Genomic DNA, 72,089 nt, shown 5'->3' with positions numbered 1-72,089 from the left:
TTTAACATTTAAGTAGACCATGAAACTGCAGTTAACCCTTACATGTACTGAGTCTAATACACTCCTTGACTATATTGTTGGTTTTAACAAAGTTTAACAGACAATTTCCTTTAGAAAAATTGAAGAGGGCAAAAAAAATTCTATTGCAAGAATTTGCATTAATACACGTGTAAGGCCTCTGAAATGAAAAGCCGAGAGTGCACTCTTGTGACATTTGGGCTGATAAAATTAACTGCAGCTTCCCATTTGGGCTGACACCAGAAACTGACTGCTTATAACCTCAGAGGAAGGTAAGAGGATCAGAAAACTAGGTTTCCATTTTAAAGAAATCCGGAGGAGACCATAGTCACATAGCCAACCTTATCTCCCCCAACCTTATTTTACTACTTCCTCCAGCCTGCCTTGGTGAAGGGGTCATGCCACCACTACCCACTCCCCCTCAGGCTGCTGGTTCATGACTTGCCCTTTCCACACATCATTAAACAAGGGCACACCAGCTGGGAAGGTTCCAGCTCTTCGTTTCCTCTCACTCCAATACACTAGATATAACCAGATAGTGCAAGAAAATAACAACAGTAGCTTTGCTGTTACTGCAAGTATTTACTAATGAATAAGTCAAGATTCCCTGGGGTGTGGTGCTGTAACCATACATTTATGCTCAACAGTGTTCAGCTGTGAGGTGCTGGGAACCAAGCACGATGTGATGGCTGGAGACAGAGGTACACCAGCATGGCATCTTGGGCTACTCTATCTAACCCAGATTCGTCAAAAAAAATTCTCTACTGGCATTTTAATACCAGATTTTATCACCACACTTGCTGTATTTCAGTGTGCAAGATAAAACATGCTAACATCTGAAAAAGTTGGCTGAATCCTTCTTGTTGGAGCTTTGTTAGACCATATGGCACTGCCTCAGGGATGAGTTTATTACCAGTCTACCTCCAGAAATTCCCTAAAACTTAATTTTTTTTTCACACTACAAGTCACCAAAAAATGATGAGTATTTTTGTGCAAATACTGGATTATTAGTAATAATTTTGCAAATATTTACATATTTTTATTTACCAGACAATCACGATTAGTCTGTCTTCTGCTTAAGAAAAACCTCTTCTCCTGTTAATGTTTCCTTAAGGCATCTGTCTCTAGAAGATTTTTATTTGCTTTCTGATGATAGAGTAGCCTAACAGTTGCCTTTTATGCAAAGCTCCAAGTTTGCACAGCATGCTGAGAATGGCATGAAATGAAAAAGGACCTAACAGATCTGTTCTTAAGCAAGAATCAAATGGCAGGCTAAATCCATGCTTCCTTTTTTTGCTAAAGGTCATGGCTACAGAATCTGAGACTTTGCTAAGTATTTAATATTGATAATCAACTACAGTCGATGTATTCCCTGTCTACTAGATGGAAAAAATGTATACTGTGGAAATAGTATCTGTGTTTCTCTTGGCCTGAGGCCCCAGTTTTCACTCACACTTCTTCTAGTCAACTTTACCAATCATGTCTCCTCCTTGAAAGCCTGGACTATTTATAGAGCTTTTTACTGCTACGATTTCTAGATCTCTTTGTCTCTTCACATGTTGTGAAAATACTGTTTATTTCCTGCCGTGCTCTTGGGAAATGAAACACAGTGGGATGAAAACTTATGCAATACAACTATTAGATTGGCCATAGTCGTTTAAGCACGGAACTGGTAAAATCACTGTAAGAAGTTTGTCAAGTGATAAGGTCATTCTCTAATTACTTTGCATTTTTCATCTTTCAAACTAGAATTATCTACTGATTTAATGGATCCTTAAATAGAAACACTATATTTTATGCAGTGCGATAACAGGGATTCATTTTTTATTTATGACGTGCAATTCTAGCTGTTTTTTTCATTGTGATTCATCACAGTACATCTGTTTTTACATAGTGATATTTAAAAAAAATCAAATAACTCTTAGCCTGTCTCTGACATGTCCGTTCATATTTACACACCTTTCCTTCACAAAACAGAAAACGCAAACATTAACATTAGAAAAACCACCTGACACAATAAAGCATGAGTACCCTTGAAGCTGGCACTCAAGAGCTAGGACCATAACCAGGTGCATTTGAAAGAGTTTTTTTAAATGTTGGACAATGCAAGTGAAAACAAATAGTAAAAAAATGTTCTGCACTCTTGTGACATCAGTTGTCTTGACTTTGTCCTATTCTTCCACGACCCATTTCTGTATCACAATGGCACTCAGCAGGCCCAATTTCTCTAAAGAAAAGGAATTTAAAAGCAAAGATGAAACCTGTGTGCAACTCAGGACAGAAAGAGTGAGACAGTTCTTTCCTCCTTGGCAATCTGAAGGATGCTCAAAGATAATGAATATATTTTACATTTTATGAACTTTTTTTTATTTTTCAGGTCCCCTCCCTTTGAATGTGTTGCTAAGCCTTTTTTTCTCTAATAATTAAGTTCCAGAGATCCAAATGACTCTCACTAAAGCTGTCAAACTGCTTATTGAAGAGGGTTTGTGTTTTTACCAGTCCTTCTGCACACAGATGAATTCAATCCTTGGTTCTTGAGCCTGAATTCACCCTTTCTGTAGTAGAGTTGAACTTTCCTTTGGTTCCCTCGAAGCAAACAAATTTTATCAGTTTATACAGTTAAGAATATAATTCTGCTTTTGGGCATTGCTATTTAATTGCTAATTAATAGATCCAACTGTGAATTCTTTCCCTAAGGTAACTCACTTATGCTGTTCCCTCCTATTTGTTTCAGTAGTAGGGCCTACCAGCTCTTTATAGAATATTGTTAAAGCTCAGTACATATTTTTACCTTCATGACCTGAATTACAGTTCGCTGTAATTATCACTTAAACTTATTCAGACTAATACAGTTGAACTTTTGGAGCTCTCCCTACCTCGTTAACTTTTCAGTTCAGCCACCAGTTGGGTCTTTAGTAGAGGTGTTAGATTGAAAAACAAACACAGTGACAGTCATCTTAATGGGCAATGAACATCATATGACATCTCAGCTATCTACCTGACTATTTAAATACTATTTATAACACGGATTATGGTCCTTTTGTGAATAGTCTCCTTGATTTACAGACTCCTCCTGCCAAATATTAGGAGGGGAGGTTATAAAGATCAGGAGTGGCTGAAAGGGTAATCCATTTGAAGCAAAATATTTTTCCTTTGACTGGGCATATTTTGTTTTTCTTTCTTATGAATGTTTCAAGAGACAGCAGATTATTTATTTTAAAGTGACCCTAATTCAAGGTTATGCCAATGAAACAAATGTCGTTCTCTTTGATTTAGATGTTCCAATCTTTCCCTTACGCAAAGACTATGCTGGTTTCATTTGCTTTATAAATAATCTTTCTCTCAGAGTTACCAGCAAACTGACTCACACATTATTTCTCTAGCAGGTAAGTGGAGGTTTACTAAATATATCTAATGTCAGATATATTTATCCTTGGATAAATTAGTGAAAAATGCAATGTTATTTGTGAAACAAAGTACCATATTTCTGATGTTCTCTAAAATCTTTCATCTTCTTTAAAGCAAAATTTTGGCAGAGGTTTTATACCTCTTGTATGAAGCTTGAGTAAGATTTTTTACTTTACCACCTGAAGAAATTAATTTCTACTGAAATGTTTCTTATCTTTTGTACACTGCTTTTCCTTCTTCATCTGTTTTTTTTCACTGCATCAGCCAGAGGCCACACATCCCTCAGAAACCTTTTAACTGGTCATCAATGAGTCTTCTTCTGGATCTGGACTGGGAATTATCTAAGGAGGGCTACTGCTGTCAGGTATAGTTTTGTTTCATTCAGTCTGCTGAGGGAGACCAAATTCCGTTCTCACTCAAGTGTAAACATTGAATAATTCCATTGATCTACTTGATAGTTATAGATTTCTCAGTAGACTGTGCTTTGATGCATTCTAATTGCCAATACTTGGAGATAGTTAATCCACAGCAGAGGAAGGCAGTGGACAGCAGCAGTCTCTGCCTTGAAGCAGATAACCACAAGGAAAATTGGGGCACAGTAAATGCCTATAATTTACTCATGTTGTTGTAGATGCCTGAATTAATATTAATCCTCCGATTTTCCTCAATACTTTTTTCAGACCAGAAGCAGAAGCCAAATTTCACCACGTGCACACACACACACACACATGCTCATATATGCATGTAATTCTGTGGTACTTGTGCAGAAGCAGAAATACCTGTTCTAACACAGCATCGTTGCCATGGGGGCTCCATATGTTAATGCATGGAAAAGACAAGCTAGAATGACCTAATTTAGGGTCTCTTCATAAACCTCCCACTCCTCTCCAGAGGTGGCTTTGGGTGACAGCACACCTTTTTCAATGAGATTGTATGTCTTCTACCTATAACAGAAACCGTTCTAGCACTGAATGCAGACATGCAACCACCGTAAAGTTTTATGTGGCTGTATCTGCAAGCAGATTTTTATGGGCTTGCAAAATTCAGGTTTGAGTCTTTCCCCTTTTGTTTTTCTATTCATTCTCCCTCTCAGACATATGGGATGAAGATGGCTCTGAAAAAACACATCTCAAAGAGGTATTTTCTTGACCCTGCTCAGCCCACACATTTCCCAGAGAAAATAACCATCTATTCAATTCATTTTTTAATCATTGTCTTTTTACTATTTTTACTTTTTAGCATAAAGAGATATAAATTTACTTGTTCAGTAGCAAGATAAAAAGCACAATGGCACTTTTAAGTAATTCTCAGGAAAGAAGATACTTTATCTTTTATGCATGTTTTTTTCAATAAGACATACCTGGGTTTACAAGATAATGTGCTTAAATGCTGTAAATCCATATTCTTGTTTTCTGTCATTTAAAAATATTAAATATTATTCTAATGGTACAATCTACTTTGACTATTATTTTGTTTGCAACTACTGAAGCAAACACAGCCAGAGAAAAGATGAATGGGTCCTAAAGGAAAATCTAGGATTACTGCTTTCTTAGAGCAGAAACACAGAACTTCTTTTTCAAGAAATGGTTAATGCTTTTGTGTAAAAGAGATTTCCTTGATACTTGTTGATAACATTTCTGTGATGGTATTATTACTGGCAAACAATGATTTACTGGAAAGAGTAAGAACAGAGCGATGGCCTCCAGAAATGTCACTTGAAGGCCTCTTTATTTTTACAGTGAACCAAAGAGCTATTTGTCATGTATTCAAATTCAATATAATTTTTCATTCCTTGTAGAAAGTTACAGCTATATATAGACTTAAAATTAATTTATTCTCAAACAAATAAGAAAGAATAGTGTAATAAAAGCAGACTACAAAGTCTGGGGCACAGTAACTAATATTTCAAAGAAACATGAATCCTCCCATTACAATCTTAATAAAGAAACATATATTTGTAACTTGTCACTAAGTCACTCTAGTGGCTTGAGACTGATCTACTAGGGTGAAGGATGTTAGCAAAGGGTATAAGTGCATCACTTCCAAAGCAATTACTTGCATCAGGCACAGCAAGGTTTGTTTGGATTTTTTTTTTTTTAGATAGAGTATGTTGTTCAAAATTGCAATAGACTAATAATTATATTTCTTAGTGTATCACAATAATTATATTCCTTAATGTACCACAACTTTACAAAGCAACACTAGCTTTATGGAGAGCGAAAGAAAAAAACAACTCTCACGATCACTTAGGAAATCTTCACTGAATTTCATTCTCTTCCCTGATAGCTGTGTATTAAATGACTTGAAAAAGTTCCCCACCTGCAGGGCACAACGTGCTATCTGCGCTGGGGAAAAGACCCCTCTGAAGTGTAACTACTGGATAAGGAAGCAAAATACCAGTCAGGAGTACATTAGTTCATTTTCTACAGGTCCTGGGTTTATCTCTCTATAGATCTCTCACATTCAACAAATTGTCTACATGCTTGATATGAAAAGGATTATTTCACTAATGACTTTGTGAGTATTCTGTGTTTATGCTTCATGACAAAACAAGTGCCTTTATATAAACTCCAACGCTATATGCAGTTTTTTTAGTTCCAGGTACTTGAGATAACAGCACAACTTACAGTCGCAGCAATTGTATGTGAAAAATTATACTGCTACAAGGAGTTAATCAGTTAGAAAACATTTCCTGACTTTTCAGCTTTAAGTTCTTTTTCTTTCTGTCATTTTAAGAGTTCTTGACATTTCATTCATAAACACCATAAATAATTCCTTTTCCCCTCTGCTACTGCAAAGACTTTTTTTTTCAGTATATTGAGAACTCAGACCATCTTTTCTTAATCATTTTTACTTTTCTTGCTTTCAGTACCTTTGCTGAAGTACCCAGGGATATGCATGTTTTTAATGAAGCTACACTCTTACCATACAGAGGAGAGTAATCCTGGCCAGTTACTTTCTACATAGCTTAGATACTTTATTTTATTTTCTATTGTTGGCGTCAAAATCACGACATATTGAATATACCTAACCTTAAATGCAAATAAGGAAATCTTTCCTGATAGTGGCATTTTTCATTAATGAACACATAATCGTGTTATTTCAATGCTGATCTTAAGGGGAAAAGTAAAAGAAGTATTCATATGAAGTAAACCAAACTTTTAAATTTTCTTCAGCTGTAATCTTTGCAAGACCTCCAGTCTGTCCACTGTATGATTTGGTCAGAACATTCTTACAGTTTTCAAACTCAGGAAAAACATACTATATAGAATTCTCAATCAACATATACACTCATATCTTACCTTTAGAATTTCAGTAATTCTAAATTAGGCTTCTAATTCTAAATTAGAAGCCTAATTTCACTCTAGAAATGCTGTTCATAGGGAAGCCACAGTTCTAATCATATGAGTAATATTTTGCTAGCAATTAGCCCAATTGATATATGTATAGCTTTACAGACAACAATATTTTTTTTTGTAATTAACTTGTGTATGCATACTCTTCCCTTTTTTGTGTCTGCTCTTTTCTTCAGAAAGTACCATCTCTATCAGTGTAAAGCTATTTCTAAGAAAGTAGTAGACATTGAAATCATACAGGATGTATATTCATTATTCTGATGCAGTAAATCTCCAAGATACATGGCAGAGAACATGCTTGTACAAAAAGTATTTATTTACGTCTGATGACAGTACATGAACTTGAGTTTAGGCAACAAAATATTTAATATAATGTCCACACGTGAGGTATCAGAATAGCTGTAATAAGTCATTAACACCTGGCTAACCCTAGAACACTAGAGGGAGATCAAAGCAAAAGAATAAATTATCTAATCCATTATGGATACTAATTGCAGTTGTTCATAAAATTTCAAAATATGATATGATAAAACAACACCAGGTATCATAGTATCTTAATTTTTCCTAACAGTTCTCACACACCCTTATTTAATATTGTTTTACCTAGACTGTAATTTTAAAGAATAAAAATCTTTTTTAAATACTTAGAAGGAAAAATATTAGATCAAAACTACAATTACTGTATTCTGTATCAAATTAGTTTTTCACATGAACAATATTTATTTTGATGAAAAGATACAGGTTCTGGCATCTGAAAAATGAAACATAAGCAAAGAGTCCAACTACCTTACTGTTCTCTGACTACGTGGTACTTTTTTCTAGCATGTACCTACAACAGTAAGCAGGGGAAACTCAAGTTTCTGAAAGACCTTCCTTGGAAAGAGATTTTTCTGTTACACCTAAATGCCAGTGACTGAAATTGTTCACATTCAGAAGAGGATGGAAATTAATGCTGTTGCTCTTTTGCCATTCACAGATGCTGTTTCATTCAGTGTCTGCTGAACAAAGTTTGTGAAATATAGATTCTTTTTTTTGGTTTTGCATGAGAGAAAATTATCAAATGGACACTTTTTTTGCCCTCTCGGTTCCTGATGAGAAACACCAATACTTTCAGCAGGATTCCCAAAGGAAATTTTGGGAAAGTTTCCTAAGAGGAAGGATCTGGTTAATTGGACTTCATAGAGGAGGAACCCTGGCATCCGAGTTTCACTAGCAAGGAACTACTCATGCTGGTGTTTGTACATAGATTGTTATGCTGCTAGGGATGTCTGAGCTGGATAGAAATAGCATGGTCTTGGCACTGGTAGAAACATAGTTTTTGGCATAATGCTCACAAAGTTAGAGTTAGTTTACCCTGAACAAACTGGTAGGTGTGGTAGCTTGCAGGCGCGCCAGTTCAGTGTGCTGCAGCCCCTGCACAAGTCAGCCCCATCAGCATACCCCATTTTCAGGGTACACCCTGGCATAAGGAGAAAAGGTGATACATACACATAATAATTGCCATAGCTGTTTAGGGAAGAAAAGGTTTGGAAGGCTCCAGGGAGATAACAGGAGATAACCTGAAAGAAGTGCAGGTAGAAAGGGAGAGCAGGAAATTTGCCTTTCAGCACACTGAGTTGCTCAGGTGGCTCAGAGCTTGCTGTGAAACCGTAACCTCTCATGAAGTTACCAGTCAGCTCTCCTCCAGAAAGAAAAAAAAAAAAAGAATGTTCATAAATTGCTTCAGAAAGGAAGAATGTTTATACACTATTGAAAAACTGTGCTTCCACTAAATTTTAGCAACTTTCTTGGATGCTTCCTGCATTATTTGGGTCTGTTTAATAAATGATGAGAGATTTAAAATCAAGTTTATCTGAGGAAACTCTTCCCTTCAAGAGTTTAACGACTGAAGCTGAGGATGTTTCATTTATAATCCGCTACTGTTCCTCAAGCAGAAATGTTTCTGTTCAGGCTTTTTTATACAGGCCATGTTGAGGTACCTTAAGCACAGTCAACCTAGAATTCAGTGAGACAGTTTAAGTACTCTGAGATAGCCAGTGACTCTCACTTTAATTATGGCCAGAAGAGCTACAGGAGGTAGAGAAGCTAACAGGACCCTTAGCAGTCTATATATCGTAGAATAATTCTTCTTACACAGTTACTTTTAACAACTGTAAAGCACTATACAGTGTGCAGGACAAGGCAGAATCGGGCTCTGTGTGGTTTTTTCACTTATTTTCTTGTTCAGAGCTAAGCCCAGCTGGTAAGCAAAAAGAAATGCCCATTAGCAAGTGTAAGGATCCTCCTGTCCTCACAGCTCACCTGCCTATAAAAGGTCCAGTCGCCTTTATCCCCTTGAAAGCCATTGCCTGCCTACTGAAGAAAAAAGAAAAAAAGGGGAAAAAAAAAGTTGTTATTTTGCTTTTTTAACAGCTTCTTAAAAATTAAACCTCCACATCCATATTTTTGAGAGACTTGTTTCCTTCTTAAATGCCTGGTACACCTGGAAAAGCTGAAAACAAGACAAAAGGTAATAGTCCATAGTTTTTTTTTTCAAATGTATCTTGATAAAAAATTGTAACATTTTGGCTAGGTTTGACTGAAAAAAGTACATAGTTGCCATCCATGAAACTTTGGCTGGCATTTTCAAAGAAGGTCATCCTAAGCAGCATCAGGCAGCATAGCCAGTTCCACTAGGACCAAGTTTTAGAAGGGGAACCAGGTACCCCAATGATAGAGGTAATTTTATTTAAAGCAGTGAGAGTTTATACACTGGATAGCTTTGGAGATTAAATGCTAGAGATAATGACATCAGAGGAAAGGGCTAATATATTGGAGAGTTTAGGATTGAGAAAAAGTTGTGGTATTTCAAGTGACAAATAAACACCTCTGCACATACTGAATGGATTGTGAAACATGCTGTATATACTGTGTTTGATACACAAACCACTTATTCTGTTTCATTCCTAATGAATTACATTTTTCAAAACATTTATACGCATAGAACAGAGAATTATTACCTTTAATGGCTCTGGAAAGAAATCATTGCATCTACATAATTGTCTAGTTATCTCAGCTGTTTTGTGCAGTCCAAAATCTGAAGAGACTACTCTGTACCCTTTCTGGGTTTATTTACTGCCAGCTATCTAAAGAACAAGTACACCTTGGGGTCTCTCTGATAAAGGGATATATAGTTTGCTATTAAAAAAATAATAGATGCAAAAAAAAATACCTGGGATTTTATACAGTATTTAGGGTATATAATTTCTTTATCTTATCATTATAGCTTGCAACTGAAATTACTTTTATTACTAGTACAGCTGACTAGGTCAGTTTATTTAACATTTTGGGATTGAGGGGAAGTGTATTGTTTATTTATTAACGAATAAGTTTTCATCCAATTAAAAAAAAAATCAAGTGCAGACCTATTATTCCCAGACCTTTCAGATGCTAATTCATTGCATTTCTACCATAGAAAAAATTGTATTTTAGTTATCAGTAGGCACTGGGCAGACAGGAGACAGTTGTGCTTTCTGTCCAAGATTGATCCTGAGGAGTACTGGGAGCTCCCAGCATCCACAGATGCATTCTCAGCCTTGTACCAGGAGAAGTACCACTGCTGACTCTTAGCTGTGTAATATAAACCAGTGCAAACGTGCTTTCCAAGTGACAAGAGTGTTTTAAAGAGTCACACTGTAATCACGGTGATGAATACAATTGATAGCTAGTTTGACTTTGATTTGTTTCCTAAGTTTGTACAATATTGTCAGTACAATTTCTGGTCCTGGCTTCCATTTTCCCAGTTTGCTGCTTTGTCTTGCTTTAGATAACTACAAACTGAATAGAAATTTTTGGTAATATTACAAATATATGCATTTTTAGTAACTTCACTGTTGCCATCAGCTCATTGCTCATTATACCTGCTCAGGAGACTGCCTCTTTCCAGATAAAACGTATTTCTGAGTATCCAATGTTACTGACCTGATGATTTCTGCCCCAGGACATGATGTTAACATGAAAAACGATAGGTAGAGGTTTCTGCATTTTTTTGCTATACAGCTGCATTTGCAAATGTGTTTCAGATGTAAAGGTCTTCTGTTATCATTTGTTGCTTTTTGAGTGTTTTATGTTTCTTGCTAGTCAGAAAAACTTATTCCTAGACCTTAAATGAGACCTTAAATGAAATTAGGTTGATGGAAACCTAATAAAACAGTGTGCAATATGCTGAAATGAGACTCTCTGAAGCAAGAATGTCTTTTTCTGGCTTTCTATTGTTTGGAAACAACATTAAGTGATGTAATTATTCAGTTTACTGTGAATGCACTATAGTCCTTATAAGTTTTCTCTTCTGCCCAAATGTTGTACTTACTAAAATGTCACTGTAAAATTATAAGCAGCAGATGTGATATATCATGCCATTCATAATATTATATGTTTTCAGTGAAGGAAGCTTCATGTTTTTCAGGTAGATTATTTCAGCGATATGCCTCTGTCAAGAGAGAAGCATTATGAAAAAACAGTTCTGAGAAAGCAGTGACATAAACATATTTTTGCCAACTGATTCCCTGTTTAAATCCAATTGAAATGAGGTTTTGTCTGAAGTGTCTGTGTTGTCTTTCTGTAGAGAGTGAAAATTGTTAAACAGATTGCTAGATTAGAAATCATAAAACTTAACTGTGACAGCAGCTCTAGGTGAGAATAGGAAAAACATATCATTACAAAGACATTGTCAAGCCTCTTATTCTTATTAGTAACTCCTTCCTTCACATACTGACAGGTGCTGACCTAATTTTCTTTGGAATGTTCATGCATGCTGCAGTGCAATACAGTTCACTTACTCCACTACACAGCCTGTGTTTTCACATATGTGTGGGTAGTCTCCTGAATACTTTCCTTAAGTGAGCTTGTTTCAATCAAATTCATGAAGGCAGGTGGTCCAAATCTCAGCACTCTATACCACAAGTAGCACCTTACTAGAAATCTCAGCAGATGACATTAGCAAACACAACTTAGAAACCTGTTTTCCACAGAAAAGATGCAAAATACATCCATCTCCATTAGGGCTAATCGCATCCAGATAGCAGTTCAGCTGCCCTGATAACAGATATTGACACTTGCAGATAGTATTGTTTACATGCAAAATAATTAAAATTTTGACTTCTCCCTGTGGAATAGTAACAGTGTATTATGGTATTCAACAACCCTGACGATGAACAAATGTCCAAAGGAATTTTAAGACTTATTGGTATGAAAGTGTCAAACAAACCTGTTTTAAACTTGAAAACAGAGAGAGAATCATTGAGTAATTTAGGTTGGAAAAAACCTTTAAGATCACCAAGTTCAGCTGTTAGCCCAGCACTGCCAAGTCCTCCACTAAACCATGCCCCCAAGTGCCACATCTACACATCATTTCAATACCTCATGGGATGGTGACTCAGCCACTACTTTGGGCAGCTTGTTCCAATGCCTGACAATCCTGTCAGTGAAAATATATCAGTTCTTTAAAGAAGAGGGGGTTTTCCAAATAGCAACTGCATGTGTGTTTTTCAAGACGGGCTATAAAAATGACAGGATAAAATGTGTCTTATAATTTATGGGTCATATCTGAGCTAAATTAATATTGTATCTATTTAAACATTAATGAAAAAAGTAAAAAGCCTATTTTTTTTGAAAGATTCCTGTATGCTTTGAGGTAGTTTAGATCAGGATCATTATGGAGAAAGGAAAATATCATCTTGATGCTGAAATAAACATTCAGTCTAATAGATGGTTGTAAAATACAGAAAAGAAAAGATTGTACTTTGGATCTTAGAAATACTTTCATGAAATTTCATGAAATTACAGTTTCAATATAAATTAAAAGGAAGCCTCTCACTACTATCTAACATGCTTCTAAAAACATCAATATTTACAAATGTTCACATCTAAATTAAGGGTATTTCATTGCACCATCAACAGTGTGGTGGTAAACATGTTGCTGTTCTGGACAACAGTTTATCTTGGCATTGGTCTTATTTGTGTCTATTAAACTGCAAATCATGCGAGAAATGCCAGACTTTCTCAAAGAAAACAGCTGGGCCAGGCCACTAAAGATTGCCAAACTCTTGAAGTCTGTCAGATTAGTTCAGTAAATGTGGTATGCCCATTGGTAAAGAAAACTATACCTATTTTTTAAAATTACTTTGAAGCTAAGAGATAATTTACACTTTGATTTTCTCTAAGGTTCAGTGAAGCCTTGAACAGGTCTTATTTTATCTAATCCAATTGTACCTCTCTTTAGTGATGATATATGTGTTTTCCATCACAGTAGGTGATATTTCAAATGTCTATTTTTGCCTTATCTGTGTGGTTAATTTCTTCTTGATATTTATGTTTCTACATGTTTTATTGTAGGAGAAATTCCAAATCTTTCAGTTAAGTCTTAAAATTGCTTCACATGAAGGAGGAAACCTTGATCAAAAGAAGAATGGTCTGACTCACAGGTCAGCTTCAGAATAAAGCCAAACCTAAAAAACAGTGATCCAGAACCTTTCCACGACCAGAAGAGATGAGCACTGAGAGGCCTTTCAACTTAATCAAACACCCAGGGCAGACAAGCATTCCTTCCCTTGAAAATATAAGTGATTTTTCCTTAAATGTCACTGACTGCATCCAGGTTGTGGTGCCAGAGGAAGTTTTTTTTACTGTTGCTGCTGCTGGGATACTGGAAAATCTGCTTATCCTTATTGCTGTTGTTAGAAATAAGAACTTGCATTTGCCCATGTACTTTTTCATTTGCAGTTTAGCCATTTCAGACATGTTAGGTAGCTTGTACAAAACTCTGGAGAACATCTTTATCATCTTGTGCAAAATGGGATACCTGACACGTCATGGGGACTTTGAGAAAAAACTGGATGATGCCATGGATTCCATGTTCATTCTGTCTTTACTGGGATCTATTTTCAGCTTGTTGGCTATTGCAGCAGATCGATACATCACTATCTTCTATGCTTTGCGGTACCATAATATCATGACACTGAGAAGGGCCTTGGTTATCCTGGCAGTCATTTGGACGTTCTGTGCTGGCAGTAGCATTGCCATTGCCCTCTTCTCCTATGAAGCTGCAACAGTCATTCCCTTCACTATCCTGTTCCCTCTAATGATGTTTTTTATACTGTGCCTCTATGTCCATATGTTCCTCCTGGCTCGATCTCATGCTAAAATGATTGCCTCACTGCCCACCAGCACAGTCCACCAGAGAACTAACATGAAAGGAGCAATTACGTTGACTATTTTTCTTGGAGTTTTCCTTTGCTGTTGGGCCCCCTTTGTTCTTCACATTCTCTTAGCAAGGTTTTGCCCACATAACCCTTACTGTGCTTGCTACATGTCCATTTTCCATGTGAATGGAACACTCATAATGTGCAATGCAATCATTGACCCTATGATTTTTGCATTTCGAAGCCCAGAATTGAGGAGTACATTTAAGAAGATGTTCTACTGTTCCAGGTCAAACTGGAACTGGAATTGGTAAACACTTAGTGAAAAATTAAGATTATAGAAGCACCTGTGGAGTGCTGTGCAACATCTGTTTGCAAAGTCAAAAATACCAACAAGTACGCCAACAGTAATACTTTGTATATTGCAGTGTATTACCAGTGATTTTTCAGAAGACGACCAAAGAATACATAAAAACCAACTATGCTTACAAATCTTTTTCAAGTAGACCTCCAGAGATATTACTAAGCTAATTCTGTTGACAATGTTCATGAAAGTTAAAAAAAAAAAAATACAGTCTTAACTATCTTTTGTCATTTCAGGAGAACTCAAATCTTCTGCATCCAGTGTTACATTACCACAGAGATGAGCCAACTCACTCTATATCAGTAATTTCAATTCAAGGTGTATACTACTTTAAAATTCTGTTGTTTAAATTGCAGTGAAATGAATATTTGTTTCTAAACTGTGCATTTGTATAAAAGTCTATGATTAAGCAGAAAATATGGATTTTGCTGAAAGAGTGAACTCATGACTCTTCTTTATCATCTAGTCTCCTTAAAATCATGCAATTAGTGACCTCTAAGTTTCAAAACAATTTTCGGAGTTAAGTCCAAGAGAAAAGGATATTTTGGACTGAATTCTCCAAATGTAAATGATAATGCAACTATATGATAAAATGTTAATGTCATGACATCTAAACATAGAGAAATAATCATTAAAGAAAGCACTATACATTTAGCCCTGCAATACACTATACATTTAGCATCCAAGACAGATTTATACCAAAATCCAAAATTCAGCAGTAAATTCTATTTAAAGTCCTTTGCTAAGGACTCATTCTCTTGTGGAGACTCTGGCAGTTAGGTGTTAGAAGGGTATCCACAGGAAAGCTGGGGGTGAACAAGGTCATGGCTACAGCAGACCTCAGATGGTGCCACCTGCTACTGCTTTCTTCTGCCACACCAGAATGTGGCAGCACAGGGTAGTCATCAGACAAGTGTGGTTTAGTCTGGAGGAAACAGGTCACCTTGGACCCAGCTGCCTTCAGCCCTCATCTGACTACCCTCAGCTACACAAAAGTCTCAGGAGCTGGCTGGTTCCAATCACCTTTTGCAACATTCCCAGGCCCAGGGCAAAGACAAGGAGTAGTGGTCACTCACAGACCCTGGAGCCAGAGCCCATCTCCCATCACTACACTGCCATCACTTTTCTTTGCAACAAGGACCTGGGCTTCTATCTGGCCAAACAAAATCCATCCTACAAGCTGTCATGGTTTGAGATAGTCCCAAAATCCAATCCCCTAGCTCCATTCCTCCCTCCCACATCTCAACCTAATGTGAGATGGGTTTTTCCAGACAAAACACACCAGACTCAAAGTGGGGGAAAGGGAATATATTACAATGACTGTACAAATAAATACCATATCACATTATACACATGATCACAAACTATCTCTACCATAACATATGTATTTACAGTGGATCAGATCTCTTCTCCCCTCCAAATAAAAGTCCAGGAGGGAAAGAAGGACAGATCCCTTCCAGTCTCTGAACAGCAGCATCTTCTGAGGCAGCAGTCTGTCTTCTTCACATGCATGCAGCAGCTGATGGCTGGCTTTCTGCCAGCATCCACGAGGGAGGTATCCAAGCCTCTCTCGGCCCCATCGCCTCACAACCGAGGGGTCTTCCGTGGGCTTCGTAACCCCAGACAAGGTCGTATCACCACGTCATATCACGAAGACACAGGGGGGTCTTCGTGACGGTCTGGTATCTCCAGGAGACTCAGCTCCTTGCAGGGCCTCTGTGCCCTGTCTCTCAGGCTGCCACCGTGGCAGCAGTGCAAGGGGGGGAGAGCCAAGGTCAACTCCCCCCGCATTCCTCTGGCCGTCCCGGTCCAGCTCCAGGACGCTCTGAGCTTCTCAGCTCCTCTCTCTCTCCGGTGCTGCATGTCTAAAACTCTTCTCCTAAATAGGAGTCCATGTCCCTCTTCTCCAAGAGGGGTCTCAAGGGAGTTTTAGGGGATCTGGTACAGTCTTACCCCCAGAACTCTGTCTCTCAGACTGCTGGCTCTCTTTCTCCTCGGCTCTCTTTCCAGGAGTCTTCTCTCTGCGGTGCTGCATGTTGTTTCTGCTGCTCCTTCAGTTCAGGTGTTATCTCTCCTGGCTCTCTGCCACCGTTTCTCTGGTCAGTGCCGGCTGCTGCTCTGTGCCCATGGAGAAAACATCTCCCGGCATAACTACAGACACCTAGCCCAGCTTTATGCTGTTCCAGGTCCCTGCAGCCCCCCAGCCAGGGGCTGGGAGGGCCCAGAGGGCCCAAGGGGCTCAGAGCCCCTTCCTCGTGGCTCTACAACATGGCCACCTCTCCTGCAACAATCCAAACTACAACCCATCTCTTCCGGTGAGCTTGTGATATGTTTACATTTCTGCAGGAGCGCCCATTGGACAGAACTCCAAAACTTCCAGGGGTTTCCACCCCTTGGGGTCTACCACTTAATTTAGCCTCTGGGGGAAAACAAGATTCAAACCATGACACAAGCACACCTTTGATCGCACTCCTCTTGTCCCTACTTCAGTGGCACAGCAAACTGTCCTCTAGTAACTCAACATCTGCCCAGTCCTTCCCTGACTGTCCCACTGTCTTTCCCAGCACCATCACCAAGCCTCCAGCCACCATTTATCTGCAAAACACAGAGCAGTTGTGGTTATGCAAGTTAGGGCCCAGCGAGATTTTTTTCCATCTCCATAAGGCGTCAACACCTGGACAGAAAATTTTTTACAGGTTTTATTCCACATTGTTTTCTTTGACTTAAAAGTATTTCTACAGTTACTCATGCTGGATCTCCTACTGCCATGAGATCCAAGCACTGTCCGGAACTGGTTCCCACTAGAAATTAACTGCCTGTTCTTTGTAACCTACCTGGTCTAATCTCTGGAAACAGTCAGATCAACACCTGGGAGCATTTGTTCCTGTCATGATGCCTGAGCAACACCTAAATCTTTGTGATTATGTCTGTAAATTGATGATAGACACTTGATGGCTGTTACTGTCAGAGTCTGCCTCTAACGCCCAGACAACCAGCAAGACTGGGAAAAAGCTGCAAGGTAGCCAGGTTGCAAACGATGAGAACTGCCTGTTGTTCTCCATTTTTGTCTTAGAAACAACAGAATTTGCCATTTTTACTGGGTAAAATTGTAAGAAAGACAGATCTTCTCTGCCTTTGCAATGTAACTGAAATCTGTGATGAAACCAGGGATTGTGGTAGAAGAGCCAATATAAAATTCAAAAGACATATAAACCTTTTTTTCAGGTTGCACTGGTTATGATTAAATGAAGCATTCTCTTGAAAATATTTCCTTTCTGGAGACAAAGAGTCAGGAAGAGCACAAAATATTCTTGTATAAAAAAGTTTCTAGAAAGATTTTATTTTTTCAGTCTGCCTACATTTGTTGCATGCCAGCAGATGGGTAAATCTCCATACATTATCTCCTAGCTGACTAAATTTGACTTGCATTTTAGTTGTTCTGCAGTGTCCAAGCAAGTCTCTCTGTCTCACATACTAATATCTTCATATATTTCCCTATGTTACTCTTTGAACAGGTTCTTTAAGCTATGATTTGTGAACCTTTAATCATATTGTGCTGAAGTTATTATTGAAATTCTCCTCTGATATATTAATGTATAACAGTGAACACTTTCCTCAGATTTTGGGACTTCCCTTCATCTGCCCAGCTTTAAATTACAAATGTTTGGGAGCCAGAACTGTACCTTAGCTTTGAAAGAAAAAAGTTCATTTGGATCCTACCAGAAGCTAACAAGCCTGAAAGGAACATCTAGTCCTTTGAAAATCACAATCAACACTACAATCAATGTTTCATTTGGAGGCATCCACAGAACTTCATAGCCTCTGGCAACAAAACATTTCCTAGTCACTTTTACTGCAAAAACAAATAAGAAAAGCTCCTCCTCTGTTTTTGTTGTTTTGAACTGAACTTCATGTTCAGTAATAAAGTGAACAAATCTGATAAAGACACCCAGGGGAATTAATTCCACTGGAACAGTCAGGATGACAGTGAGAGACAAACTTGCAGAGCAGTTTTATTTTGGTCACAAATTAGCAAGACAAATACAGGGGTTTTGTGAGAAAATATAGTTGAAAGTTTATTCATGTGAGAAAAATCTTGTTTCAGTGAATTATTGTCCTGGGAAAGACTTTCAGAAAAATAGGTGCCTTAGACTCCTATTTGCTGAACAAAATTTCAGTTTCTCAAACAAAATTAAACTCTTAAAATTCTATTTATTCAAATAGAATTGTAGCTAAGTAGGGTATGTTTTTTAATTCTTTCCAAGGTAATTGCAGCAGATAGCACCCATTGCATCTGTATCACTCAATAGCACTTTAATATGCCTTCGTTTGAAGTGGCATCTTTTCAAAATATACAATGCTGTCAAGAGCTTCAGATTCAAAGAGGATGACTCAAAGTACAATTCTGGAGAATAGAATGTGACCACTTAAGAAAACTTTTCATGTCCATTTGAAAGCAGTTTTCTCATGTCCATAAATCCCCTCACCTCTATAAGACAAAGATCAGGCTGTTGAGCTGTCATACATAGTCTAATGAGTGACCATTAACTATCAAGTAATTCTGGATAACCCATCTGGAGTACAAATGGCTACTGAGTAACTAAAATTATTTATTGTTTTCCATAATTGACTATGAGATGGGTTTGTTACACCACATTTGATTGCTCCATCAGCACCTTTATGCTATCATTTGCTACCACCTCAACAGTTACACCTAAACTTTGTATGAACTATCTGGATAAAGGTAGAGTTAGTCAAAAACCACTTGAGAACAAGAGGAGTTACTCCATCGTCAACTTCACACCCTCTGACAACCTGACCAAGGATGGCAGAGATGGAGCACGTGACCTGGGTGGATACTTGTATGGAGATTGCAGATGTAGTAAGCTGCATAGAAAGGTTTCCAGAACAAAAAGACAGATTGCCCTGATGGATCCCAGAGGAGCCCCATGGCCACTGGCCCCCACAATGCCCTGACTCTGCCTCTTACAATGTCAGGCAGTTAAGAGACACTTTCACAGAGTCTGAAGCCACCCAGGAGCCTCTGCATCATCATGGTATGGGAGCATTCAGCTCTACAAGGAGTCTTGGTGTCAGCATAACACCATGAGGTTAAGTACAACCTCTAAAGCCAGCAAGAAATGTCTTCAGCTCCTTTAAAATCCTATCACGTATGTTTTTCTGGGTAATTGTGCATGACAATTTAAATTGTGTCTCAGTGTTTGGTGGCACTGAAAGTACAGGTTAGATGTCTTCCAATTCAAAACTAGCTTACCAGTCCAGGGATTCCTGCAGCTACTCACTTTCAAAATTAATTATTATTATCCACCATGATAAATATGCATTTGAACTTTGGCTTGAATTTTAAAGAGCAATCTACAGAGTTGCTTCACTGATGCACCATTTCAGTCTTACAGTCTACAGCCCTACATTTTCATTTACCTGAGAAATGAGACCACTGCCTAGCAATTTGGGTAATCATATCTGGTGTTACAGCTAAACCTGTCTTTAACTGCCAGTCTGCGCAACGAGGAAAAAAGGAAGAGGGGAAAAAAGTGCTTCAGCCCAGCATGGAGCAGTCCATGTCAGAGGGCCAGCCGAGAGGAACTGACGGTGGCTTCGAGGCTCTTATCTGCGCTTCCCCTCAGATCACAGTAAAACCTTTGAAAGAGACTGGATGAGCAGGCAGATGAAAGAAGCACAACCTTGAAAGTAAGAGCTGGATGGTTAATAAGGGGTTGAGACTGGCAGCATATCCCATTAGAGGAGCTGGCACTAGGGGCAGTTAGAAGCCTGGGAACAGACCCAGGGAAAATGGTTGATGAAGAATAATAATTTTTTAAAATAATGGTGTTAAATGAACTAAATCATTTGCTCAGCCTGTTTCTAAACTGAAGGTTCTTTCTGGGTGGCTCAGGAGTGCCAGGGGCACGAGAAAGGTCATCGCACAGAGGGTCCCTGGGTTGCCAAGCTGGAAACATTGCCAGCAAAGCCAGGGTCAGGTCAGGAGAGACAGGGGCAGGGAAACAAGTGATTTCTGGGATTGGGTGGCACAGCATGGAAGTAAGTAGAACAGAGAAACAAACAGGTGGAGAGGCCATATTCATCTTGCATTGCTGGAAAGAAATGTGTAGAGCTGAGAGAGAAGAAATGAAGTAACATTCAGGGTCAGACAAACAAAAGAAATATTGTGAAAGGAGCAAAGGTGTCCAGAACACTGCTTTTGCTCTTGATTTGCAATAACAACCAATAATTGGTGGATTTCTTCAACTTGCATTTTCCGCTCTATATTGATGTATCCAGGCACTGGCAGTGGAGACTGCAGGGTGCCCTCTATGAGAAGAAGTCAGGACCCCTCCATGGGACCGAGCTGGTTCCACCAGCTTCAAGAGACCCACCACAGGGCACAGCTGAGCTCTGCAGTCAAGACAGTGGCACTTCTGTGCACATGGGCTTATGAAAAGGTAAAGACAGTGCACAGCAGCCATGAGACACGAGTAGGGGAAAATGCAAGAGAAACATCCCTACAGACACCAAGGTGAGAGACAAAAGAAGGTGAAAAGGTGCTGCAGATTCTGAAGCAGCACTCCCTGACAGCCTGTGGAGATGACCATGGTGAAGCAGGTATTTCTCTGCAGCCCTTGGAGACAACCATGCCACAGCAACTATTCGCACGGCAGCCCATGGAAGACTCCATGCTAGAGCAGGTGGATATTTCCTGAAGGAACCTCTGGAAAACTCATGCTGAATAGGTTTATCCCAAAGGGCTGCAGCCCATGGAGAGGACCCATCCTGGAGTAAAAAAAAAATCATGAAGTGTAAGGAGCAGCAGAGAGTAACTGCTATGGACTGACCACAACTCTGGTTCTCTATTGTGCTCGGGGCAGAGGACAACGTAGACTAAGAAATTAAGAAATGAAGTTGAGTCTGGGAAGAAGGGGAGGGTGGGGGAAAGGTCTTTGTTTTGTCTTTGTTTCTCACCATCCTACTCTGTTTTAATTGGCAATAAAATAATTTTCCCCAGGTTGAGCCTGTTTTGTTTATGACAATAACTGGTGAGCAATCTTTCTGTCTTTATCTTGACCAACAAGCATTTTTCGTTTTATTTTCTCGCCCTGTCCTGTTTAGGAGGGGAATTGAGAGAGCAGGCTGGGTAGGCACCTGACAGCCAGCTAAAGTCAAGACACCACGATCAACCCTATGAATAAGAACTAACATTTCTAGTCTAGAGATCAGGTGCAGAAGAACTGCAATGATGGGAAAACCATAGGTGAAGGTAGTGGCTTGCACTAGACTAGTTTAATGAACTTGCACTGGCTTTCTTAGACATCCCAACCTAAAGCAACCTTAAGTGCTCTTACACTGACAGGAAAATGCTGACTTTAACCAAGAAATAAACCACAGATAATGATGATGAACTGGGTTCTATGCATAAGCCTTGGACATCCTTTTGCCTCGAAGCACTGGGATACACCAAAAAAATCTCCTCTCATTCCAGGTGACAGGAGTAAACTTTGCAGGTATACATGGCTTTGTATTCTGAGTACAATCTGCCGGCTTTCTGCCATCAGATGGTGAAAACTGGGTGAAAACTCTGTTAGAAGGCAAACTGCATTAAGCAGAGAGGTGATAATAAAATGGTCTCAGAGCTTAGCACTGTTGCCTTGACAGTGCCAAAAAGAACTCAACAATAATATTTTATGTTGAAAATGCAGAGCAGTAATTTTTTTAACAGAATATTCCCTGACAGCTACTCAGGAGTGTTTGCAAAATGCTCCAGATATTTGCTGTTTATTTAACCATTGTTCAAGCTTGAACCCTGTAATCTTTTTTGGAACCAGTGCCAGTCTCGGCATGTCAAAGGCAAGATTTTCTGACTATACTTAAACAAGATGTAAAGAGCAGGCACAAGTGACATAGCCCATTAACTAGTTATTTCTGTTCGACATATGCCAGAATTACAGTCAGTACCACATGACAAAAAGAGCACTTGATTCAGAAATTCCAGTGAAGAGGTGACTAAGAGAGAAAAATTATCTTGAGCACCATCAGCCATCACTGCTGCCAAGGAGGAAGGGTATCAGTGGTGGCAGAAGTTGAAAGGAGTGCCTGGTGCCCAGAAGGAACGGCAAAGCTGTGGCTATCTAAATCAATGCCATATCCAAAGGATCATATGTGTCTTCACAGACATATAGATTCTTTCAACTCAATCCCATAGGCTTTCAGTCTCAGTCCTGCATCCATTTGATTTAAAGTATTATTACTTTGGATACGTGTAAATAAACTGATACCATACTTCATGGAAGGAATTCAAAACAGGTCCTGAAGAATCTATAATGTAAACAAGGGTAATGTTTGTGATTTATGGCTTAATTATTAATTTATTTTCCATTTCCTTTTGAAATTGTTCAGTTTCTTCCTTAAATTATCATCATAAAATTGCCTGCCATGATCCTGGTCCCTGTTAATGTATCATGTCTGGAGGTCAGTCATAATAGAGTCAGATTAAGCGTGGTGCTTCTGGTATTTCAAAAATAACCAGGTACTTTAAAATTTAAAACATATTGCACAGTCATTTGAATTTCAGATGTTGAGGTTTCAAAAATATTTCATGCATTATATCTGCAAAATGCTTTATATCCACTCCATAAGTAAGCACCCTTCCTCAGCTGACTGTCCTCCCAGCAACTGAGGTATGATCACAGAATTTTTCTTAAATGACTAAAATTACCTAATGTAATATCTGTACTAATGTTCACTAGTCTATTCAAATGTTTGCCTTCTTATATTTGAAACAGAAAATGTGAATAAAAAGCAGAATGAAAAAGGAGGGCTAAATAAAATTCAGTGGAATTTGGTGCCCAAAACAGGAACACCTACAGCTGTTTCTGTTTTCTTTGCAAGTAAATGAACATGAGCTCAGATGACCCTCTGTATTACACTAAGCTTGTAATGGAGAACTTCTTCCCTAAAGGAGAGACATAACTTTATTAAATCATTGCCTGCAGTTAGCTTTGGAGAAGACCAAGCTTTCCTTTTAAGGGTTTGGAAAATGTTCTCCTGGAAGAATGAGAAAGGAAATGAGGGAGAAACAAAAGGTATTCTGAATTAAGTCAGTCTATTCTCCCAGTCTTCTGGCTATATTGAGGACAAAGCATCCTCCCTAAGGAATATGCTGTACCAACTGGCAATGTTTTGAAACAAATACCTAAAATAAGAGTCATAAATAGAATTTGGCAGTTGAAGAATGCATCTGTTCAGTTAATGATACTTTCATATCAGTATTTTTGGGTCACAGATGAAGCAATAAGAAAATGAAAGTGGTTTTACATCAGACTAATTTTGCTCACACTAATTTCAAGCTGAGGCACACTTTTTTATCCATTGGTGAATCTCTTCAACAAATATCTTTGCTCAGGTCTGCTAAATAAGTCCTAGAAAGGCATACTTGGACTGGTTTGTGCACTTGACCAGTTACCAACTTCTCCACAATAGATTGCAACGCAAATTGCCTAGCCTGTGTGTTTTATGTACCCAGGACAAAGCTTCATTAATTAAGGCAGCAGTGAGGAGAAGAGGCTTTTCTCACAAAAGAGAAATCCGATGTTTACTAGTACCTGCAGCACAGTGGGTTAGTCCCTCCAGGATCTGAAAGTGGATATGGTTAGGAGAAGCCACACTCTCCAAAGTGCACAGACATCTGCAGCAAAGCGTGACAGCTGCTGGCAGGTAGGCAGCCAGTTACAGCATAGGTGACACAGAGCAAAGGAGTTGTCAGCAGACAAACCCTCAGAGAAAGAAAAGTCAAAGAAACTAACTGCTTCATTTTAGTAGTTGCTGTCTAGCAACAGTAGAAATAGTGTTGTATTTATCAAAAGAAAAATGTCAACCACCACTGCAGCCATGATACTGTTGGTTGCAAGAAGTTCCTTGGCACAATAATCAATAATAAATGAAAAAGGACTAAAGGTAGAATATTAGGAACTAAAATTAAAACAGTATGTAATTGGTAAAAGAGGAGTTTAATTCTAACATTTCTGCTTCAAGTCTAGCAATCTGTGAATAACCTGAAGTGCACTCTGATTTTTGAAATATTTGGCTTTTGAAGGATATTCTAATATCTGTTGTAGCCTGTATTTACTAGGATTGCTTTTATCCATCAACACTAGAGACATTTTGGTGCCCTTTAAAAATCACTTTTTCAAAAAATCAGAGTGCACTTTCAAGACCTATTCTTCTACACCTTTTTTCATTACCTATTCACCACTTTTCTCAATCAGTTGCAAGTTGAAACCTTAGTATTGCTCTCCTAGACTAGTTACCTCAGGGTATTTTCTTGAATGACAATACTCAAATTTATTACAATAATATTAGCTAGAGGGAAGGTCCTCTGATTAAGTAATAAACACATTGAAAAGTCAGGAGGACATATTTTGAGGAGGAAATATTTTTATAGCAAGGGTAGGAGATCCCTCATGTTTTCCTCCATAAAAGCCTAGGTTGGCCTGATTAATAGTAATATTTGAGCCTCATTACAGGAAAATCGGCAAAACCTGTCATCCCACCCTCACCACTGTAGGTGAAAGACCCCAAGAAATAGGAACTCTCTGCTGCCAGTACACAAACACACAAAACAGTAAGTCTCTGCAGCTGAAAAAAACCCGTTCTTTAAAGGAATTAGTGCATTAAATTAAAGGACAAAATCATTATTAGCTGTAAATACAGGCCAGAATACAGCCAGCTTCTATTTCTGAGGAGGAGGTAAGGAAAGAGGAGATAAGTAACAGGTTGATGGAATTCCGGGGAGGGAAGAAAACTACTGTGAGTCAAAATGGTTCATCCTTGCAAGAAAGACATTAAAGGTAGAAAAATCATCCCTGCAATAAACAGAGCAGTGAATTAACTAGTTTTAGTGCTTAATGGTGTAGACTGACATCTTCATGGTTTTTTTATGGGATTTTGGCACCTATTTGAAACACAGGGCCTTTCTAATAAGATTGTTCTAACCCTTGTTTTTTGACTCTTCTTTTTACCAAAGAGATACAACAAGAGCAGTAGATTTACTGTGTAGAACTTAACAGCCAGAACACTAGTTTCCTTAAGGAATAGTAGCATCCCTTCAGGGGAAAACTGCTGTAGCAAAGCATAATGGTGAGGGTAAATAACAGATACTTGAAATACACTTTCAAATATATACTTCCAGGGGAGCAAATTAGCCACAACATGTAGAAGGCAGTACCCACACTTCAGCCAGCGTTGCTTCCTCTCCACTCCCTGGCCGCATCTTGCTGTCTACATTTCAAATGTATGTGCATATGTTCAAGATTCAAATTCGTGTCCTGATTTGCCTTAAAATAAATTTGTGTATTATCTTTGGCATGTTTTATAGGCCATTTGACAAATTACCTGTAACAGGTCCAAAAAGACTAAAACGATCCCAGATCGGGGGAGAAACTAGAATGGTTTATTGAACAGGCTAAACATTTAATTAAGGGTCTTGGGGCTTAACATGCTAATAAGGAGGCTGGTTTATGCCAGGGGAATCCACAATCCTTTAACAATTCCAGTAGCAGGGATGACATAAGGGGGAAAAGGGATTTACATTTCTCGGATACAGTGTTTATATTTGGGGGAAAAGAATGGATATTTCCAGTAAGCAGTATTACATTGAGGGAGAATGGTTGGCTTTTCCCGAAATAAGGATTACATAGGGAGGGGAGAAAACAATGGGGCTTTTGCATGAACTGATAGCATCACAGCAGAATCTCTCCATATCCTGCTGGGAGAGACAGGACAGTCCACACGAATGAATGCCAATGATCTTGTCTAGTCTTTTAGATGGTGGGTTTTTCCCCCATCCCCTGTGGCCCAAGGCTTCCTGTTTAATCCTAGCAGTTCCTTTTCTGCTGGTATTCGAATTTCCAATTTCGGACCGCAACAGTTACCAAAACCACTATTACCACAATCGTACCCACCCCCAAGGCTGAGCAGGCAGCAGCAAACAACAGGGAGGAGAAATGTAAGTAGACCCTTTCTTTAAGATATGAGGAAATGATAAACTGACAACCCATCAGGACAAGAGAAACAACTGACAAGGACTGCATGTCTTTCATGCTGATTCACAACTAGATTAAGTCTGTCCTTAGTTTTGCAGCCCATGACCTTTGGATCTGTATACAGATGCCTGTTGTTCAGTACCCTTTTGTTCTAGGAAAAATGTCTTTCCCAACTATAGTTCTCTGCTGGTTGCACAAGTTTCCTATAAAAGAATTGAGCTATTGCACCAATATGGCTTTAGGTCCCTTAGAAAGGTCACAAGTGTCTGTGCTGCTGCAGGGAGGAATTGGAAGAGCCAGAGGAACATACACCCATGCAGATTCTGGTCTAAACAGAGGCTCTCGAGGGAGCATGTTACAGAGGGCACTCCTCTTGCCTCATCTAAAGGGAGTGAGCTCCACCTAGCCTGAAAACAACTGAAAAGAAACAGTGGATGAGTCTGACATTTCACTAATCATCTCAGAACTTTGTCTCCACAAAACTGACTGAGATTTTAAACCACATATTCTTGGCTGGCAGCAGTTTGTGCATATTTGTGACATGGGATGAAGTTCCACAGAGTTGTTTGCACATGTGGACAAAATAGGAAGATTAACAATAGCCACCTAAAAAATTTGATCCAGAGGTTCAGATGTGTTTGATGAGACGTTACCATTTAAATCACCAATATGTATCACTTGTAAGATTAATAAAGAAAAGGATAGATAAATAGATAGATAGATAGATAGATAGATAGATAGATAGATAGATAGATAGATAATGTTCCATCATTATTATGCTATTTTGCTACTTCAGAAGCAAAGTTAGCCACTCAGAAAAGCAGTACGCAAGCCTCAGAGACAGAGAAGTAAGAAAAAATACATTTTGGGGAAGGACAGACAAACAGCCCAAGTAATGGGGTCAATATGACCAAAGCACTAAGGACAATGACTATTTCCCACTAACAAATGGCCATGAAGGGATAGTGGCTTATAGGGGAGATAAGAACTTCATATCCTTGTCTTTAGTACACAATGGAACAGAAACAAAACACAGAAATAGTGTTGTCATCTACAGCACTGATGAGGTTCAAATCCATAATGATGAAGGGAAACCTCTAAAAAATATAAAGAATTACTGATTCAAATACTGGAAGAGAAAAAAAATGTTGAATTATAGAATCAGAATCTTCTTACAAGTAACTATAGCCACAGTTTTTATTTACAGAGATTTTGTGAATGTAATAAATTATTATATTAATGAAAACAGCTTTCATGTTAGTGCCAAAGGCAGAATTGCAGTTCAGGGAAAGGTCCAAAATTTCTCAAAACAGAAGGGTAAAGCTATATCTTCACCTCATTTTGGCACATTATTTTATTTGTCAGAATGTAAGGGTCTTGCTGCTTCTATTAGTCTCTTTTACAGACAGGAGTTTCACAATCACTTACCGTGGCCATTGGTTTTAAAAGCATTAGTATTTTGCAGTTCAAGGTAAGCACAATATAATTTTATACACTCAGCCATGACAGCACTTGATTTAAAGCCAATGAAATGACTACTGAAAGAAATCCCTAGCCTATTTTGCAGAGAAGTCATTATTTTGCCTGACCTCCGAAAGCTGCACAGATGAAAAATTTGTCTCTCTTACAGAGGAAAAATCAAACAATTACAATAATGGAATCTACATTAAAGAGGGTAATGTATTCCCTTCTAAAAGACGCATCTGAATCTGACATACTAACAGATGTGTCACGTTGGTAAGAGATGAAGTATTTTTCTTTATCTTTCATTGAAAGATTTATTACATCTACTTAAATCAAAAGCTATCAGAAAACAATAAGTTCTCCATTTCCTTTTTGCCATGTTGATTAAAGTAAAAAGCTCTTTCTCTACCTAGTCACGTCAGATTGAATCTAAGTGCTTACACCATCATTATCGCCATGGCAGATATATTCATAATGTTCTTCATTGCTTTCCCAGCCACTGTAACTCCTTTTCTGACAAATAGTATAATAAAAATTTAAATTGTTCAAAAAGAACTTCATAGATTAATTTTCTTGTGTATTAATTTACTTTTCCCCATATAATTAAAATAGTGTTCTGCAAGGAAACTACTTTTCTTGCAAAAACCTTCTATTGATTTTATTTGTAAAAGATTGCAGTAAAACTGAAATATTTCAAACAGAAACAGTTCAAAATCAGTACTTTTTTTCAGGAAGTAAAAAGTTATAAATATTATTTAAGATGATAAATGGAACAGGGAAAGGACATTTTGATAATGTGAAGGTAGATATCATGGGGACAAAGGTTGGTAACCACAGTCCTCTCCATCTCTAGTAGTTGAGTAACTAAAGATTTTGAAAGAGTAGAAAAAACAAACCTAATAGTACAGCCAAAAAAAAAAAAAAAAAGTGACTAAATTTGCAGAAGCCAGAGTGAATAGTTACTAATTAGTCTCTTACCCAGCCAGAGATAAATATGTGTATTTCAGGGAGATATATTTCAGCTTCTTTTATTATTATTATTATTATTATTATTATTATTATTATTATTATATTTGTGTTGTTTAGGCACAACAGCATAAAGATAACGTATTGTGCTTTTAAATCTGTTTGCATTCACATTTCTTCCCACTACTAATGATCTAAAGAGACAAATTCTTTTGGCACAAGTGGGATTTCAGTGTACAGGCTATGCTCCCACTCGGCAATCACTCCAGCTTTGATGCTTGAAGTCAGTCTTGAGTTATTGGGAAGCAACATTTAAAGACCTGGCAATTCCAAACCAAGGAGACACTACTTCCCAACCAGTACCTATTCCCCTGTCTCTTACCTGCGTGTTACTACTGGGATTTTATCCCAGCTGGTGCTGCAAAGGTAAAAGCAAGCTTCCTTTCCTTCCCAAACAATTGTGCAACAGGAGATAGGAAATGTTTCCTGCTGAGATGGGTCCTTTCCCTGCGGACAGACTTGTCTTTGTACTGTATCTCCCTAATACAGCAAGAGTGCTTCCATATGAGTCCATCCTTTCTTGCATTCACATAAAGCAAAGCTCAGAGTACAGTGTCTTAATCCATTGTGATCTTTACTTGCTGGTTTGAATCTTCTAGACAAGTGACTTACAGGTGATAATCTTGTAGTGTCCTCCAGACCATAAGGAACTGACATCACCAGCTTGTGTCTATGCAGTAGCTGCCCACATTCGCTCATAAGCGGCATGACACTGACCATAAATGCATGTCCAGTCATTCTGCTTTACTATGCCCCAATTGGCAGCTGGTTTTAGGCAGTACGCCAGCAAAGAATTCCTTGCTTATAACACCTGGTCCACATGCGGAAAAAGTTACACCACTCTATCCATCCACAGCAGTAGGGAATAAAAGAGCACAGAAGGAAGGAAGGACAAATACTAGTACTTAGGAAAGATGGTTTCATTTTCAAGAAAAGATCTAAAAGTGTGGTATTCACAAGTGGAGAACAAGCACAGTGATCCAAATTCAGATTGGCTAGAGAGTCAGAGCCGCACTGCCAGTAGCCTGACAGGAGCTGTGCATAAACACATGAAACTACTTGGCTCACTGAGTCAAACAAGACCAGAAGAACCTAGGGAAAAAACTCCAGTTTGCTCCATGTAGAAGAAACCATGAGCCATGAAAGAAACCTGAAGTTAACAAAGGGAAGTTGGTAGCAACAACCATTGCCCTGCAGTCAGCAGTGATCCAAACAGGAATGATTCAGGGAACTGCATCCTGAAAGAGCATCAAGATCTAACATGCTGTAGCAGTAAAGTAGCCAGAGGAGACTTAAACTACTTTTTGTGATGAGCTAATACCCTTTACATTATCTAGTCCCCCTCAACAAAAAAACCCACTTCGGCAAAAATAACCATTGTAAAGAGATGTGATAAAGAACTTGGCAAAGACAGCATTGGTTGCAGAAGAGAAGTGGAAAAATAAGTCAGTCTGTCTGCATGTGCTGGGATGCTAGCAGCTGCTCTGTGAGATGGAGATTTCTTAATAAAGAGATAACTTAGGTTTTCAAATATGAAGAGTTCTGAAGTGTTAAATATATAATCTTCGTTGACCATGTCATAACAGGACAGTGAAAAGGAGAGAAGCTGAAAAGGGGTCTAGTTCATTTATGATGGCCCCTCTATCCTTCCATGAATGCTGTCATCCTGGTCAGCTCATTATTTTCTCTGCTTCTCCCTGAACTTCTTGAATTATCTTTGACAACTTCACCTTTCATCACAGAGCTTTCTGTCACTTGGATTGCTCAAGCAGATCAAAACTGCTTGAGGGAAATTTCCTCCTTTCAGCTTTTGCAAGAATGCAAAGTCAGAATGAACTCCAGTGTCATGCTTTCAAACTAATATGGGTTACTTGTGAGCTGTGAAGTGCCTCTGTCACTGTTTTAGTCATGTTGCAGTGAAATTGTATTCAGCTTTTTATCTACTTATTTCTGGAACTGTATAATCTCCTTACCTCCAACTGCACAACAAAGGCTTTGTGGAGAACAGAAACTCTTCTTTTGACTCAGAATGCCACAAAGAGCCAGAGAATTCGGCAGAGTTTTGCGGAGATATGCTCTCAACACCCTGCAATATGTAGACCTGCAGCAGCATAATTTGCCTTAGGAAATTGTTCTTCCACAGTTTTGCTTGCAATAAAGACCTCTGCTGGTTACATAAGTCAGTCCTGTTCTGTTCTAAGTAGTCAGTTGTGTGGATGAACCCCAGGTGGCAGCTCAGCCCCACACAACCACTCGCTCCCTCCCCCAACAGTGACAGAGGAGAGAGAATGGAAAGGTAAAAGTATGAAAACTTGCAGGTTGAGATACAGAGAGTTTAATAGATTAAGCAAAATTTGGACACAGAAGCAAAGCAAAACAAGGAATTCAATCACCCCTTCCCACGACAGGCAAGTGTTCAGCCATCGTATCCCTGGGAAAGCAGAACTTCATCACATCTAACAGTGACTTGGGAAGAAAAACACCATCACTCTGAATGTTTCCTTTGTCCTTCTTTCCTTGAGTATTTTATCACTGAGCATGATGCCATATGGTATGGAAAATCCCTTTGGTCAATGGGGTCAACTGTCTCAAAAAATACCTAAGCCATCTTGAAGGAAGAGAAAATGTGGGAAAATGTGCCATTAATTTTCCATTCAGAATTTGGCTTCATCATTGCTTTTGAAGATGGAACTTCAAATTCTAAGTCATCTATGGATTTTTCACATATATTTTTAATATATACTGTACTGCTGGAGAGTACAACTGTACTAGTTACCAAATACAGCATTATGTTACATAATTTATGTTCATAATTTATGTTACATGAATTAAGTACATTATTGTAAAAGAGACCCATAAAGGGGTAGAAATAAGATTGACACATCCTTCTGGAGGAGGGGAGGTTAAAACCTCCAGATTTTTGGAGGTTTCTATTTTTGTGCTTACTGTTTCTTTATACAAAAATATATTGTTACAAATAGATGTTTTCTTGAGAATGCAATAGACAGGAGAGAGCAAAAATGCTTTTTTCTTCATATGTTCAGTTCTGATCTACAGAGACAGCATTTAACTGAAGTGAATTTGCATAAAACCTCACTAAGTGAAAGTGGAGAAACAGGATGTGTACTCCTGTTTTGACTCCCGGTACTGTATCTCACTTTCAGCTGGGACATTAGGAACAGTCAAGGACCTATACTTCCTCATTTGTCAAATGGAAGAAGCTGTAGTTTCTGAGGCAAGACACCCAAAAGCTCATACAGAAGAGAAATAAATCGTATCATCTTTCTGCCGTGACCCTTAAGAGAATTGATGTCAATACAGTTCAGTTAATCTAGCAGGATCAACATTGGAACAAAGTGTGTTTTTGCAAATTTGGGTTAAGTTACATTGGCAGAAGTCCACTACAGCAGATATTCGTACAGCTGTCTAAAGTATTACCATATTCCACTGCAGCCACATTCCTTTCCAAAATTGCCATTTGTAGGAAAATTAGCTATACTACATCCTCTTGAGAGTTATTTAACAGGTATTAGCTACTCACTGAAGTAGAATTATTCAAAAGAAACAGATGGGTTTCATGTTTTGACTCTGTTTCTGGTCTTTAAAGAAAGATTGATCTTCATTGCAAAATCTACCTCTCCAGAAAAATCTCCTAGTTCCCTCCTCTGTAACAAAATAGCAGTGAAATATCAAGTGATGCCATCTTTCAATTAATGTAAAAGGAGATAGCAAAATGATAGGCCTAAATACATACAAATATTTTAAATCCAGTCCTTTAGATCCAAAAAGCTTTGGCATAATTTAAAAATTAAATCTTAACTGGCTTGTCGTTGATTTTTTTCTAAGAAATATAAAACACAAGACCATACTCCTTCAGTGGTAACATCTTTTAAAATGCATTTTCAGCCAAACAGAGCTTGATCATTTGTTCTCCTACAGAAGAGATGAATTAGACAAACACAGAGAACGCCCCCATATCTTCAGAAGGTTCACATGTGTAACTTTCAGGGTATAAGAGAGTTATCAGATGGAAATATTTTATTCCTGATACTTACAGAAGAAAATAACTAAACATGGAAGATGTGAGTCTGACATTTTGCATCAATTTAATTGGTTATTGAAAATCCATTCAGTTATGGAATCCAGAGTTCAAATCTGTAAGAAAAAGAGATCCACAGTGTTTTTTTCCTTTTGGCAACTACTGTTCAGATGTTCCTGTGACTGTTATGAGGTAAACAGAGATTTTTAGTTATGAAAGTGTTTATCAAAACCTGAGTTACAGCAATAGAATTTCAACTCATGAAGGAGCAAGTTGCTATACGAGACCAAATCAATTGCCAAGCTACAGATGAAACAATTTTGGATCTTGTATAGCTTGTGAAAGAATAGATAGTTCATTCAGAGAAAATAATAGGAACTTTTAGCCCTCTCAAAATTTTAACTTTTATTTAAAAGAAACAAAACAAAAAAACTAAACAAACAAAATAACATCCTCCTTCAAACCAAAGAAAGAAAATTGTTACTTTTCTTTTTTTTTTCTTTTCTAAATTTTTTCTTTTCCAATAAAATTTCATGAAAAGACAACCCAATGATCAGCAGGAAGAAATAGGAAGAAATATCTCTTTCCATTTTAAAAACTAGAGAAGCTTCCTGAAAGAACATTTCAAGCAAAAAGTGTGATGGAAAATATACTAAATTATCACCTTTTACCCTTTCTCGATAAAAGCTTTTGCTGTTCCAGCACTGTCCTATACTGCTAAAGGCAAATCATTCTGTGAAGTGCATTAGATTCAATTACTTTTGTATGGAAATGCTTGTGAAGGTAAGGGGTCCATGCCACTTCAGAATCCCAGGTAGAGTCTGAGTTTTAAATCTGAAACCATGACACAGTCACATTTCATAAAAGTGGGCTACTAAGCACAATAAATATCAGAACCTTAAAAATCTCATAAAACCATGTTTGTCCTGTAGATATTCATTCAGCTGTGGTTTGAATGGAAGAGATGCCACCTGGAGTGCTGCATCCAGCTCTGGGACTCCCATCATAAGAAGGATATTTTATGTCTAATGTCATTCTACAGCTGAGATTGTCTTTGGGAAATTCTTACCCTGTATTTATCGCATTTCCACTCCCCTTTAGTTTGAGGGGGAAAAAGGCTGAGGCATAATGGGTATTTTTTATTCATTCTCTTTTGAATTCATTAGGATAAATAAAATCTAGATCAGAATAATTCAACATTACAGTAAGAATTTTAAAGAAACAGTCATACAGAGGAAAATATCTCCAGACTGCCTTTTATTTTGTCACCTTATTATAGGTTATTCGTAGCTTGTATAATGATGTATGTAAAATGGAGATCAGCCTAATACCATTCATATAACTTGCAATTAATCTTTTTCTTTACAGTTCTCCCTGGTTTTCATCTTGCCTAGAGGAAAAAAAAAAAGAACCATCAGATGACATCTGAAACGTGTTTTCCTTCCAAATGTCCTGCCTGCTGCATAAAGATTCATGATGCATATTTATACATTTGCCAGTTAACATCTCAATCACAGTCTTTGTATCACACCACCCCACACTGCTCCTCCCTGTGCCAATACCACAAATCAAGGAGTTGGTAACTCCTAGTGGCTCTGTAACCAATGCCCTGCAGACAGAAAATCTGACAAACAGTCTGCATCAGATGAACTTAAATAAATTTTAAGAGGACCCACTAAAAAAGAAAATCTAAGTAAACAGGAAGCACTAGAAGCACTAGAAAGTAAAGGCACCTGTTTGGAATTAATTCTTAAACCACTAGACTGTGGTTATATATATATATACTAAAATGATATCCAGACATCTTGCAACAAACATGGGTAGAGCCCTTCCCAAATCTTCGTTCTCGAAGCCTAGCCATGATCCAGACATCATAGATGTTAGTATGAAACAGGAATTTCTGCTCAAACAAAGTTAAATTTTGAACACACTCTTTAAAACTTCAGAACAGCTCTAGAACCCATAATTAAATACTTACTTCTAAATTTGTCCCAAAGAAATTCTTCCAGCAAAATCAGTAATTATGCTTTCATTTATCTTTTACAATTTTATTTACACAAGTTTTCATCCTAATGGTTGAATTGATGTCTAAGATGATGTCTTATCCTTTCACTTGTGGAAATTTAAACATGAACATTGGCAGACATGAATTTAAGGTGATATTTATTATTCCCTTGCATTTTACCTCCTCCAAATTTTCTAATTCCTTGATACATTAAATATTTTGGAAGCAAGAAAAATACACAAGTAGCCAAAGCTATGGATGATTAGAGATGCAGTAACCATAATCAATGCAAAACTAAATAAGGTTAATCATTGTTGATTCAAATAAGGCTAAAATTTCCAGGAAATTAAATGATGAATTAAGTGGGTCATTTCACTGCTAGACCTGGAAAAACTAATTTTAACATAAATTATTCCACTATCTTAATTATTCTTTCTCTTTGTATGGGATTTTTTATCAATTAATTATTCCATCAATGTTTCTCAGTTCAAGCAGAATTTTGTATAAAGCTATTTCACAGCTCAGGCTGTTCACTTGTACTCTGATTTCTGACTCAATCTTTGCGTTAGATTTCATACATTTCTGATGCTCTGGTCTTAACCTGAACTGATGAAAGCTTCTAGCATGTACCTTCACATTTATAAATGTAGGAAGATTTCTTTTGGACCGTATTAATTTACACCTTAAGAAGAACAGAGTTATCACTGTTCAGTAGATTTCTTGGGAAAGGGTCCTGAATATTTGCTATCTTATCATTAAACTTATTTCAACATTTTAAGACCAAAATGGATTAAGACAATCCAACAGCCTCACTTTCATAATAAAGACCATAAAAATATCGTCCTCTGATTTCTGCACTGAGATGATTGGTGTATTAATTCCTCACTATTTTTTTTCATGGCCTCTAGATTTATTATATTAATACAATAGTGGCACTACACATGAAAAGTCACATTTCCATGTTTGCGGAAAAAATTACTCCATTGGTAGTGCATACATAGTCCATTTACTTCTGTTTTCTTGCTTCATTCTAGCTCCAAAATAAAATATGCACACCATATGAAGTAGTGGCAGAGATTAATGACACTTTGCAAAAACAAATTACACGATGAGTCATCTAATTTCTTTAGGTATTTGAATTTGTCAAGTACAGAACATGAAGACATTGATCCAGCTAAGCAATTTACCCAGGGTTCATCTACCTCTTGCACTGGGCCTTGATGAAGACACGTTTAAAGAAACTCTAAGCAAGCTGGTGCCAAGATTGTGGGAAGTATAACAGGCACCGACACTGCTGTCAGCAGCTGGCTGCTACACTTACCCAGTGACAACACCATATTTTAGATGGCTAGGTTACCTGGGACCCTCAAGTCAGTCCTTGTGCCACATTTTCTTGTGTTCTGCAGGGATATCGGGTCTAGTAGTGGGATCTCTAGCACAGTTCCCTTATGCTAGAATCATCAAGTAGGCAGTCCAGCAGATTTCAGAAAGACAGTTTGCAGTTGTGAAGAGCAGTCTGTTGTTATGTATTTGCTTGAATTGGAGACTAAACCAAGAATGCTGCCATAAAGCTAATGAATAGCAGGTGCCAGTTAACTAGAGATCTTTTGAAAGGAAAACCTGCAAACTGAAAAAGATACCATATGACTGCAGATAGGCTAAGGGGATTTTAAACTCGATGGCTGCATATAAGGTGAGTAATCAAAGACATCAGACTTATTCTTTTTCATCCATCACTGGTTTTCTGTTTCCTGCAGGATGAATCCATTTTAAAATTAGTCTGTTTCTTCAGTGCAGAGCAAAGTGTTCCTGTAGGAGGCACTAGCAGTGCTTATCACTAACTTCTACTAAAGTACATGGTTACTCAAGGAAGAAGTTCTCAGTTGACCTGCAACACTACTAGACTGCAGCAGTAGACTGGTGAAGGACTAAAACTGAAAAGAAAACCATTGCAACTGCTTTTTCTGGAATACAAGCTATACAACAGTGGTAGAGGCTCACTGACAGCTAACCAGCAATAGGCCTAATAACCCCAACAAACTGGGAGTCAAATGTGCCTTAGTAGACAAGAGATTTTTAAGTGATTTCTACTCTATACAAGAAAAATAATTACTGTGGAATAAAAATCACTTCCATTGGGATTTGTGGTTTTACCAAGGTATTTGCATTACAAATAATGTTTTTAGACCACCATCATCCTTTCTAAATCCTTGAAATACAGTCTAAGCACGCTGTCCTAGAACTATTCAGCCCCACACTACAGGGCAAAACTGAAAGAAGGTGAATGTAAACATTCAAAATACAGTATCTGGCAGGAATTCCAGTGGTAAAATTATTAAGTTTAAGAATCAATAGTTTGTAAAGTTGAACTACGCTGGTCACTTCAAGCTAGAGGTCCTGTCTCTGCCTTACGAAGTCTCCCTGTTTGAAATGTATTTTAAATGAAAGCAGATATTACATTGAAAGTACAGTTAAATTAAAACATCCATAGAAAAATACAGAAACCCCTCAAGTACAACTTCTAAGGTGTGCATCCCTTGTGGCCTGGCTTATTAGAAAAGGAATGCCAGTCTAATGAAACCTTCCCTTACCTAAGAGCTAAGACAATTGCTAACATCCAAGTCAGTAACAACAAATATGACACCCTTAAGCCTTGAAATCCTATAAACTGTGACTGTTTCAGTTAATTAATAAAGAAAATGGTTTGTATTTGCTTTGTTTTCAAAGGACAGTCTCAATCAGTAAAAGCATTTCAGAGGAGTAAGGATGCATTAGTAAGAGAGATTACTAGCGTGCAAAGTGCTCTCAGTTTTAAAAAGCCTCCAGACACTTTCTTGTCCTGCAAGTCAGTGTCCCACTCCCTATCCTTAATATATATTTTAGCAATGTATAGCAGGTCGATAATGCTAAGACAACAGAGGTGGAGGCAGAAATCTGGAATGGTTTTTTGGACATACAGGTTGATATTTTAAGGGTCTGGGGTCTACATATTCATGGGGGGGGGCTGTAAAACAGGAGGTTTTACAAGGATGAGGTAAGGGAAAAACCCAAGTTACACCTTTTGGGTTTAGCACTTACATCATGGGGAAAAAACACTTATTTTAGGATTACATTTTTGGGGATTTACCTGGGGGAGAGATATCCAATGTTTACAGACTACATAGGATACCCAGTGAGGGGGAAAACAACAATGGATTTTATGCAGAGGCTTGATAACATCACAGCACAATGTCTCTGTATCTTGGTAGGACATTACAAACAGGTGACATCCTGTCTGGTCCTCAAATGCAGGTTTTTTCCCCAGCCTTTGTAGCCCAAGGTTTCTGTTTAAACCCAGCAGTTTCTTTTTCTGGTATCCGAATTTTCAGACTCCAACAGCAATGTATTTATTTATTTAGTCAAGCTTCAGAGATCATAGCTGTTGCTTCAGAGTTTTTCACATTGCAAAAAATTCCAGACCTGCTACAAAGATGCCACTCAGAGGCAACAAGCCATAGCTGAAAAACGAGAAGAAAAATAAAAAGCCAAGTGCTACTTAACCGCAAAGGTACGAAACCAGTATTTTAGAGCTCTACTTTCAAGAATACCTTGTCTTTATCTCCCTACCTTTACCCTCAGGACAATGGTATGCTTCTGCAAGCTTTCTTGCAGCAACAGTTTGAAATTTCATTCACTAGTGTTTGCTAAATACTTTGAGGCTCTCAGAAGGGAGATGCTGCTGAATTCTAAATATCTGTTTAATTAGCTCTGATCAGAAGTTATTTTACCCAGTCAAGCTGAAAGATCAAAAATATAATTGAAAAATAAACTGCAGAACAAAACAAAACAAAAATCAATTTGGAGATTGTTTAATGCCTTCCTGTTTCTCTGTGGAGAAGGCTTAGTGTATCTCTTCTTAAGTGCACGACTGCCAGGGCCCCATGGACACCCCCTTCCAGGGCTGGAGTGTGTATGAGGGGGAGCTGCTGCAGGCAGTAGTGACTTAGGACAAGGTCCGGGAGCCACCTCTGCAAGGCCTCTTCTTTATTACCTCTGTTAATTCGCCACGGATTTCCTTCATTATTGTTAGCCACATCCATGTCATTAGATGCTTTTATTTTTTCACAGCACTAACAATTCTGGCACTTCACTGGCCATTATTTATTCAGCAAAGTTTTAAAGGATGTGTAATTCCAGGTGCCCAGCCTCCCTGTATCTTCACTCTGGTTCTTTCCTGAGAATTAAACCTTTCATTATTCAGCCCAGTAATTTCTGACCCTCTTTATAAATTCAGTACAGTCTGCTGACTGACATTTTCAACAAAAGGTCATCTGAAATACACACAGTGTTCCTTGTATTGCCTGCCTTCCCCTCTAAAGGTCCACCAGAGCTAATGTTGAATTTGTCATCTATTTACTCATTACATTGTGCAACAGGCCTTTGATCCCCCACTTGTCTGTATGCCAGGGCTGTCTCCCATGTGGTAGATCTAGGGTGGCTTTCCTCTTTTCCATTCCCTCCTAATTAAGCTGGACATATTTTCAATATCCCCCACTCTAAATAAGAGTCCAGTCTATTGCTTAAAATGCCACAGCTAGGTTCATTTATTAATTGCACATGACAAGCATCAGGCATGTGGCCAACAAAACAAAGTAGCTGCATGAGGAGCTGTGAGCCCAAATTCACCGGTCCCTTGTTGTACCTAAAGTCCTTGCACCTTTCAATTTTCTGGAAGCTGAGAACCTCTTCTTTGGGCAACAGAGACACCGAGGGCCATAGACTGTAGATGCAATCTTACACATTAGTTCTGTCAAAATTAGCCAAAAAGATGCTTCTCCATTTGTTTCACCAAAGGAAATGGTGAAACACTTTCTAGAGTATAACTAACCCAGCAGGCTACATACCAAATACAAGTGAATTTTTAACTCACAAAGTTTTCCTCCAGATTCAGAGTTGGTCGTGCCAGTGTCCCTTTTCATAGTGAAAATCTGAATATTTAGAGTTTCACTGCGAGATGAAAAACGTGGATTTCATTCAAGGACTTACTTCCTACCTCTTCATTTTTTATGCACTTTATGCAGGGACATGAACTGTCATTGGAACTGCACTTGAAATTTAAGTGATTCATCTCTTTTCTCTGCCATTTGAAAGGAGGGCTTTTTAAGCACCTGCTTTTCAAACTGTGAGCACCAAGCAGGACACTTAAGCTCAGAAGAAGTCAAAGGTTTAACCCACTTTTTCCAAGTGAGTTAAGCAGGTTCTATATGACCTGATTTTACAGAGCCCCCCAGCCAGACCACTGGATCCGGAAGGCCCACTGAGGAAAGCTGGTGAGTTGTTGGATTAAGGAACATGAGAAATAAATGTATATCTTGACATTCTGATTTAAACTAATGTTTAAAACATTGTTATTTTCCTTTCTGAAGAGGAAGAAGCTTGAGACGTACCACACCCTGAGTTCCTACTATATATCTTTGTGGGGAGAAGATGTCTGACAAAGCACTCCAGTGGAATGGGATTCAATCATACCTGGTGAGGGTCTTGCACACAGACTTTGACCCAAGTTTCCAGCACCCACTGACTCTATTCCTCTGAAACTGAATTTGGTACAAGTGTGTCTACCAGGACATTTTTTAATGCAGCCTGGTCCTCACAGTAGGAAAAGGCAATTCATTTTCATGCTCTGTAAGAGTCAAGTGTGAACTTAACAAATATTTAAAATGCTTGTTTGTCCAAGTTCCACCACTTATCTACCACTCCGTGAGCAGAGAGTAGGAATCTACTCTCCTTGTTGTAGTCAGATCTCTTCATGTTTTCTGGCAAAAACGTTTGGGAAAGAGTTACTTTTGGTTTCAGTGAAGTGTCTTTGAGTTGAGGTCAATGTTGGCACTACTAATAATGATATTGCTATAGATTTAAAACAAAATTAAAGTATATTTCCTAGTATTCTTTCAATGGATGAATATCCTGGACAGATTCCCCTGACTTAAAAGCCACAAGAAACCTGGGAGAAATAAATAATAGTAAGGTCTGTGTAAGGCTCTCCCAGCCTTATGAAGTGTGGGGAAATAGAAGTTCAGGGACTTATGTCCAGACCCAAATTGTGTGCAAAGCTTTCCAGAAAGCAGTTCAGAGCAAACCTATGACAAAGAAAAGGCAAAAGACAAAGATAATAGGCATTCCTAGGGTCATATTTTCAGGGTAGGTGAAGCAGGCACAAAGTTTCTGTGAAAAATACGAAAACCAGTGAAAAACCTAATTCACAGGCAACTCTGCTTACTGCCTGCCAAAACTAACTGTGCCTTGCTAAAAACTGGCAAACTAGGGAGAAAAATTAATGTCATTTTTTTTTGTGGGTTTCTGTTTTGGTTTGTTGCTGTTAATTAAGGCATTAATCCAATGGGGCGTTAAAAAAGTTCTTTTGATGCCTTTGAAAATCATCTGGACCCAGCGTACACAACTCATCATTCCATTTCTCATCTTGCTTTAATCAGGTGTAAAACCAGCCTAATTGAAAGGATTGGAGTGATGAATCACCATCTGGAGGTAGCTGCACAAATGATATTCTCAAAGAAATTATGAGCTTCTAGGAGAGGTTTGTATCTGAACTTGGGGTCCCTGATCCTCAGCCACCCGGGAGCACAGCTGGGACACACTAAAAGGCCCTTCTACCCTCAGTGGCCAGGCTTTCATCTCATCAGAGGTAGGGAAATGAAAGCTGTGTCCAGCAGATGAGTTCTGCTACAGAGCTGGGGCACAGCCAAGGCAGGTATTTGCACCTAGAAACACAGAAGGACTCCTCAGTAATGGGTTTTTTTGCATATATTTTATGTGCCCTTACCATTGAAAATTAAAGCCTATTTAGAGAACAGAGAGTATTTGTTCCTATAAGCATTTTAGGGATCTTGAAATTTTCCACATTATGGAGCATGTTGTACTAAATGAAAGTGTATTGTTACACACTACCTAGAGAACAAAACAGACAGCATTGTCTGGCACTGTAGAAATGTAGTTTTCATCTAGATCTGGATTATCGTTTGCTTCTCTGCCTCCCCCCCGCCTTGCCCTCCCTCAGGCCAAAAAGAATATAGTAGATCTAGGAAAACAATGTAACAACAACATTATATGAAGATACCAGTAGAAATTAAATAGGCTAGGATCCTTCGCTGGAAAAAAAACCTTTATAGAGGAATATAGGTGAGTAGGATAATGAATGGAACAGGGAAAGTGAATGGGGACTAGTTATTTCTTTTCTTTATGACATAAGGACTGTAGGGCACTGAAGAAAACTTCCAGGCAGATATTTCATAATGGAAAAAAATAATTTTTCCACTCAAACTGTCTAACCTTGGAAACAAGATATTGCAGATTAAAATAAAGAGATACGAAAGTGATTGGATAAATTCATATAAGACACATTCATTGAGAGCCCAATTATAAAGCTGTAAATATAACCTCCTGCCCAATACCCTAAACCATGGCTTGCTGGAAGCTCTACTAGCATTCCAGAGGGTTACCAGACATGTATCCAGACTTTTCATTTTGTCCATAAAAAGCTGTTCTTTATTTTGATGAAGACCCTCCACTCTCAGTATTCAGCACAGCTAGTCATGCATTTTTAGGACTTTTTAGGCAAGCAGCTCAAAAAAAAAAAATGTTGTAGGAATAATGCTTAAGGACCACAAGAATTTAACTAATTTACTAGATCTTTAGTGTGACAGGTGCTAAGGGAACTCTGTTCTGTCGCACTGATTTGCTGTAATTTTCAAAAGCTTGAGATGTAAAAAGTACTTGAGGTTTTTTCCTTCTTATTCAGATTTAAACTGTTGCTAGTTTGTTCACAGGTAGTGGAAATACCTGAGAAACACACTGCAGGTTAGAAAGTAGTGTAACAAATAACGGAATGACAAGGAGCAGGGAGGTTAGAGAAAAAGAAACTGTACATTCACACATACATTTCGTCTGTTGATGTCATCTGTGATTGTACTTTATATTTGCAAGTAAGAACTTATGGAGGCATGTATGTAAGTATAAACACACACACACACATCTCTCAGATTCTCCTTTTCTGTCCTGTATGAAACAAGTGGAATCCAAGATACACACAGCTCAGGTTGTAACAGATGATAAGATTAGAAAAGGAGGGAGAACGTCTCACCTGGAGATAACCTAGCACAGGGACTTATGCAGGCAGCTCCACCACAGCCTGCATGACTTTCCGTCCCTCATGTGGGGATCCTCATTTCCACATCTATGTTCTCATGTCTTCTTTACCCACTCTGTCTAACTGTGCTTGCACTCCAACGCAGCTGAAGACTGGGACCATCCATTGCAATTCCTGAACGCAGCAGTGGTCACCACGAGTTGGTCTTCTGTGCAAGAAGCTGATGAGAAGTAGAAGTATTCACAGCAAGATAGGCAGGAGAATCCCCAACAAGGCTTTGCTGTAAAACCAAGTCCTTGAAGATTTCAGAGAGCAGACTGTGTGGGGGAGTTTTTTTCCCAAAGATTACAAATCTTTTTTGCCTTCTTAAAGTTTTTGTGTGCAGGAAGTTCCTGTGGTTTCTGCACTTGTTTGCTCAGGACTCACAAAAAACGCAACTCAAGTCTCCAGACAGACACTCAGAGAAGGTTTTCTAAAAGGAAAAGCCTAGGCAGTGGGAATGAAAGTACAACCCACTCTCAAAAGGATTCCACACTGTGTTAGTCTGTACCACTGGACACTGGTTGCACACTGGGTGCAGGCCTGTGTTGGTCTGTACCATAACACTGGTTACACACTGGGTGTAGGCTGTAGAGCTGAAAGCAATCATCCCTCCCAGTCCAAACCCAGAGGAAGTAGGACTCAGCAATTAGAGTCCTTTGTGACAGATTTGTACCCATTTGGGAAGCAGGATCTTAAAGTCCCAGATCATAAACAACTTCTTTGCTCCATTCAGTTATGACTGTTTTGTTTTAGAGATGTTAAGGCTCTTGAAAAACTGGTATTTCCAGGTACTTTATTGAGGCCTTGGCCTGGAGAAAAGATTCAGATTTTTTCTATTAATATTCCTGCTGATACTAACCTGCTTAAAATACAGGTGACTTTGTGGAAGTCCCACCTGCAACAGAAGTGAGATCCAAATAATTGCTTATCAAAAGCTTTTAAATACACAAGACAAAAACAGTGAAATGTTCTGTCATCAAAGTAACACTGGGCAATATAAACTGGTTTGGGAGCTCTGGGACAGAAATAGTGTGATTTGATGTTTTTTTTCCAATTACTAAAGCTAAACCATAAATGACCAGTTGTATAAGCAAGAGTAGTGTTGTTAATTGCAGGGACATGGTGCAATGATAGCCTAACAACTAATTTTTTCATGACTGTCCCTTGACAGCAAATTTCCTAATTACCCAATGCTTGCTTGCCCCAGTCTATCAGAATACTTAGTGTTTCTAGTCTCTGAGAGAAGTGAGAGCACGCTAAATATTCCTTTTATTCCGCAGCTAAACAGGAGAAAGAAACAAAGCATGTCATGGTCTTCCAGAGATATGTATTTTATATGCATTCCTATAGTTGCAACAGCCTTTTTTGCAGGAACTGTTCTAATCTGTTCTGCAAATACTTTCTTTTCACCTTTAAGCTGTTTCAGCTTCCCATCCCTAAAGTTTATAATGAAGATGTGATGCTGACACCCAGAGGAACATAGGTATGAATGTAAATACATTGTATTAGTCTGTAACTCTCGTTCAGAATGTGTTTCTTAAAAAGACATCCGTTTAAATTGAGACATGAAAGTCTGTAATGCAATATTCCCTCTGTGAATAATCCATAAGGTAGCAGACGCGTTACAATGAGTAACTAGTAACAGTGGGTTTTCCAGCAATCCAGTTTAATAGTTTCTTCATATGTCTGTGTTTATACATCAAACAAACTTCAAACAAAACAAAACAAAAAAACTAATATACAATTCAAGAAAACACCCAAAGCTTTTACACTTTTGGCTTCCCCTTTGTCGTTTTGCAATTATGTACAAGACTGTCTTATTTGCAATACCTGGTGAGGATTTAATGATTTATTTACATCAGCTGGTGCCTTTCACTATGCAATGGAGCTATCTCCTTTTGCCATTTACATTCCTAGTTGCAAGAGCCCACATTTTGGTGCTATTTATGGATGGGGTTAAGAGATGGACTGAAACAAGACAAGATTCTCACTACTGACCACAAACATATCTCTGAAATCCCATTTTCAGATGTAGCTGAAGGAAGATTCCAGAACCTAGTGCACTGATATAACCATTATATCAGTCAGCACCATAAGATATCTTCACTGAGAATAACATTCCCACTCATGTTAGAGTGAGATAAGTGTGAGCTGGAGGAATAATATCTTTTAAGGTGCAGCAGACAAAACGTATAACTCTAGTGCTAAAACTACAACTTAGTTCTCCTGTCAGAGACCTCCAAAGCAAATGAAAACACAAGTGTTCTATCTTTTTAAATGTTTGGAGGAGAATATCTTACAATTTTTCTTAAACAAAAGATAAAATTAGGAGAGAAAAATTATCATTTTATCATAATATGCAAACTGTTTCATAGAAACACCAAATAACTTGGTTTGGAAGGGACCTATAGAGGTAATCTATTCCTAATCATGCAAAGCAGGGCCAACTTCAAAGTCAATCACCTTTCAACTTCGACCAGATTGTTCAGGGCTCTGTCCAGTCAAGTTTTGAATATCTTTAAGGATGGAGTTTGCACAACAACTGGACGTCTGTTCCTATGTTTGACCACCCTTATCGTAAAAAAATTTCCTATAACTGAATCAGGACTTTCACCTTGAAGGTATAACCTAACACCCATGGAATAAATCATATTCCTTCTGTTGAGAACAAGAGTTTTACTGCATCTGTAAACCAAGTATAACAAGCATTATTCTTTCAGATTTCAGAAGGAATAGCTGATTTTTCCATTTTTTTCTGATATCTAGTTAGTGGGTTGTCACCACTTGAAATATTTTCATAGCTTAAATCACAGTGCAAGATATGCACCATCCATGCTCATCAAGAAATCAATGCCATACTTCCACTTCCTTCATCTGTGATAAATCCAACATTTTGTACATTACACAGCTGTTGCAGAACAGTACGTTTATGAAAGCATGACTAGATGCAAATTACTCACACAAAAGGCATGAGAGTTTCAGCCTGGAATCCTCTCAACAAAGACAAAATCTGTTTGTTTTGGGGAGCAGAAGTCAGGACTCTTTGTAATAGCAACACGCGCCTGAGGTTTTGAAATCCCTCTTTTGCCATTGCCTGCTATGGTTTTTGATTATCAAACTTGTTTTTTCTCTCCCAGCTTGAAATATACAATCTACAGAACAACTTCCTCCAGTAACAGAGGCTCCTCACAGCCAAAAGGTTTTTCTGATGTCTGTTCAAAGGCAGGCACTCACCCAAGTTTTTCGATCTTCACAAAACATTACATGACTATCTAGAGTCATGTACCCTTTACTTCTCTAGCCCTGGTGAATAAAGAAAACAGACAAACTCAAATCAGCTCAGTCTTCATATTCAGCCTTAAAATCCACCTAAGATACATCACACATCAGTGTGATTAAAACACAGATAGTCATATATGACAAAGTACTGTATCCAACCTGGAAAATCTCAGGGTAACACAGGCCTCTTACATAATACACATTTTATGACAGTAACAGTCATGACTGGAATACAAGACTGCTGATATGTGCATGTATATTGGCCATAATTGTTGACCAAGGTATATGAAGCTTGATAATTGGAGCTACTTCTCTGATTTTATATCTTTAGATATAAATAGCAAAAAAAAAAAAAAAAGAAAAAAAGAAAAAACACCACCTGGTGATTCTGGACATCAAAATAAGCCAGGCTTATTTTTACCTAGAGAGACAATTTTTTTTTTCCTAGAGAGAAAGATAATATTAAAAGAAACACATATTGAAAGGATGATGGGTTCATTCACATGACAGGTCTCACTCATTGCATTTAGCAGAAAGAAAAGTATGGCTTTCCCTGTATAATCCCCTAAAAAAACCCAGCCTTTGGTAGAGTAAATGAGATTCAAAATATTCTTTTCCCCATTATACAGACACACTGAGTAGCTCCTACCATCAGCATGACAGAGGTGTGTGGAGGGAAAGAAATGTAAAATCACATGTTAAAAAATAGGTTCTGATTGCTGCAGAAATCATCACAGTTGAACAGAGAAACTATGTTCCATAGGCATTTCAGCAGAGTTATAAGATGTGGCAAGATGTTGCATTTCTATTCTCTTTCTTGGTTTGGTTTTGCTTTCTCAATACTTGTCTGATAAACCACAGATCATTCTCAGGCTATAGCAACAAATTATCTCTTTGAAGGTCTTCCTCATTTCCTGGCTACGAAAGGCATAGATCAAGGGATCGATCACTGAATTGCACATAATGAGGATGAGGTACATATTGAAGTGAGACATGAAGCAAACACAGTAGAGGTTTTGAGGGCAGGAGATCATCAGGATGAGATGAAGGAAGAATGGAGCCCAGCAAACAATGAAGATGCCAAGAAGCATAGTCAGAGTGATGGCTCCTTTCATGCTGGTTCTTTGACGGACAGAGTTGTACCCAGGTAAAGCAGCAATTTTCTTCACATGAGTACGAGCCAGGAGGAACATATGGATGTACAGTGAGACCATGAGGAACAACATGGTAAAAAACATAGTGATTAGACAAATGACCACATAAGTTGATTCATAATAAAGAATGAAGATAATGCCACAGCCTGTGCAAAAAGTCCAGATGCATGCAATAATAAGCCCTGATCTTTTCGCTGTCATGATGTTGTGATAACGCAGGGCATAGAAGATAGTGATGTATCTGTCTACTGCTATAGCCAGCAAACTGCACATGGAAGCCACCACAGATATGCAAATCATTGAATCAAAGACATTGTCTATATGACGGACAAAGGCATCTTCCATAATGATGTGTCTATTGTTTATTAAGTATATCGTTATGGTCTCCCAAGCATTAGACACACTAACCAGCATGTCAGCCACTGCTAAACTGCAAACAAAAAAATACATTGGTGAATGCAAGTTCTTGTTCTTAACTATTGCACATATAACTAAGATGTTTTCAAGCAGGCTTACGATGCCCAGAGTTAGGAACACCTCAGCTGCAATGACCACTTGCTCACATGGCGATGACTTGCTCTTGACAGTAGGCCCAGTAAAGTTGCTATCAAAGGCACTCAAGTTTAGTTCAGAAACATACAATTGAGAGGACGTGTTCATGTCTGGAAGCTAACAGATTCTATTCCTTCTGAGGGGCTTGCCAAGGAGTGTGATAAATGCATTTTCCAAAAGATAAAAGATCCTGCCAAAAAAAAAAAATATATTACGATGAGTACAGGCAGAAGTTGACAAAATAAATATCACCTGTTTTTATTTAATTTGGCTCATGCATGTCCTGCCACTTCAACACCGTATTCCTCTACTGATTCTAAATTAACCTTTGGTCAGCTCAGAGATTTTCTACCCATCCTTACTGGGAAATTAAAACGACAAACTAATGAAGAGATTCACCCACCCTTCATTTATTCTTTTGTTTATTCTATTTGGTCCCCTGGAATAATCCCCCAGATTTTCCTGGAAATTCTGCTGAAAAAACAAACAAGCAGTTTTCACAGTCCTGACTCTCAGACTCCAGAAATGTAGGAGAATGTAGTATTAGGTCCAGCAGAAACCGCTCACTTGAATACAATATATAGAAGTTTTGATCATTGTCACAATTAAGAATTGAATATTTTCAGTTATATAATTAAATGCTTTCCTGACCTTTGTACTTTTAAGTTTGCATGAACTGTGCTATAAACAGTTTATCTGTGCAATACTACTATGTTCATTTAAAAGCTTTAATGGTATTAAACACCTAACCAAGGCAAATCCATACATTTCAGGATACACTAAGGTTACAGAATTAGTGTGGGTAGAAGTCGTTGTAGCATAAGTTTTCTATTCCAGATCATTAATATTTTATTCAATTTTTTTTTGTAATGACAATATTTAGGACAAGTTGTAAGCCATTCTATTCTTAATAAGGGGAACACTTAAAGTTGTTTGTCAGTGACTTGTTGCAAATAAAATTCAAAGCATATAATGCTAAACGATTTTCAGTTTTTAAAGTAGCTTTTTATTTGCAGTGAAGAATTAACTGTACCTATTTATCAGAGCTGCTCCTTCAGCTGCTCTTCCTCTTCATCGCCTGCAACCTTTCCTCCAGAGAGCTGAAGTTTCAGCCCCCCTCCTCTCCCAACATCTGGGGCTGGGGATTCCTTGGTGGGAATAGATGGGGAAAAAAAATAGAGGGAAAGGAATGAGCAAATCCATAGAGTCAAAGCTGATCGCGTATAAATTACTTACTGTGCAACTGCCTTTTTATAGACTCCAAGCAATAATGACTTCAGTACTCAAACTGTGGCTCCTCCTCCCCTTCTTTGCCCCTCTGGACTTCTCTTTCCACAGATCTCGTAGCAAAGGATTGGTTTTTTACCACCATCTAGTGGTCTTCTCCTGTCTTTCTAACTGAACGGTGATTCTGATCTGAAATTCATTATGACCATTCGATAATATTAAAGGGGGAGATGTACTAGGCATGCTCCTTTCCAAAGCCATAGAGTTGTTTCTTTTTTTATTTTTTGGGGGTTTTTTTGCTGTTGCTAGTACACTACCAATAAGTTCATGCTGCAATAGTGTTCCAAAAGGAGTGAGAACAGAAGACTCTTATTGAAGTGGGAGGTTTATTACTGTTGTAAGCATTTGTACTATATTCAGTTTTGGGTTTTTTCAGAAATAAGAACCGACTGTTACAAATCTCAGGGAACATGCAGTCAAACCCATTATGCCAATAGAAGATATATTCAAATAATTTGCATGGGCCTTAACCAAAAGGTGGTAAAATCAGTGCAAGTCTTTAACAAATCGTCCCTGCTTCTGTGTGTAGACTGGTGAATGCAAAGCACACAGTTTCCTGACACTGCCAAATGCTCTCCATGTTAGTTACTAACCAGCTAGTCAAATGCCATTCAGTATACAAAGTCTCTGCATCTCCAAATCACCACTTTTCCACAGATTAGTGGGTTGAGTTTTTTTCGCGGTGTATAACAGTTTCAAACGCTCACTTTTAGCCTATAATATTTTTTTAAAAGAGTCACCACCACCAAACACTAATTTTACTGCTATATTCTGTGCCATTTTGTTTTCAGTGTTCAGCTAAAGTTTATGTATTGAAACCATTGTATGAAATATTCTTATATACAAATAGTCCCTGCAGCAAAGGTGACAGTGAAAAGCATCTTTATTATTTTGAGTAAAATGTCTCCTCGAGCATTATGCAGTTATAGTCAGGAGATGAAATTTGCCTATCCCTTCTCCCCAGTACGGGAAAGAGAATTTAGATTATCACAAACGAGAGGTAGTAAACTATGCTCAAGTGCAGCTGTTCAGTCTGAGTGGATGCCAGCTAGCCAACACACACACTCACTGCTGTATCTCACCTGTGGGCCAATTCTGAGCTCATAGCTCTTTGCTGTGCCCAAAAGAAAAGTATAGAGAAGGGTCACCTGCAGTTCTCTTCCTGTTCTTTAATGGAAAGCATTTTTTTTGTTATCTTTGGTTATCTTTTGCATAGCTTTTGATTTTCCCATTTCAGACCTTGGAAATTAGATACCTAATGGTAAAATTTTACTTCTTTTGGTGTTCTTATATCTAGAAAGAACTGTGCAGACGTTGTGCTCTTTCCACTTCCAATTACGTCTCTTGCAGCAAATTGCTTTGTTATTGATGTTGTTTATTATTTTATTTATTCTATTCTTTCCATTTACAAATTTCTCTGTATGTTCAGTTTAACAGAGCTCTTGGCAACCAGCTTAGCTGCCTTTACCAAAGTTCTCAATGTACCTGGTAGAACTTGGTAGACCAACCAATTACAAGAAATAAATCACACATCAAACTGGATGGTTTGGCTGTTATTCCTTAGAGCAATGCCAAGATTCTCATATAAAAATTATGAATCAGCCTTTGGATTCTTGTTCCACAAGCCAGACACTGCAGGCATAAATCTTGGTACAAGTGTCTATGCTATGCAAAGAAACTCCCTTGTTTACAAAGCTTGCAGAAAAATTGCCTGCCTGCAAAATGGGTAGTGGTACAGATGAATTTTTTTTATGTTAGATGATAAAATGGAAAAATACTTCCCTCCGCCACCCCACCCCAAAAAAAAGAATTTTGTCATTATATTGCTGCAGTAAACAGCTATAAATGTTATGGCTCGACAAGCAAATAACAAAAGGGACATGAAGTAGCAGTGGGTGGAGGCATGCAGGTGAGTTATGAGGATTTTAAGTAAAGGGGTACAGGAGCAGATCTTTGGATCCCCTTGGGAAGAATCCAAGAATGCCTTCACCTTCCAGCTGGAGGACTCCTGAATGAATAGGCTTGTCTTTCAGATGTTCATGACTTTAGTGTTCAGCTCCCTTGACTGTTCAGTTAAATAAATTCTCTAACTCTGCCAACAAGTTGGCACTCAGTGTCTTCCAAGGTCACAAAGGTCATGTCTGGACTGTCAGTGAGAGCAAATGGTAATGTATTCATCACAAAGCCTTAACTGGTATTTAGCTATAGGCTGTACCAACACAGCACAGGACCTGACCTGGGCACCCTGAGGAATACACTGAAGCTCCTGTTCTGTTCTCAGTCCACCATTTTCTTTTCACAGATGCAAAGAGAAAGAGAGGTTGAATGGGGGCCTTGGGGTACAGGTTCACAGGTCTCCCTGCAGCACAGAAACAAGGACAACTGGACATACGTCAAGGAGCCTGGATCTGGAGCCACTGACAGTGCTACTGAGGTCCATGGTCATTCCAAAAGGGACACTAAAATGTATCCTTAGGAAGAGGTCTTTTTTATATACTTCATGTAACATCTTACATGGTGTAAGGAAAAAATTAAATGCTAGAATCCCCTGTTTCACTGAACTCAACAAGAAATTTCTTTGGGTTCCAGGAAAAGAGATAGGAAGTGTTACATAAAGACATCAGTGAACAGAAGAAAGAAGTGAAATAGGGTTTCAGCAGAGAAAGAGATGCCAGGGCCTGTTTCTGTTCAATGCCATTTTTTTCAATTGTGAAGTGGTGAGAGAGAGCAGAAGCCGCTTCAGATACATATCTGCCTCTTAGGCTTCAAAAGTAGCCATAACAATGCCCCTGGCAGAAAGAGCCAGCCCCTGCCTGCCATCAGCACCACCGGCAATCATGCCAGATCTCCCCTTCATCCAGCACATCCACTGGAACTACCCTGACATGTAGGTCAAGTTACACCATGTCAAAACCAGCAGGGAATTGCATGCAATTCACAACAGCAAGATACTGATTTTATCAATAAATATATAAATGGGGCTAACAGCAGAACCTGCATGTGCCCCCAAAGACATTTCTGTAAGAAGAGCTAGTTACGCTCAGATGCATTCGGGTATTAATCTGTTCTAATCTTAACAGGTTCAGAGATGAGTGTTAGTGATGTTAATACAAATCTACCAAACTTGTCCAGTGCTACTACATTCAAGCAATTCAATTCCAGTGTCCTTCTGAAGCTATTTTTATCTACTGGATGAAAATACATTTGTTCTTCGTAACATTTCTTTGGATTGGTGCTCTTGGCCTGTTTATGAAATCCTTCTTCTCTCTACTTCTTGCCTATGCTGTCATTAGCATATTTCACGGCCACAGAGATCTCTTGCAGACTGCTGCAAGAGATAAGGCATGGATCACCAAAAGGGAAGATCATGGCCTTTTGAATCACATAACAAATGTTCTCTAATTTCTCAGACTGAGAAAATTATTTCTTTTGACCTCTGTGCTGAGTAGCCTTGTCTGAGCCTCATCAAGGTCCCCACTATTACCTCACCAGCATTACCAGCCAGTTAGCCTTTAATAAAGACAGGCAATTAATTGAAATTAAAAAAAAAAAAGGCATCATTACTTCTTGTCCTTAAATAAAGAAACCTGGATGAGGTGGTGGTAAACTGTAGTTCAGTCCCCTTGCTTTTCAAGGGAACAGCTGGAAACCTAAAAGTTAGGCTTTGCAGTAAATTGTGGCATAGTGAACACTTTCTTTTACATCACGGTCATAATCTTCAAATCAACATTTGATTTTTTTTTTTCAAAAAGAAAAGCAAGACTGTGAAAAGACATCAAAATATCACACAAGCTGTGCCCTGTTAAAGGGTAGGATCAGCCATACTTAGTATGACTGCACTACACTAACACTTTTGTTTATCAACCCTTTCATCTGAGCCTTCAAAATGGTCTGAGATCATCTCTTGTCACTCTCAGTACCTATTTGTGGTGCTCCTTGCATTACAGTAGAAAGTTGAGAAAGAGTATAAGGCAGTTAAGAAAGACATATCTTAATAACCTTAACTGGATGATGCTGTAAATAGCCTCCTAAACTGTAAAAGAGTAATAAGAGGTGTAGTAACCATCATTTTTATGTGTCTCTAATTAGAGTCAATTCCAGTAATGAATCATCCCCTAGAATTTTATTAGAGGGTGGGTCAGAAGTACAGACCTGGTAAATCACATAAAATTGCCAGCTGCAGACTACACAAAGCACTGATGACCAGCAGAAGATTGTGGAAACTTTCTGACAGAAAAGAAGAGTAATTCAATAATCTACAAATAGACTGGGGTAAAGAAAAAAAGCAAACAAACCATTTAGCAGGTTCTTACTAGATACTTTTTTCTGGGAAGACTGGCTGACACCCTAGAGTGCTGTGAAACCCTTTAGAAGGACCTCAATAGTTTGGAGAGATGGGTAGAGAAGAACTGTCCCAAATTTATTGAAGGCAGATGCAGGATCCTGCATGCGAGGAAGAATAACCCCATGCACCAGGACAGGCTGGGGGCTGACCTTCTAGGAATCAGCTCTGCAGAGAAGGACCTGGAAGTCCTGGTGAACATCAGCTGTCCATGAGCCAGCAGTGTGCCCTTGTAGCCAAGAAGGCCAATGGGATCTTGGGGTACATTAGGAGGAGCAATGGCAGCAGGTCGAGGGAGCTGATCCCTCCATTCTAGTCAGCCCTGGTGTGTAGGTCTGGAGTGCTGAGTCCACTTCTGGGGTCCTCAGTACAAGACAGATGTGGAGCTCCTGGAGCAGGTCCAGCAGAGGGTTACCCAGATGTTTAAGGGACTGGAGCATCTCTCTCATGAGGAAAGGCTGAGGGAGCTGGGCCTGTTCAGCCTCAAGAAGAGACGAGGGGACCTCATCAATGCGTGTAAGTGTCTGAAGGGATAATGTCAACAGGATGGAGCCTGGTTATTTTCTGTGTTTCCAAGCAATGGGAAAAGAGGCAACAGACAGAAACTGGTGTACAGGAAGTTCTACCCAAATATGAGGAAGAATTTCTTTCCTATGCAAGTGACTGAGTGCTGGAACAGAGGTCAGAGAGGTTGTGGGTTCTTCCTCACTGGAGATATTCTAGAACTGCCTAGAAGCAATCCTTTGCAATGTGCTCTAGGATGATCTTGACTGAGCAGGGAGGTTCAACTGGATGACCAGCTGTGGTCCCTTGCAACCTGACTCATTCTGTGATTCTGTGCAAGTATTTCTTGCTAGACCACAGAGAGTACTTAACATGTCTTCATTCATTAGCGCAATTATCAAAAATGAGTGATTAAAAGTGTTACTTCAATGACATGTTTCATGTCTTATTTCTGCAAGCTTATCTGTCAGTATGGCAAAGACAAACATTAAGAGCATATTGTTCATTTGTTTCATAAAATGTTTGTGCATGAGAATCTCTTTTTTTGCGTATAAAATGTTGCTAATTTGCTATATAATTCAGCTCCTTGGTCTTCAATTCAGTCTTCAGTGTTTGAATATTTTAACTTTGTTAATGATCCCAGGCAATTCAATGAAAGCTGATCATATTTTAATATTGAGCAGAAAAGCCCTAGATATTACTTTAGAATATCATAGCACAGCATAACATGGTTCGGTTGGAAGGGACCTACAGTAATTATCTAATACAACTTCACATTGACAATTCCCCATTTTTCCAGCCCAGTTGTAACACCAGTGTTAGGAACACATTTGCTGCCTGGTGGGTCTTCCAACCACCCATATACCAATACATATATATATACAAACAGATCTTTGTGCTGCAGGTGTGCTCCAACATCATTTCCCAGCAAGAATAGCTGACTTTATTTGCAATTTTGATGGGATCTAAGAAGTAGTACAATCAAAGACATGTTTTGTTTCTGTTGGGACGGGCATGGGGCTCTCTGTTTTTAAGAGGTCTGCTCTGTGGTGGCAACTTACCAGCTATTTCCTTTGGCTCAAGGAACAGAGCCATCCTTTCGATGGCAAAGACCTTTTAAAGGACCGTACAAGCCAACCATGATTCACTATTCTTCTCATCTGTATCACTACCACATGACCTACACACTAAATCTTAAAATTTCCTCAGGCTGATGAGAAGCCAGGAGCCTTTCTTCTGCCCTAGTGCAGTTTCACACATCCCTAAGATACAGACCAGTTCTGAAATTCAGGTTTTGCTTCTCTTCTGTCTTCTCTCATGGTCCAGTTCTGGCTTCTCTTGCAGTTTAACTCCATTTTTCCTTAACTTTCATTAAAGTTGTGAATTCCCTGGTTTAGAGTTTGCATCTTCGTCATGAAACAAATGTGAAAATACATATACAAACAGGCATTGCACAGTGTCTGAGCACATGGTTATATTTACATTAATAGATAAAAGCCAAGAGAATAGAAATCACTAGCAAAGAGCAAACCTTCCAAACACAGTGCACTGTGCTTAGATCATCCTTCCCTACTTTATTTTAGTGTGAAATATATACTCAAATACACTTTATTTCAGGATAAAGAAGCATGCATTCCTCAAAATGAGTGACAGATTCTGATTTCTGGGGTTTTTTTATAAACTTCTGGTCTAAAGAGATCCCTTGAAAAGCTGCTTACTTCCCTCTTCCCAGCACAGGAGCTCAACATGAACCCTTCCCTGGGAGTGGTGTGTTTCCCATCCTGAGCTGGCTGCTTGATTTGAGCAGAGAGCCCTGACCACTCAGTGCCTTTTTGTCCTGTGCTGTCTCTCTTGTCAGCTGTTGGCATTTTAGCTCAGCATGACTACAGAAATGTAAAAAAAAAGCTCAAGGAAAACCTCAAGAAGACACACAGTGAGAATAATTATTAATTCACTATACCCACAAAGAGACATTGCTACACAGGGAAAACTGCAGATGCAGTAATGTGTGCATGCAGTTCCCATCGTGGCAAGTGCAAGTGTCTCTTATTCAATGCATATGATAACTAAACATAGATATATGTGCTACCAAGGCAATTTTTCAAGAACACTATGGCAGAAATATTTACAATTGCCTCTTAAGAAGTAGTATTTAGTGCTAATCTAAGATTTCTGTACTGATATAGAGGTTCTTTCCTCACTCTCTGTTCAGGCTGATAAAAATGCAACAATTTCCTATTTAACAAGGTGTCTAAATCCACCAAAAATTAGGATTAAATAATAGCCATTTAGCTCAGAACTCAATTTTTTTCTGTCAGGCTCTTACTATACTACTTTTCCTGATTTTTCCTACAATAAAGGCTTGCAATTAACAGTATCTTTTTTTTTTTTAATGTCAAGATTTTTTTTCAATCACTGTATCCTAAATGAAAAAAACTGACATTTTTTCAGAAGTTGGAATTATTTTTCTTCTAGAATTCACCCACTAAGGAGTGAAAGTGTAGATTATTGCTATGGCTGAAATGAAAAGATGTCAAAATTAAAACGGCAAATTATGTCCGCTGGAAATAAACAGATCTGCAGAAAGGAAAGTAGTTCAGTATTGTGTCTGAACCCATAACACCATCTTCTACACTGCAGTGCCCAGTGCATTCACTAGTACCATTGAAAATTTGAATTAGTTTACACTAAAACAGTCTCCTCAATGGCAAGCTGTTTGCTGACGTACAGAAATCAAGTGACTCTCATAAGCCCCCAAGATTCCTGGCATTTAAGATTTCAAGCATCATTAATCCCTCACAAAAGCAGGAACCACGTGCCCTGATGTCTAATCTAGCATTAGAAGTGAAGCAGAACCTGAGAAAATACTTGTCATACTGATTTGATGTACGTTTCTGATTTTCCTGGGCTTACAAAGTGCTTAGTTACAAAAGAAGACCAGAAGACATTTTCTTTTTGGCACATTTTGAAACATGATCAAAAAGACTTTTCCTTTCTCTCCTCCCCCCCACTCTCCCCCCTGCCAAACAAACAAACCAGCCACAACGCAAGAAACATAGTATGACTTCAGAGAGAGGACAGTCTCTAGAGCAAGCCCTAGTTCTGGTGAAAATTAACCCAGAAAGCAGATTTGTGTCTCCAAGAAACCACTTGTTATTGGATCAACTGGGAAAGCAATTTCTGCAAGAGCTAAGATGGACTATGCAATGGTTTCTCAACTAAATTACATTTCTACATCTCTAATGATTGATAAATAAGAAGAAAAAAATTGTTCAGCATCTACAATTTTTCTCATTTTCTTTTGTTGAGCTTCTCATTAATTGCAGTGTGGGTCGATGCTGGCTAAACATCACAGACTTCAAAGTGGTGAAAACCTGCATCTTTGAAAAAGTGACCCTCATGCTTATTAAAGCCACTGAATGCCTAACATGCACATCAAATTCTATAGCTGATTGAAAGCGGGGCTTGAAATATTTCCATCTGGGGGATGAAAGATAGATGATTCAAACTTCTGGGGAAAAAATTAAGCTTTAATCTTAAGGAAAAATCAAACTAAATTTTTCCTGTGAATCTGTATTTGAGTCACCAGCCCTCATGGTCTCCAGGGTTGACAGACAGAAAGCTCAAGCACTCTTCAAGAAAATTCCTAGGGAGTTGAGAGGGAAGATGCAGTTGTGTAGACCTTACAGCAGGACATCACCACGACAGGACCTCCTGTTCCACATGCCCATATAAGACACATGGATGGAGCAGCAGTTTGATCACAAAAGCAACATAACCTTTTAGTTCTAGAGACTACATTTGTACTGCTGTGTACTCTTATGTGTAGTGTCCCATGGACATATAAAGCCCCCACCAACATCATAAAAGAAGTTTAAACAGCAAGGATTGCCCTTGTTAGTATGACTCCATTAATGTCACTAATGTCATGCAGCTACAGAACATGGCTATGATTTGCAAAACCAAGTATATTTTTGCAGATATATACTGGTCTGTCAATGACTAGCTCATGCGACAAGTTCCCTGAAAGCCAGCAAGGAACAACTAAAGTCTGAACATTTACAGATGCACAAATTTGTAGCAAAGAACTTACTTCTTCTGGGGGAAAAAAAAAAGAAGATTCAGGGAAAGTAGTAGCTGTGTAGTCAATTTAGATATATATATGCAAATATTTTTTATTTAAAGGAAGGGGACAAGTTAATCCAAAGGTTTAGATCAATAAGAACAATCAGGACAAAGAGAACTTGCAAGTCTCCTGACTCTTTTCTAGAGAATAAATTTGCAGGCAGAGCAAGTTCAGAGGACCTTATTCAAATGATGAAACAAAAGAAATGAGAAAGAAATGCACTTGCTTAGTATACATCTCAATTTTAGGAACAGAATTAGTATTGACCTGCAGAACCAACATTATCAAGTTCAATGATACCATCACTTTTGAAAAACAGGCAACACAAAGTATATACTTACCAATACAACCTGAAGTCAGGCTTAGCAGTAGGACAAGTTGGAGCTTTGTCTTAATTAATTTTCTCTAGTTTGTTTCTCACTGTGTATTATCTCATTGAGCATGTTCAGTTTGAGGTTTGCAACCTTTTGGTGCTGAGTTAAAATTAACTACTACTAAAGAAGTGACAATAGCAATGAGAAAACAAAACAGTAGCACATGGTCTTTTTTTTCAGATTTATAAAAGTCTATTCTCAGCAGACTAAACAAGACTAGACAAAAAATTGCAGTGCTTCTCAGTTATAAATAATAAAATTAATTAAAATACAAAGGCAAATGAAAGTTTAATATTCCAGATTTTGTGAGACAGATTTTAATCAACTAATGAAATTTCCACCTCTTCATCTTTATTAAAGTCTTTCTAAAAGACAGTAAATTTGTCAGTAACTAGATGCAAGAAGCATCTTTTTAAATTATTTTGAGATTAACACAGTGAGCATGCAAAGTGCCAAAAAATAAGAAGAAGGCCATGGGAATTGCTTGAGGTGACATGTCCCTACAAGTTAGAGGACGCAGTGAGAAGAAGGTCAGGACACCTGATTTTGCGGAAGAGATATGGTTTTTTATCCTTATGGTCTGTGCTGGATTTAGCACACAGTGTAGTGTTTATGCTCTACAATGGGATAATCAATGCCTGACATGATAAAGAGCTGGAACAGGGTGGACAGGCAATTTAAGCACTGCCCTAAAGCATGCCACTATCAAGTTAACCTATCAAAATTGTTTAAAGAAATTTGAACTAGCTGAATGAGTCTGTATTGCATCAGAGCTTTGCATCACAGACAGATTCTTAACAGAGGATCAGAACAGTAACTTTACTGCCATGTCAAACTGCAGCGCTTACATCCTTTCCAGTTCAGATTCTTCCCAAATTTAATATTGTAGGCTAATGTTCCAACTACTTGCAATTGTGTTAATAAAGTTTTTTGCATGTGAATATGTGTCCACCACGTCCAGCCAATAAAACCAAAATACATTGGATATTAATATCTTAGCCCTGCCCAAAATGTTTTCTTCTATTCTGTCAGCCCATTTTTTACTTTATTCTGAACTTCTGATTATTTATGTTTCTTGAAGTCGACCTACAAAATCATTGAATTCTTGATTTTTTTTCCAAGAGGTATTTCAGAATAGATTTTCTTTAACAGCAGAATGATTATTACTTTTGAGATTAAAGACATATGTTTGAGTCATTAAGTATTGACTTAAAGGCTAACTCCAGGAACACATTTTAGAAAACCTTGCCCTACATATTTTCCAGCCTAGAGTTACGAAAATATAATAGGGATTGGCACCTGGAGGGTTGATTTTTTCTTTTGCTTGGTTTTGATGAGAGTGTGTGGGTGGGGAGTTGTATCCTTCCTATTCCTTTGGTATAACTAAAGTTCTCTGAAGTTATCTGATGTGTTTGCTAACAAATTACATCTGTTAGCAGGAATACAGAGGCATAGCAGATGTTTTTTGTACCTACCAAAGCACAGCCCATTATTAAGGAGGAGACACAATCATAATTGGAAGATCGAATTCCAGTTCAGCTTTCTTCATTTAGTTTAGGAAAGATACATCAATTAGAGATGTGACATCTTTGCCAGGACAGTTTCACCTGGCACACCTGGTTGTACTTGAATGGGTAGAGATGCTTCTGTGTATAACATCTGTCTTTTTGCATCTGTAAATGGCCTGTAACAGTACAACTACACCTTCAGTGAGAAGCTGTACCACTTTCACATGACTAATGACACTAACACAAAACAACTGTTGTCTACAGGTAAGCCCTCTATAAAACTGAGCATTTGGATGTTCATACAACCTCTTAGGGAGAAATTACGTATTTGTTCAGACTATTTTATTTGCTGCCTGAAAAAAGGTAAGGTAACTATGTCAGCAAGGCACTTTTTGCCCTTGTTGAGGGGTAGACAAACCTTCTTTTAGGTCTGATGCTGAAATCTTGATTAAAATACACCATCTTTTTGCTTTCTAAGAGAATCTGTGCTCTGGTATTTCTCCCTGGAAACAATTGTTGTATCTAAATACCTTTTTGTGTTTATTTTTTTCTTTTAGCACTAACTGCACTTGGTTCGTTGTTTACCAAAAAAAAAAAAAAAAGAAGTAATATTACTATTAATAATTAATGCTTCTTTCAAGTTCTTCTTACTGGCAGCCAAAGATTTCACTTATTCACATGAGATTAGGTTGCTCTGTAAGAGACATGCAGACATTGAAGCTCATTGAGGAGTGGATTTTCGTCTCAGGGCCTGTTCAAGAACAGAACAGGGTAGTGGTTCAGCGAGGTTATATCATCCACTGTTCCATCCAATGCTATGGGTGAGAAAGTGACCATCAGCCTGTGGTTCCAGAGCAGCACAGGAGATCTGTGAGGAAAAGCTTCTGTTACAATACAGTACAAGGTTGCATCTTGGGAAAAAAAAGCAGACAAACAAACTTTACCAGTTATTTTGAAAGTCAGAGTTTTTGAGTTAATAAGATAGCTTTTTGCTAGCCTCTGATTGCTGCTATATCATTTTTTTCAGTTTGTGCTCCATATAGGATATGTAAGGTGTTAAGAGGTAAAATGTTGTATCTGTGCCAGGAGCAGACACACGTTGAGAACTGATCATCACAGTGGACTGGAGAAAACATTCAGACAGTGCAACTGGAGCAGGAGAAAGCAGGAAACCACAGCTAGTACACAATATCTATAATGTCACTTGCCTTTCTCTCTCAGGGGTGAGAAGTTAAAGGAATGTAAAGATATTCCACTATCCCCAGTTTTCCTTCGTTGATCCCAATTAAAAAGTTACTTCACTAATAGTTTCTGTTTCAATGAGCATTTGGGAAGCCAGTGCCCTCTGCTTGATCCATAAGATTAGTAAGCTTGTTTCTTAGAAATAACATGAACAAACTAATAGCATTTTGCAAATTTCAAGCTTCCCGTTAGAAGAAATTCTACTGTTTGCTTTCAGTATGGAGAAAAAAATAAGTATACAAAATTGAAGTAATTTGTTATCTTCTAAAACCACAAAAGTCACGTTGGGATTTTACAATTAAAATCAAGAAAAAAAAAATTAGAAAACTTTAAGAAAAATTTGCTGAGTGATGGAAGATAGACATACTTCTGAATACATTTACCTTAAATTATGAATGAGCAGCATGTCTAGTTTAACTGTTATTGGCAGAGAAAGCACAGTGACCTATCCTTACACTCAGAAATACTGATTGATTTCAGAGAAAGCAATGGGAGCTCTCATAATACCAACAGGTCACAGCTTTAACGAAAATTCCAGCCTCCAGCTTTTCACAGGAGCACTCTGCCCAATCTTTAAAGCATATAACGGTAAATTTGGCCCTAAGTGGTTCAAAACAATTTGTTTCTGATTTGACTTTTTCTCTTCAAGGGCACTTTGACCACAGATTAGGAATATAAAAAAGTTTCAAGGAACAGATTTGAACAGATTCAAACAAATGGAAGCTGAATGTTGCACTGAATGGGTTGATGTGACTTTCAGGTGTGAGCGAAGCCTTGTCCAGGAATTCACTCCCTTTGCCTCTCCCTGTATTTTAGCTATTATTAAAGGTCATCACAGCAGTATTTTACTCACAGAAGTTATTGGAAGTTGCCTTGACAAGTAGTTGTGGAAAGTTACTCAAAACCACCTTGATGATTTAGGTATCCTTGAGTACATGTGGCTGACATTATTCCGGTGTGGAATTGTAAAATCAGATATTCTCTTCAATGGTAGGTTGTTTTACTGATGTTGAAGAGGTAATATAGATCTTCTTCCTCATCTCCATTTTAGATTATACAAATTTTGTGGTTTAACCCCAGCTGGCAACTAAGCACCGCACAGCTGCTTGTTCCCAGAGGTACAGGGAATAGAATCAGGAGAATAAAGTGAGAAAACCCATGGTTGAGATAAAGACAGTTTAATAGGTAAAGCAAAAGCTGTGTCCACAAGCAAAGCAGAACAAGGAATTCATTCACCACTTCTGAAGAGCAAGTGTTGAGCCATCCCCAGGAAAGCAGGGCTCCATCATGCCTAACAGTGGCTTGGAAAGACAAACACCATCACTCCAAACATCCCCTGTGCCTTCCTTCTTCTTCCCCCAGTTCTATATGCTAAGCATGACACCTTAAGGTACAGAATGTCTCTTTGGTCAGTTGGAGTCAGCTTTCATAGCTTTCACAGCTGTGTCCCCTCATAACTTCTTTTTCCCCCAGCCTCTTTGCTGTTAAGGCAATAGGAGAAGCAGAAAAAACCTTGATGTTGTGCAAGCGCTGCTCAGCAATAAAGAAAACGTCCCTGAGTTATCAACACTGTTGGCAGCATAAATCCAAAACATGGTCCCATACCAGCTACTATGAAGAAAATTAACTCTATCCCAGCAAAAACCAACGCAACAATCCCGTGATTTTCTGCTCCATAATTTCTAGTAAATATATAAATGGGAAAGAAAAAATAATGGCTGCTTCTTTTTTCTCTAGGTTGCCTTTGTTTCTTTCGAGACATTAATAAATACATGAAAAGTGATCCCAGGTTGGCCAAAAAACTGCTTCTTACAAAGTCAACAGTAATAAAAGAATACTTCTATTCCTGAAGTTGGAAGAGCAATGAGCAAAGAGGTATCAAGGACAAGTTGGCTACAAAATTGCCTACACCACTGAAGTTAGCACTGAATTTACACTGCCAAACTTCCAAAAAAACACCTAGGTTCCTCTGCAAGCTTAGGAAAGGCAAGAAATTAGGTAGTACATTGCAACCAGCTACAGTAATTAGCACCTTCTCCATTCACTGTTAATTGCCTCCAAAAAAACAAGAATTATAATCATGCTGCACTCCATCTATCACTTGGTTACACTAATTGCACAGCCACCAAATTTTAAAACTTAAAACAATGCACTGATAAATAGAATCTTCAATATCCACAAATGTTTAACTGTATCCCAAGGAAGCAAAAAATTAAGCTGTGTATCTATGATGAAGTAGACCACTGTAATGACTACACGTGCTTGAGTGAAGACAAGCCTGCAGAAGTTGTGAAAAATCACATTGTATTACTGCTCAGTAGATGGAGCACAAATACATAACATAAAGACAGTCACCAGCAATAATCTTTCCTATAGCTCTGTAATTTACCTGTTTTGCGATCAGAAAGAAAAGTATCATAGACTTCCAAACTTGCTCATCTTGCTATTACTTTTGTTAGGAGGTACACACTGCTGTTCAAATATCCACCCGCACAAATAAATTTAGGAGCTAATGCAAGGGGCTTTATATACTCATTCTTATATGCAGGATTTTAAGAGGGACTTGATTTTCAAGGACTGCTGAACAAGTCATCTTTAAACAATCAGACCTTTTAATATTATCTCTAGCAAATGCCTAAAATCAGTAACCTTTTAAAATTGAGCTTTGTTGTATTGAGCATGATATCATATGGTACGGGACATCATTTTGGTCAGCTGATGTTGGTTTACCTGCTGTGCCCCCTCCAACACCTTCCCTATGGGTCTTTGGAGGAGTGGTTTGGAAAGAAAGCCTTGATGCTGTGATAGCACTGCTCAGCAATGGCCAAAACAATGGTGTGCTATCAACACTATCATAGTCACAAGTGCAAAGCACAGCATCATATGGGCTAATATGAACTCCATCCCAATGGAACAGCAACAAAAGATAGTTGGGTCTTCTTATTCATCCTACACACACACACACTCCCTCTTGCTGTCTCTGATGGGCACTGTTATTCCTCCTAAGAACATCAGGTGGGAATTGCAGAAGAAACTGTCTGGACGGTTGCATAATGAATACATTCCAGAGACGGGGGAGCTGTGATGATTGCAAACGACTTTGGTACACATCTGCCTGCAAAAGGGTATCAAATGCTGATGGAGATTGGGCCACCTGGGTAAACTGGTCTCCCGAGGTTGCAGGCAGCTTCTGTGTGGATATTCCCCTTAAGAGGGATGCCTGCAGGGTATGTCCAGCCTGAAGATGGGAAACAGTCACTTTTGGATGGGTAAGTAAAAGTGTGAAAAAAGTGTGAAAAAGAAAAGAGTGAAAGCTGGTCATGTATGGAGATAAAATCCTAAAGTAGCTCCCATAGGTGCTTTGATGCTTTGTAATTTTGCATTCGGCAAGGTCAAAGACTGTAAACCTGTATGTTTCTAGCCAAGCATGCTTATATTACAACCCTATAGACCTGTTTATGTTATATACTGTATTAGCAATAAAACTAACCATAATCATCCACATAATCAGTGTCATACTACTGTATGTGCCTGACCAAGAGTCTTCCTTCCTCTACTTTACCACACTCAACCAGACCCGGTACAAGTACTTTCCATATTAGATTTCTCCAATGTTTCTGTAGACTTTGACGGTACCAATTTGTCTAGGTACTGTTTGTACTATTCTATCTATTATTTTGGCATATGTGCTGATTGCAAGCCCACTGGGCAATGTAGCTAACCCCTTTATAATAAATAGTAAGCTAATACCCTCAGAGCTCAGCCTATGTAGAAGAGGGATTATAGTAAAATAGTTTAGAATACTGTATCGGTTTGGCCTGGCTCTCCCGCCAAGTCCATGCTGTCTCCTTCCCCCTCCCGCTCTCCCCAGGTGAGGGAAAAAAAAACGAACCACAGAAAAAAACTGAAAGAGGTCTGAACAAAACGAGATTATATCAAATATCTATATATTACATATATTTACAATTATATATACAATTTGAATATATGATACACAATAAGGAGCTCCTGAGGGGAAGGGAGAGGGGAAGGGAAAAGGGAGGGGAAAGCAGGGATAAAAGAACTAAAACCAAATATCTTCTAAATATACCCATTACTATAGAGCTAGTGAATAAATACCAAAAAACTAATTAAATACTTCCCTGAACGGGACAGCAGAACTGTGCGAGGCAGCAGCCAACTCCCCCACGCCTCTCGGAGAGATCGGAGATAACAGCAGGTCTGAGCAGCAGGCCCTGGCCTATACAAGCAAGACCGTCTGTGGAGAGACCTGCTGCCTTCAGCCACCGGAAGAGAGAAGAGAGCAAACTCTCTTATCTGCGCCTTTTTATACGTTGTGTTACGGAAAGAGATGATATGGAATACTTCCTTAGATCTCTGACCCTGTTGCTAAGGAAGGCCTAAAAAATCCAAGAAACCAACCCACTACATTCCCCACCCCTTATTCCATATCATTTCTTTACGCAACATCTATATCTCACTTGTATCTATATATATATATGTAGCCCATATCTATATATATATATGTAGCCCATGTATCTATATATATATATGTTTATTTTTCGAAGGCTGTTGTCTTGTTGAAGATCAGCACCAACAGCAGCTCGGTTTGGATCCTTGGCCCCAAGGGTGTGTAGGGGTTGAGGAATGTGTAAACTACTGTGCTAAAGGGTAAAGGAATAAGAGCTGCTGCTTCTAAAGTCTACTTCTACTATATAACTACTTATAAAGCTTATAAAAATTAGAAAAAAAAAAAAACAAAAAAATAAAAGAATCTTAAGGCATCAGGTCCCCCCTTAGAGACTGGACAAAACCCAAAGGTCTTGTCCAATCTCTACTACTTGCACCTACAACAACTATAACATCGGTACATGCAGTGAGCTATTACACTAACACTAAGTATGTACATTACTAAAATAAACAGTTGTCTCATCCAAGTCCAATTCGGTAACCATGAAGTGAGTTTGTGGAGGACATCTCCTAAACCCAGGGAGACATCATCCAGAGATATTTGGTGTAAGATTTTGTTTTGATTTTGAATTGCGGCCAAACCATTACTAATTCTACCAATCTGGTCTATGTAAGAGCAGCAACTGGTGTTGATAACTTTACACACGCCTCCCTGGGAGGCTAGCAAGAAATTGAGGGCCATTCGGTTTTGTATTACTACATGAGACAAGCTTTGGAATTGTTCTTTTAGGGTTTCAATTGCATCTGAAGTGTGATCTTGAATGTTTTCCATGACAGCTGAAATGTTTACAATTGCTTTTTCCAATTCGCTTACTCCTAAAGATGGGACTAAGGCTGTGACTATGCTGTGGAAAATTGTAGGGCGCTCAATAAGAGGATTCTTTTCACTCTTTTTGGATAGGTTTTATCCCATTCCTGTTCATCCATTGGGTCGAGAATTGTTATATTTGGGATTACTGCCCCTAGGGAGCAGGCCCAATCTTTATCAAGGGGCAAAACTTTCCAGGCCTCCTTTTCACAGATCCAGTACCATCCTGAACCCTGGGGAGGAATTAGTCTCAAAGGGAACTGTGCCATCCCTGCAACAATTTCTGGATTTACCCCTTCCTTTGAATTTTTTTTATCACAGTAGGGGGGGAGAATGATTTTTCCTGTAGCATTTACAGTCATGCAAGGAACAACATTTTGATTAGAAATCACATTACTCAGGGCCACTGGATAATAAGCCTCTGTAACTGGCTTCCAGGTTCCTGGGAGATTTATCATAGACTTACCAAAGTTTGTCTCATTTAGTAAAATACCACTTAGGGGCCAGTCACTATCCTCATCATCAATTGCTGGTACTTGCATACAAATACAGCATTCAGTTTTCCGAAGAATTTTAGACACATTTTGGACTAGGGCCACATGCAATTTTTGATCCCAAACTCAGTTCATAGTTACTGGTAGCACGAACAGAATACACAGCAAAAACAGACTATGCCACATCTTCTTCGTCGGTGTCCGGTTCCGATTGGCTGGTTGTTCCAGGAGCTGGTGCTCTTTTGACTCTGGAATAGTGAAACCAGGGTTCTCTGCCAGCAACTTTGACGGCGCTGAGGGAAGTCAGCAGGACTTGGTATGGTCCTCTCCACTTGGCTCGCAAGGGGTCACTGTTCCACCACTTGACGTAGACCCAGTCTCCTGGCTGGAATGGGTGAGCAGGGGTGTCCAGTCCTATAGGTCTGGATAACTCGATGACTTTCTGGAGCTTCTGTAAAGTAAAGCCTAGAGCAATCAAATATTTTTGTAAATCAGCTCACCCTCTTATGTGTACGTCCCCTGGTATGTGTGGTGCCTGATATGGTCTTCCATACAGTATTTCATATGGACTTATGTTATCCCTCCACCTCAGCTGGATACAAATCCTCAGCAGAGTTAGTGGCAAAGCTTGAACCCACGACATAGATGTTTCTTGACAAATTTTGCTAATCTGCATTTTCAGAGTACCATTCATTTGCTCAACTTTGCCACTAGCCTGAGGTCTATAGGGGTTATGTAGGTCCGAGACAATTCCCAGGATGCGGCATACTTCTTTCACTATTGTCGCAATAAAATGTGTTCCTTTATCTGATGACATTCCTAGAGGAACCCCAAATCTTGGAATTATGTGGTTGAGCAAAGCTTTTACCACTTCCCTCGCTGTGTTAGTACGACAGGAGTATGCTTCAGGCCATCCACTGAAAGTGTCAACCAACACAAGTATGTATTTGTACCCTCCCCATGGTGGTAACTCAGCAAAATCTATTTGCCATTAATCTCCAGGTTGGTCTCCAGCCTTTGTTACTCCTAGTACTACTCTCTTAGTTGTATCAGGGTTGTTTAACTTACAGATTTCACACCTACTTACCATGGACTGCACAACTTCAGTCATACCTGTCCCTATTACTGTATTCTTTAGATGTTTTAGAAGGTTTTCTGTTCCCCAGTGGAACAGAAACAGGGTAGCCTCATGTTCCTGTAGAGCTATTTCTCTGAGGAACAGTGGTGGAACTACAACCTGTCCAGTAGGGGTAACAGCCTCCCCCCCTTCCTTGATCTCAGCTTTCAGTGATTTAATTAACTGATTGTCTTTCTCATCATATTTAGGGGTGTATTTTGTTAAATCAATTTCTTTTTGCAGTACTATTGCCAGGATGCCTTTTTCTGCAGCCCCTTTTGCTGCTTGATCAGCAAAATGATTTCCCAACTCGGGAGTTGTTTTCCCCTTTTGGTGGGCTCTACAATGCATAATAGCTACCTTTTCCAGTTTCCAAATACTCTACAGGAGTGCATGGATTTGGTCTGCATGCTTGACTCCACTGCCTTGGGTTGTCAGTAGTCCTCTCTCTTTCCAGGTGGCTCTGCAGGCATGTACAACACTAAATGCATATTTTGAGTCAGTCCAGATATTTACCTTCTTTCCTTCGCTCAGTTCCAAGGTTCTTGTCAGTGCGATTAGTTCTGCCTTTTGAGATGACACATCCACTGGCAAGGCCTTTGCCTCGATCACTTCATCTCTGGTCGTCACTGCATACCCTGTGAAGCGCTTACCATCTCGCATGAAGCTGCTTCCATCTGTATACAGTTCCCAGCCTGCATTTTCCAGAGGCACATCTCTCAGATCTGGTCTGCTGGAGTAAGTTCCCTCTATAGTCTGTAAACAGTCATGCTCAGGGACACTGTCGGTTAATGTTGAGGACAGAAACATAGCTGGGTTTACAACAGATGTTGTTTTCAAAGTAACATCATCCTGTTCCAGCAACACAACCTGGTATTTAAGCATTCTGCTGGGGGACAGCCAGTGGCCTCCCTTCTGTTTGAGCACGGCTTGAACTGCATGGGGTACATACACGGTGATGTGCTGCCCAAGGGTGAGCTTCCGGGCCTCCTCGATCAGGATAACAGTTGCTGCGACGGCTCGCAGGCACCCCGGCCACCCTTGGCTAACACTGTCCAGCTGCTTAGAGAAATAAGCCACAGCCCTTCGCTGGCTTCCCAGAGTTTGTGATAATACCCCAGAGCGACATTCAATTGCTCATGTGTGAACAGTTCAAAAGGTTTAGTTAGATCCGGTGATCCTAGTGCTGGAGCTGACATCGAGGATTGTTTTAGCTATTTAAATACATCTCTGGTCTCATCTGTCCACATTACAACTCCCTCTTTGGCTGTTTTCAGGGCTTCATATAGAGGTTTGACTAGCAACCCATAGTTAGCTATCCATAGCCGACACCATCCTACCATTCCCAGGAAGGCCTGCATCTCTCGTACAGTGTGGGGCTCTGGGAGATGGTAAATGGCCTCTTTCCGGTCTGTGCTGAGCCGCCGATGCCAACGATATATTTCAAGCCCCAGGCAGATGACTATCTCTTTGGCTATCTGTGCTTTCTCTCTCGAGTCTTGATACCCACTTAGCCTCAAAAAGTTCAAGAGACTTACAGTGAGCTCGATGCATTGGTCCCGGCTTTTGGCTGCAATTAGGATGTCGTCCACATACTGCAGCACAACTCCTTCTAGCTGCTGTCTTCTCCAGTCCTCCAGTTCTTTTGCCAGTTGGTTCCCAAATATAGTCAGGCTGTTTTTAGAGCCTTGTGGGAGAACTCTCCAGGTCAGCTGCGTTTTCCTCCCTGTCTCAGGATTTTCCCATTCAAAAGCAAAAAGCTCTTGGCTGTCTTTATGCACAGGAATGCAGAAAAAGGCATCTTTAAGATCAAGTACAGTGAACCACCCTAGATCTTCTGTCAATGTGGTTAATAGGGTATAGGGGTTGGCTACCACCAGATAGGTATCCTCGGTTATTTTGTTGATGGTCCTAAGATCTTGGACTAACCGATAGCTTTTGCCATCAGCCTTTTTCACCGGTAGGATGGGGGTATTGAATCTGGATTCACATTCTACCAGTAAGCCAAATTTAAGAAACCTTTCAATTATAGGTGTTAAGCCTTTTCGGTTTTCTAGTTTCAAAGGATATTGCTTTTGCCTTACTGGGGCTGCTCCTGCTCTGAGTGTGATGCTTACTGGTTCAGCTTGTTTAGACTTCCCAGGGTATTCATTGACCCAGACTAAAGGAATTACAGCATTCTCAACTTCTGCAGGAATCTCTCCATGATTCTCCTGTATAAAGAAAGCAGCTGCCTCGATATATTTAGTATCTGGAATTATAACTTTTATTTCTCCCCCCTTGCAGAATTTAATTTCAGCTTCTAATTTTTCCAATAAATTCCTACCCAATAAAGGTCTAGGAGAATTTGGCATATAAAGAAATTGATGAGTTACCCAGTGCTTGCCCAATTTAAATCTTAAAGGTTTAAAAAATGGCCTTGTTTCACTTACCCCTGTAGTGCCTACCACAGTTATAGTCTCATGACTCAGTTTCCCTTCCAAAGTATTTAAATACAGAATATGCCACACCTGTATCAACCAAGAATTCAACATCCTCCCCCCCCCCCAGCTTAGCTGTAACCAGAGGTTCTGCTGGGGAAAAAACCTCCGGTCCTCTTCATGCATTCTGACTCACAGTCAGCTGGGGTCTGGCGGTGGAGGGGGAGGAGGGTTTTCAATTTTCTTCAGCTCCAGGTACTCCCTTTTCCAATGTCCCTTCTTTTTACAATAAGAACATCTATCATCTGCTCTGTCCTGTTGATGATTAGACCTGTAATACCCATGGTTATGTTTACGATGTTCTTAATAACCCCTTTCTAGCTCTATCACCCTTGCTCTCGTCTTCTGTTCTCTATTACGATATACTGTCCAAGCTACATCCAATAACTCACCAATATCCTTTTTGTCACCACCTGCCTTTTGCAGTTTTTTCCTTATATCATCTGTAGACTGCCCTACAAACAAATACACCAGGTGGTTTTTCCCCAGGTCTGACTCTATATCAATATCAGTGTATTTTCTTATGACATCCTTCAGCCCATTCAGAAAATCAATGGGCGACTCATTCGTATCCTGTCTAACTTCATACATCTCTGACCAGTTTATTGCCTTCGGAACCCCATGTCGGAATCCATAAATTACCCAGTCTTGATACCGTTTCAATGCTCCCAAATTTGCTGGTATGTTGGGATCCCATTTGGGACCCTCAGGGGGGAAGATATCCTTAGTATCTTCCCCTGGAAACTGCCCAGAGATTTTTAGCATCTCAATTGCAGGTCGAGCAGCTCTTTGTACCGTCTCCTTCTCTGATCTAATAAAGTATCCACCATAACTTCCAGGTCATGCCAGTCAGGGGTTTGAGTTTTGATTGCTCTCTGGACAGTTTGCTGCTCTCTCTGGGTTATCTGTATATGCCCCCACAGATTCCTTCCATTGTTGTAACTCAACCAGTGAGAAAGGAACTTTTATTAATATTGTGCCCTGATTGGTTACAGTTTGTCTTAAGAGGGCTTCTAACAGCGGCTTATCCTTTGTTCTTGTCCTACTAGCTATTGGGTCTGGGGCTGCTAACGCTTCACGGGTTCTCTTCCCCTTTTTCTTTGGTTTTATTATAGGAGGGTCTACTTCTCCTCCCCCCCGAGCTATCACTTGATTCACCTTCTTCTTCTGTGCCTGTATCAGCTCTGTCATTATCAAATGGGGGTACACTTCACTTCTGCCTTCTCTCAGCAGCTAAAATTGTCTTGCCCCGT

General features: G+C 38.9%; 2 protein-coding genes and 1 long non-coding RNA gene across 4 annotated transcripts; 2 read left to right on the top strand and 1 right to left on the bottom strand.

The window, feature by feature from the left end:
- Positions 1-13,158: 13,158 nt before the first annotated feature.
- Positions 13,159-14,350, top strand: MC2R (melanocortin 2 receptor). The gene has a single exon (XM_008932446.4). It carries the CDS (start codon positions 13,309-13,311, stop codon positions 14,272-14,274), a length of 966 nt encoding a protein of 321 aa, XP_008930694.1. The 5' UTR covers positions 13,159-13,308; the 3' UTR covers positions 14,275-14,350.
- Positions 14,351-40,180: 25,830 nt separating this feature from the next.
- LOC115307410 lies at positions 40,181-41,497 on the top strand. The gene is made up of 3 exons (XR_003915729.1): positions 40,181-40,223; positions 40,320-40,425; positions 41,388-41,497. It is a non-coding gene; the product is annotated as an uncharacterized LOC115307410 (long non-coding RNA).
- Positions 41,498-46,759: 5,262 nt separating this feature from the next.
- Positions 46,760-49,394, bottom strand: MC5R (melanocortin 5 receptor). 2 transcript variants are annotated; one of them, XM_018081981.1, is made up of 3 exons: positions 49,321-49,394; positions 49,118-49,232; positions 46,760-48,274 (listed from the first exon to the last, which is right to left on the bottom strand). In XM_018081981.1, exon 3 carries the CDS (start codon positions 48,190-48,192, stop codon positions 47,215-47,217), a length of 978 nt encoding a protein of 325 aa, XP_017937470.1. In that variant the 5' UTR covers positions 48,193-48,274; positions 49,118-49,232; positions 49,321-49,394; the 3' UTR covers positions 46,760-47,214. The 2 variants fall into 2 exon arrangements, with proteins under 2 accessions (XP_017937470.1, XP_008923818.2); XM_008925570.3 differs by having other exon boundaries at positions 49,118-49,390.
- Positions 49,395-72,089: the final 22,695 nt, after the last annotated feature.

This window comes from Manacus vitellinus, unplaced genomic scaffold (assembly GCF_001715985.3).
Source record: "Manacus vitellinus isolate BGI_N305 unplaced genomic scaffold, ASM171598v3 scaffold_1_pilon, whole genome shotgun sequence".
NCBI lineage: Eukaryota > Metazoa > Chordata > Aves > Passeriformes > Pipridae > Manacus > Manacus vitellinus.
This window is presented reverse-complemented; position numbering and strand designations above follow the sequence as displayed.

Coding starts and splice junctions, on each gene's coding strand:
- MC5R (XM_018081981.1), bottom strand. CDS start 48,192: ATGAACACGTCCTCTCAATTGTATGTTTCTGAACTAAACTTGAGTGCC.
- MC2R (XM_008932446.4), top strand. CDS start 13,309: ATGAGCACTGAGAGGCCTTTCAACTTAATCAAACACCCAGGGCAGACA.